Source organism: Rattus norvegicus, chromosome 16, assembly GCF_036323735.1.
Source record: "Rattus norvegicus strain BN/NHsdMcwi chromosome 16, GRCr8, whole genome shotgun sequence".
Classification (NCBI taxonomy): Eukaryota; Metazoa; Chordata; class Mammalia; order Rodentia; family Muridae; genus Rattus; species Rattus norvegicus.
The window spans coordinates 91,352,768-91,424,856 of NC_086034.1; the positions used below are offsets into that span (position 1 = coordinate 91,352,768).

The following is a 72,089-nucleotide window of genomic DNA, read 5'->3' on the forward strand; positions in this document are numbered from 1 at the left end:
GATACAAGAAGATTGAAATAATCTCATGCATCCTAATAGATCACCACGGATTAAGGCTGGTCTTCAATGACAACAAAAATGACAGAAAGCCCACACACACGGAGGTTGAACAACACTCTACTCAATGATAACTTGCTCAAGGAAGATATAAAGAAAGAAATTAAAGACTTTTTAGAATTTAATGAAAATGAATGCACAACATATATAAACTTATGGGACATAAACAATGAAAGCGGTGCTAAGAGGAAAATTCATAGCTCTGAGTGACTCCAAAAAGAAACTAGAGAGAGCATACATAAGCAGCTTGATAGCACACCTAAAAGCTCTAGAACACAAAGAAGCAAATATACCCAAGAGGAGCAGAAGGCAGGAAATAATCAAACTCAGGGCTGAAATCAACCAAGTAGAAACAAAAGGAACTATACAAAGAATCAACAAAATGAAGAGCTGGTTCTTTGAGAAAATCAACAAGATGGATAAACCCTGGTCCAGACTAATCAGAGAGCACAGAGTGTGTATCTGAGTTAACAAAACCAGAAATGAAAAGGGAGAGATAAACAAAAGAATCTACAGAAATTCAAAAAATCATCAGATCCTACCACAAAAGCCTATATCAACAAAACTGGAAAATTTGGAAGAAATGGACAATTTTATAGACAGATACCAGGTACCTAAGTTAAATCATGATCAGATAAATCATCTAAACAGTCCCATAACTCCTAAAGAAATAGAAGCAGTTATTAAAAGTCTCCCAACCAAATAAAAGCCCAGAACTACATGGGTTTAGTGCAGAATTCTATCAGACCTTCATAGAAGACCAAATACCCATACTGTCCATGCTATTTCACAAAATAGAAACAGTAGGAACACTACCAATTCCTTCCATGAAGCCACAATTATGCATATTCCTAAACCACACAAAGACCCAACAAAAAAAGAGAACTTCAGACCAATTTCCCTTATGAATATCGATGCAAAGATACTCATTAAAATTTTCTCAAACAGAATCCAAGAACACATCAAAATGATCATCACCAAGTAGGCTTCATCCCAGGGATGCAGAAATGGTTCATTATAGGGAAATCCATCAAGGTAATCCACTATGTAAAATATACTCAAAGGAAAAAAAATACATAGTCATCTCATTAGATGCTGAGAAAGCATTTCACAAAATTCAACACCCCTTCATGGTAAAAGTCTTGGAAAGATGAGGAATTCAAGGCCCATACCTAAACATAGTAAAAACAATATACTGCAAACCAGTAGCTAACATCAAACTAAATGGAGAGAAACTTGAGCCATTCCCAGTAAAATCGGGGACTAGACAAGGCTGCCCACTCTCTCCCTACTTATTCAATATAGTACTCAAAGTCCTAGCCAGAGCAATCAGACAACAAAATTAGGTCAAAGGGATACAAATAGAAAGGGAAGAAGTCAAAATATCACTATTTGCAGATGATATGATAGTATACATAAATGACCCCAAAAGTTCTACAGGAGAACTACTAAGCCTGATAAACAACTTCAGCAAAGTGGTTGGGTATAAAATTAATTCAAACAAACTAATGGCCTTCCTCTACTCAATGGAGAAAGAAATTAGGGAACTGATACCCTTCACAATAGATCCAAATAATGTAAAATACCTCAGTGTGGCTCTAACCAAGCAAGTGAAAGATCTGTATGACAAGAACTTCAAGTCTCTGAAGAAAGAAATTGAAGATCTCAGAAGATGGAAAGATCTTCCATGCTCAAGGATTGGCAGGATTAATATAGTAAAAATGGCCATTTTACCAAAAACAATCTACAGATTCAATGCAATCCCCATCAAAATTCCAACTTATTTCCTCAAAGAGTTAGTAAGAGCAATTTGCAAATTCATTTGGAATAACAAAAAACCCAGAATAGAAAAAACTCTCCTCTACAATAAAAGAACTTCTGGGGGAATCACCATCCCTGAAATCAAGCTGTATAACAGAGGAATAGTGATAAAAAAAAAACTGTATGGTATTGGGACAGAGACAGGCAGATAGAACAGTGGAACAGAATTGAAGACCCAGAAATGAATCCACACACCTATGGTCACTTGATCTTTGACAAAGGAGCCAAAACCATGCAGTGGGGGAAAAAAGATAGCATTTTCAACAAGTGGTTATATAGAAAAATGCAAATTGACTCATTCTTATCACCCTGTACAAAGCTTAAGTCCACGTGGATCAAGAACCTCCACATAAAACCAGATACACTCAAACTAATAGAAGAAAAAATGTGGAAAAGCCTTGAACACATGAGCACTGGGGAATTTTTCCTGAACAAACACCAATGGCTTCTGCTGTAAGATCAAGAATCAACAAATCGGGCCTCATAAAATGTCAAAGCTTCTTTAAGGCAAAGGACACTGTCATTAGGACAAAATGGCAACCAACAGATTGGGAAAAGATCTTTACCAATCCAACATCTAATAGAGGGCTAATATCCAAAATACAAAAGAACCCGAGAAGTTAGACTCCAGAGAGTCAAATAAGCCTATTAAAAATGGGGTACAGAGCTAAGCAAAGAATTCTCACCTGAGGAATAACAAATTGTTCAGAAGTACCTGAAGAAATGCTCAACATCTTTAGTCATTAGGGAAATACAAATCAAAACAACCCTGAGATTCCACTTCACACCAGTCAGAATGGCTAAGATCAAAAACTCAGAGGACAACAGATGCTAGCAAGGATATGTAGAAAGAGGAAAACTCCTCCATTGTTGGTGGGATTGCAAGCTGGTACAACCACTCTGTCAATCAGTCTGGAGGTTCCTCAGAAAATTGGACCTTGCACTACCGGAGGACCCAGCTATATCTCTCCTGGGCATATACCCAAAAGATGCCCCAACACAGGACAAAGACACGTGCTCCACTATTCTCATAGCAGCATTATTTATAATAGCCAGAAGCTGGAAAGAAACCAGATGCCCTTCAACCAAGGAATGGATACAGAAAAAGTGGTACATCTACACTATGGAGTACTACTCAGCTATCAAAAACAATGACTTCATGAAATTCATAGGCAAATGGATTGAACTAGAAAATATCATCCTGAGTGAAGTAACCCAATTACAAAAAAACACACATGGTATGGACTCACTGGTAAGTGGATATTAACCGAAAAGCTGGAATTACCCAAGATACAATCCAAGACCACATGAAGCTCTAAAAGAATGACCAAAATGTGGATGCTTCACTACTTCTTAAAGGGGGGAACAAAAATATTCATAGGAGGAGATATGGAGACAAAGTTTGGAGCAGAGACTGAAGGAATGGTCATTCAGTGGCTGCCCCACCTGGGTATACAGCATATATAACATTTGAAATGTAAATAAAAATATATCCAATAAAAGAAGAGAGAGAGAGAAGGAGAGAGAGAGAGAGAGAGAGAGAGAGAGAGAGAGAGAGAGATTCTAAACCTCTCACTTAGGACCAAATGAATATATGTATATGAATATATGCATTCTATGGTTGAACCAGAAGTGCCTATATAAGTAGAGAAAGGAAAAAATACTATTTCAATTCATTACACTAAAAAATATGGGGACATGGATGATTTTAGTCCAGTTTCACCTTGTCTCTATTGTAAGTGTAAATCTTCCCACCAGAAAATATTTTTAATATGGCCCACGTGTATACAGTCCTAAAGCCAAAGGTTCTAGATGCTGAACAGAATGCTTACAGGAAGAAGACAAAAGTAGTCTCTAAGTCTCTAGTGATGAGTGGTTTTTCAGAAAGAACCTATACAACAGATATTTTTTTAAGAGGATCAAAATTTAATTATAAATCACACTAAAACCTATGATGAGATTCCCATGTACATACATTAGATAGCTAAAATATAAACAAATACAGAGCAATTAGAATCATAGCGTTTTGCTGACCAAAATACAAAATGGTATTCATGTTAAACTCTCATAGTTCTTATAGAATTAAACATGCGTTTAGCATTTCACCTAGCAATCTTGGACCCTCGGGTACTTATACAGGAGAAATAAAGGTAATTTCCTCAAAAATGTATATGGAAACATTACTATAGTAGTTTATCCACGATCTCACCACACTGGGAATGGCCCTAATGTCCCTCTGCTGAAAAAGTCGTTCTCTTGATGAGATACATGGCTACGTACAATTTGCAAAATGCATAGAATTGTGCACCTATTTGGTTGAATTTTTCTTTAAATAAATTATATCTCAAGACATAAAAGTTTGATATAAACAATGGAGACTGACATTTGTTGCTGAAAATTGTATGATGACTAGTGCTGGTATTACTATACATATGAACTCTACGAAGAAAGAACTTATTTTGTTCCCAAGCATTGAGCACAAGGCACACCACTTAGTAGATATTCAATAAATATTTATTGAATAAATACTTGAATGTGCATTCTCTAATGTTTCTTTTAGATTTTTCATGCTCCAAGACAATCCCTAATCATAGGGAACTACATTCTAAGAGCAGGCCCTCCACCCCAGAATGAAAAAGCTTCACAATGGGTCAGGAGAAAGGGCTTTGGGATTGTGAATGACTTTACAGTAATGGAGCTGTAAGGGTTAGATTTACATATTCCTTAACTTTGGAGCTTGTGTTTAGAGAATACATCTCATGGCTATTTCTAGTCAGTAGTCCCCAAAACACAGAAAGGACTCTTTGAATCTCTCATAGCAAACTCTTTTACAACAGATATTTTTAAGAAATTTGTTCTTGGAGTGAACTTTGAGCAGTAACAGGATCTGAAAATAACCTGTTAATAAAGCTAGAACTGGCTAAAGCGACAGTATTGAACTGCACAAACCAGTATGAGAAATTAGAAACTACAACTAGATGAGAAGTCTATGTATGCTCAGAACAAAGTAAAACCTTTACTAGTTTTAGTATTACATATCACATATTACATCTTTTCACATTAATTGCAAAAATATTCTTATAGAAATTAAAATGGGAGGGAAATATGCATATCATTTCTAGAATCGTAGAATTCTATTTATATTTTGATGTAGGTAAATCTAATTTTCAACAAATCTTTTTAAAATCCCAAGGTAAGGAATGCATTCTGCCCATACTGAGTAGAAATTACCCAGATTAGAGACATAAACACTACCATTTTCAGAATAATTACCAAATGAACCTCTTTTTTTTATGTTTGTCTCAAGTTAGACAAATACACCAAAGAGATCAGTTCTTCTTAATAAAAATCAATGGCTTCCCAAAACACAGGCTCTAGTTCTGTACCAGGAGGCCATCAGTAGATAAGAACAAAGTCTCTGACTCTAAGCACACTAGATAGAATAGCATCCAGATTCTAAAGTCCAAGGTGTGCACTTCTGAAGATGAAAGAAATTAAGATAGGTTGGGATGGCACACTTCATAGAAAGCAACCAAATGAAATAGATAAGAACAACTAAGACTGGGGCTGGAGAGATGGCTCAGTGGTTAAGAGCACTGACTGCTCTTTCAGAGGTCCTGAGTTCAATTCCCAGCAACCAAATGGTGGCTCACAACCATCCGTAATGTCATCTTGGCGCCCTCTTCTGGCAGACAGGCATATATGCAGCTAGAATACTGTATACATAATAAATAAATCTTAAAAAAAAAAAAAAAAAAAAGAACAACAAAAACTGGATTGAACTGGGCCAGCCACAGAGAGAAAGAGGATTTCATATTCACTTGGAAAAGATGCTGGTGAGAGAACTGGAGTTAAGAAAAGAAGATCAGAGATGAGAAAAGAAATACAAGGACAAACCCCTAAAATTCAAAGCAGTAGCACTAATTCCATGTGATTTCTAATACTCTTTCCAATTCTGTAGGTGCATATTTATAAAAGCATTGGACTACAAAACTCCAAAGGAATTCAGAGCCACTTGGCACATAGAAACAGTGCTAAAATTTAAAGTACATCAAGATTGGCAATAATAGATCCTTTAGGACTGTCATTTCACACATATTCTCTAGAAGGATGATTAGGTTCACAATCTACCTAGGATTATAAGTTTATAATAGGAATATTTAAAAATACTTACCCAGAAAATTCTGGAAAGAAGTCAGGAAAGATGATGTTAACATTCAGGGCTCATAGGTGTTCACAGAGACAGAAGCAGCATCGAGCATCGAGGACCTGCATGGGTCTGAGCTAGGTCTTCTGCATGTGAGTTAGTTATTTAGTTAGATGTTCTTGTAGGACTCTCTACAGTAAAAGAAAAGGATGTCTCTGACTCTCTTGTCTCCATTTGGGGCTCTTTCTTCCTACTGGGTTGCCTTGTCCAGCCTTGATATGAGGGTCTGTGCCTAGTTCTATTATAACTTGCTAAGCCATGTTTGGTTGTTACTCCTGGAAGGCCTGCTCTACTTTATTTGAAGGGAAATGGAGAAGAAAATCAGGGGAAGAGGAGAGGGGAGGGGGCTGGAAAGAGTGGAGGGTTGGGGAAAACTACAGTAGGGATGTAATGTATGAGAGAAGATGAAAAGAGGGGGGGTGTTAAACATTGGTAGTTTATTAATAAAGTCTGTTTTAAACCATTAAGGAGTTATACATAAGTCCAGGGCATAATACACTGAAAAGCAGAAGTAATTTATATCTAAATTTCAGTGTTGTCTGAGCTCACAAAGTAGAAGCTTGCAATCTGTTTCCTTCTTCCAAGTAAAATATGGCAATGAGTAAAACTGGAAAGTAATTGAGTGCAATAAGTTTATAAGAAATTATACTAATGGCCAAACCACAGCACCCTAACAATCTTTGTGTTCAATAATCCAAATCTTATGACCAGCAAAGTGAAAATATTTCCGGGAAACTGTTGTTATCAGAGTCTAAATAAACCATCTTGCCATGATCTCTTTGACTATTTGCTTGTTATCATCATCTTCTCTGGCCTCTGAAAGGAAAAATAAGGCTTAGTTTTAACATGCTAAGTGAAATTAGCCAGGACCACAGGTATATTTTAGTCCTCATAGGAGGACTCTAGACTTAAGATTTAATCAAGATTTATCTAGATTTCTTAGATTCAAAAATAGAATGGTAACAGTGTGGAAGGGAGAAGGAGTTGGTGGAAGTGGAAAAGAAGAGAGGAATGGAAAGAAAGGAAATATTGTGTGTTCTTTTTAAATATGGTATCTAGATTTTAAAATGCAGGCATGGGACTATTTGTGTGGATGGAAGGGGAAAAGTGGATGAGTATGTGCAGAAAATTGTGAATGTATGAAAATGTCATAAAGAAACAGTATTTTGCTTGATTACAGAAAATAATAAAAAAATTTTTAAGTCACACAAAAAGCAAAACATGATAGAAATTCTGCCCTTCTCAATTCAAGGTACTGTTAATTATTCATTGACTTTGGATGAAATAAACCAGTAAACTACTTAAAAATACTTGACAGGGACAGAAATAGGCTTAGTAAGTAAAGGTGCCTGCTAGAACCCGCATGGAAGGAGAGAACAGACTCCCCCACTGTATCATGTTCACACTACTCCTACCATCAATTACAAAAATAAAAAGTACCTCATAATTAACGTACCTCATAAATATTTAACCTAACATTTCATCATAAGGGTCTCATCATCTCTTTGTATTTTACTTAAGTTGATACCACCGTCTATTTCTAAATGAAGCAGATTATAACTTAAATATTGTTAAAAAACCATGTCTTAAAGGTCATCACTTGGTCCAACTGGATAAAAAGAAAGATTAGTGATGGACTATAAGATTTCTATCACAATTTCACAGTTCAACGCCAAGACTTGGTAATATATAGTAGTATATATTTTATGACTTCTGATTATTAGGAACAAAAGATATTTCTATGCCCCTGTGCTGTCTATAATTGGGTATCTTTATGTTGTTATTTTGGAACCAGGTATAACATTCTAATGCCTACTTTCTTTCTCCCACAAAGATTGGCTCTCAGAGATGCAGAGAAAGCAGAGTGAACAATGGCTGTTCTTCATCAAGAGCAGTGTCTGCTGATACATTTCACTGAAAGTCTCCTTAAGCAATCATAAGCATTACATCCAAGAACCAAATTATGCTGGTAATATGTTTTATTTTAACTTTAATTTTTATCTCACTATATGCTTTTGATTTACTGAAACTGATGGGGTGAGAGTGGCAGCATTTGCTATAGAAATTCTTTAAGGAAAAACTAGAGACATTAATTGCTTCCTTGCCCTTTAACTGAATTTCTCCTCTTGAGCCTCCTTGCCTACTCTTTATAAAGGTAATACTCCTTTGACAAGTCTCCTAAGGCACCAGGAATTAATAGATGTTAGAGCACAACAAACCCCAGGAGAGTCTCTAAGAGCTCTAGTCTTTGTTATAAAAACTTTACTGATGAATATCTACGTTGAAGTCTGATGTCTCTGACTTTGCACATTATTTTATAAGGTCATATTAATACTGTTGTCTAACAATTGTGTAACAGCCAGAGTCTCTGACTTTTCACTATTTCTAAATAAACAGAATTTACCATTTCCTTTTGATAAGGATGAAACTTTACTTCCACAAGAAAATGAAATTTTAACAACACATATGAATATTCTATTATAATTGAAAATTAAACTCCCAAGATAAATATCTTCAAAGAGAATTTATTAAACAACTCTAACCATTATTGATTGCTTACAGACTCTAACAGAGCACAACTGTATTCAGCATATACGGCCATTTGAAAAAAATGGGCTAGGGTGATAGAACAGTGGATAAAGTCGTTGCATGAGAACCAGAGTTTGGTTCCCTAGAATCTATGTAAATGTAACATGGTGGCTTACCTGCAAACCCAGTGCTCAAGAAGCAGACATAGTGGATCTCCAGGGCAAACTAGATTTCCAGATTATCTGTCAGTGAATTCTAGGTTCAGCATGAGAACTTTCCTCAGTAAAATACGTGGACAATCATCCAGGAAAATATCTGATACCAACTTTGAATCTTTGGCCTCCGCATATAGGTACGTACACACACACACACACACACACACACACACACACACACACACACACACATATGCATTCTTACATGTATACATCCCTGTATACAACACATGTATACATGTAAAAGTAAATAAATAATAAAATTATTTATGGAAGGTGATTTGTGTCCTATAGAAAACATTATGACGATAAGTAAATTTTCATTAGTAATGTTTACTCTTGACATTGTTGGTTAACTAAGAACTACCCACGTTATGGAACCAGGTTCCTTGTCACCTTCAGTGACTCTGCTTTCCATTCCAGCTCACAGGCAGCCATTTTGCACACACACCTGAGATAAATTTCTTGCATATCTGCTGCATGGTATGATTTTTTTGTGACATTCCCTGGTTACCAAGATGCTCTTTTGCTACAAAACCCTTTCATATAATCTATTTTTGTTTGTTTTCTCTGAGACAGGGCTTCTCTGTGCCTCCCAAGTGCTGGGATTAAAGGCATGGGCTACCATGTTCAGCTATTCTTTTGCACATAAATATTCTAGAAGAAACAACCTCATAAAATTACAACAATTTATATTATGCAAACAGAATACACTGAAATTGACTCTTGAAATAATTTGTATAAAGAATATAATCTTTAAGGGAAAACTGATTAAATATTCAAATTTCCTTTAAACTACCCTATAAAGAAATCTTTATAAGGAAAAACAGTAATTTGTCTGGATATAACATGAGGGACATTTAAAGTATTCACAATTACTTCATCTCAAAACATGGCTTCTTTTTCCGTATGAACTTCTAGGCAAGATTTTGAGGTAATCACTTTTAAGTAATAGTCATTGGGGTTGGAGAGATGGGTCAGCAGTTAAGAGCACTGAGTGCTCTTTCAGAGAACCTGGGTTCAATTCTTAGAACCCACATAGCAGCTCACAACCATCTGTAACTCCAGTTTCGTGGACTCCAATGCTCTCCTCTGACCTCCATAGGCGCCAAGCATGCAGGTGGTGCACAGATATACATACAGGCAAAACACCCAAACATATGAAATAATTTTTAAAACAGTAGTAGCTACTGATTTAAATCAGAAGACAATAGCACCACAAGATTGATCATAAGAATCTTTTAACTGTATTATGATAGAAATACCCATACAATCTGGTGGGAATTCCTGGATCCTATAAGACTCAGAGTTTCGCTGTATTCTATAAAGGAGGTCACTATGCTATAAATATAATTTGCAAAGAATTCATTCCTCAGAAGTTATGATTCATTGTTGAAAATGAAATTGAACATTTAAAAGATTGGTGAAGTAGAAAATGGTGTTAGGTTTATAGTTAAGATTTGAGCATTTTACTTCAAAATATTAATAATATCATACAATTGTGCCGGGAGCCGAGCCCGCTTACACACCCTCTGTTTCAGGAATGTCAAGCCCACTTACACCGTCTGAGAAACCAAGCCAGTTACCTGTTCTTATCAACACGCCTGAAATTTGAGGTTTAGGGTTATATAGGAGCCTAAAGAACAATGAGAGGGTGGTGTCAGTAGTGGAATTGGTCTTGGGCCCTGCATGGCCTTCCGGCTTGCTTGTCTTTAAAAGTCACTGCAGGGAAATCAAATTTGAGAGCTTGATTTGGGGGGAGGGGGGGGCTCCAGTGCCATTCTCGAGTTCCTTCAGTCTGCGATTCTGTCTCCATTGCCCTGCCAGCCCCGCGAGGGGTCGGGCAGGGTCCGCTGGCCTCGCTGGCCGCTGATGAAATACCACTCACTACTCTCACTGACCCGGTGAGGCGGCGGAGGGGAGCCCAAAGGGGCTCTCGCTCCTGGCGCCAAGCGCCCGTCTGCACGCGGGGACGCGACCCGCCTGGGACAGTGCCAGGTGGGGAGTTTGACCTACGCCTGTCAAATGGTAACGCAGGTGTCCTAAGGTGAGCTCAGGGAGGACAGAAACCTCCGGTGGAGCAAAACAGCAAAAGCTCTTGATTTTCGGTTCGAATACAGACCTTGAAAGCGGGGCCTCACAATCTTGACCTTTTGTGTTTTAAGCAGGGGGTGTCAGAAAAGTTACCACAGGGACAGCCGGCAGCCACGGAATTGGGATGTATATTTCCGGAACCTGCCTTGGGAACTCCGGGTAGACAGCTTGGTCAGACCTTAATCTCCTTCTTCGAACACCCCCGCAGGCCGGGCCGCACAATTGTAGAAGGCACAGCGTAAGGAACACACTGAAGGAACCAGATTTGTTAACATATGGGTCTATTTTCTTCAAAGGCAGAAAAATGACTGCTGCCTGGTTACCTGGACAGTTAGGGTGGATGTTGTCTCACAATCTGGTGATCTTTTTGCTATTCTATGGAGCCAGCCTTCCTGAATCCCCCAATATCCTGAGCATTGGTTAAACCTTTATCCTGAGCTTATGAATGAATGAATAGAAATCATTCTCATGAAAAGGGTTCTGTGTACTTCACATCCTTCATCAATAGAATCTATCTCTATGCTTATTACAAATCCTTCCTCACGAGGCCTTGCCCTGAGCCCTGTTTAGTAATCAATAGAACTCATTCTTATAGTAAAGCTCAGAGCTGCCCTGCTACTTTGCTAAGGGGTTTTGACATAGCTGTGCCTAAAGCGTTGTTTTAATGATTTTCATGTGGAAAGATTTTTCTAAAGTTTTATTGTACTTAAATGTGCAAATTCTGGACATGAAACTCTATAAGTTTCAAACCCGTACCACTGAAATGGTACTTCACCTCATATGAATCATTTCCCTGTCAGCTGTGAGGCTTGAAGGGAAGGCAGTAGTCCCAACAATGAAATTGTAATAAGCTGTCAAGGACCAGCCTCAACTTGGAGAGGGGTTCCTGAGAGAAGGGATGTTTGAGGATGGAGCAAAAAGGACTTGAAGTCAATCAGAGGGTACAAGCTGATGGCCTGTGATCTTCTCAAGACAGCTTTTTTAGACAACCCTCTGCTTGAGACAGCTTTCTGTAGAGTTCTCCAGACAGCTCTCCAGATGGCTCTGCTCTCAGAGACCCAGGCAGAGAATCTTTTATTCACATATCAATTTTGTCATTTACTCCAGGTATTTGATTAACCCACAAATCAGCATTCCAAGACCTCCTGAGTGCAAGCACATGTTTTTTAACATTGCAAATGAATTCAGAGATCTGCCTGCCAAGTAAGCATAGACAATAAACTTAGTTGGGAGGGATCTTGCCCTGCAATCACCTCCCTAAATCTTTTTATCTCCCTCCTTAGTATCTTTCTGATAAGCCGTCTAATGGTGCCTTTGTTCTTTTAGGTCCATGGAACTCCTCATATAATTCAGATTGCATTCTTATATTTTGCATAGTTGAGAAATTATATATTTTAAACCCATGTTCTCAGAATTCTTTTCCACAGCCTTAAGGGATACCCTGAAAGTCTCAGTGTTTACCATTTTTGTTAAGGACATAGACACACTCCATATCCCAGACTCAGGCTGCTTCAGATTTTCATGGAGTCATTAAACTTGACCAGGAGAACATTCCCAGATAATCTCCTCAGGGAGAATATTTCCTGAAGGAGGAACATAAAGAAAAAGTACACACCACACACACACACACACACACACACACACACACACACACACACACACCACAAACAAGCCTCATACCCAGCAACTGTCAATACTGGTGGAGTAACATGCCCTGCTGGCCTGTTGAAGGAGCAGGAAACCATGTCGCACCATCCCTTCCACATGGTCAAGCAGGACTTGACAGTACGCAGTTCAAAAAATAATTTTTATTCATTCTTTCTGAAGGACCCTAGTTCTCACTGAAGTGTAAGAGTTATTAAGAGGCTTGGGCTGACAGAAAGTAGGTAGGTTATGGAGACCCTAGAGTCTTTCGCCAGTTTTATACCCATTGCTTCAGGTCAAGATTAGGCCAAGTACCAGCTTCGTGCCTCAGGTCAAGGCGAGGCCAAGTTCCATTCTCCACCCACAATTCCCAGGAATAGCAAGGACAGGACATTTTTGAAAATCTGCAGAACGTACTGATAGTCACATGCCCCTCTGGTCCCAGATAAAGCTCAAAGGCATGCCATATAAGTTTAAACTGTAACCTTGCTGATGGAACCTGTACCACTAAAAAGTATAAAAACTGCTTGTTACAGCCATTTGGGGTCACCTTCTAGTCAGATCCACAACCAATGCATTAGGGGTAGGAACACAGAAGACCATGCCATTGAGCTTCCCATTCAGCTCTGGGATGATCTTACCCACAGGCTTGGCAGCACCAATGGGTGCAGAGATGATGTTCTGGGCTACCCCATGGCCACCATGCTACAGCTTTCCAGAGGGGTCATCCACAGTGTTTGGAGTTGCAGTGATGGCATGGACTGTGGCCATGAGCCCTTCCACAATGCCAAAGTTGTCATGGATGACCTTGGCCAGCAGTTGGTGGTGCAGGATGCATTGCTTACAGTCTTGAGTGAGTTGACATATTTCTTGTGGTTCACACCCATTACAAACATGGGCAAAGGGGTGGAGACGATGAACCTTTTGGCCCCAACCTTCAAGTGGGTCCCAGTTTTCTCCATGGTAGTGAAGATGCCAGTAGACTCCACATACTTGGCACCAGCATCACCCCGCTTGATGTTAGTGGGATCTCACTCCTGGAAGATGGTGACGGCTTCCCATTCTCAGTCTTTACTGTGCCATTGATTTGCAATGGGTAGAGTCATCCTGGAACATGTAGACCATGAAGCTGACGTCAGTGAAGGGTTGTTGATGGCAACAATCTCCACTCTGCCACATGCAGAGCAGAAGGCAGCCCTGGTAACCAGGCACCCAATACAGCCAAATACGTTCACAACGACCTTCACCATCTTGTCTGGCACTGCACCAGAAGATGCAGTTGTCTCCGGAACAGGGAGGAGCAGAGAACCAAAACTTTTTTATATAAAAAAGTCAGTATTATTTTGCAGCTATTGATATTTACTGATAATGATTTAAAATTTACCAGGTATTCTTGATCTCTTGGGGGTGAAAAGGAATTCAAGTGCATAGTGAAAATTAGCAAGATTCTGCCACATTTCAATGGCGCTTTTTGTGAGAATTCAGCAGTGACGTCTCTGCTGCTAGACTCTTCCCTACCTTTAAGGTCAATAGGAACAATATAAACTGGAAGGGTCAGAGCATAGAAGCACACACACACAGAGAAAAGAATGCTAGTTATCAAACAGCTATGACAAGTGAGTTTACACCTCCATTTAAGGGCTACCATGAAAACCTGTCAGCAAAACTTAAAAGTGTAAACCACTCCGTTAAGTAAGAGGCTGTCACTCATCTGAATCTTCTAGTGAATAGTGCCATGTACTTTTGAAAAATGCCTCCAGACATTTTAAATAAATATTAAAGAATTCGAGATTAGTAAATGGTCAAAGGTCAACATAAAAGATACAATTCTGGTAACTTTTGGTGGTTTGGTCCCTGGGAGTTCTGGTGGGATCTGGTTGGTTGATATTGTTGTTCTTCCTATGGGGTTGCAAATCCCTTCAGCTCCTTCAGTCTTTTCTCTAACTCCTCCACTGGGGTCCCATAGTTTAATCCAATGTTTAGCTGCAAGCATAATCATCTGTATCAGTAAGGCTCTGGCAGAACCTCTCAGGGGACACCCATATCAGATTCCTGTCGGCAAGCACTTCTTGGCATCAGCTATAGTGACTGCATTTGGTGGCTGCATATGGGATAGATCCCCAGGTGGGACAACCTCTGTATGACCTTTTCTTCAGTATTAGGATAAAATGGCAACCAACAGATTAGGAAAAGATCTTTACCAATCCTACATCTGATAGAGGGCTAATATCCAAAATATACAAATAACTCAAGAAGTTAGACTCCAGAGAGCCAAATCACCATATTAAAAAATGGGGTACAGAGCTAAACAAAACATTCTCAGCTGAGGAATATCAAATGGCCAAAAAGCACCTGAAGAAATGTTCAACATCCTGAGTCATTAGGGAAATGCATATCAAAACAACCCTGAGATTCCACCTCACACCAGTCGGAATGGCTAAGATAAAAAACTCAGGTGACAGCAGATGTTGGCGAGGATGTGGAGAAAGAGGAACACTCCTCCATTGTTGGTGGGATTGCAGACTGGTACAACCTCTCTTGGAATCAGTCTGGAGGTTCCTCAGAAAATTGGACATTGAACTACCTGAGGACCCAGCTGTACCTCTCTTGGGCATATACCCAAAAGATGCTTCAACATACAACAAAGACACGTGCTCCACTGTGTTCATAGCAGCCTTATTTATAATAGCCAGAAGCTGGAAAGAACCCAGATGCCCTTCAACAGAGGAATGGATAAAAAATGTGGTACATCTACACAATGGAGTACTACTCAGCTATCAAAAACAGTGACTTCAAGAAATTCATAGGCAAATGGAATGACTCATAGAAAATATCCTGAGTGAGGTTACTCAATCACAGAAAAACACACTTGGTATGCACTCATTGATAAGTGGATATTAGCAAAAAGCTCAAATTGCCCAAGATGCCATCTACAGACCACAGGAAGCTCAAGAAGAATGACCAAAATGCAGATGCTCCCACTCCTTCTTAAAAGGGGGAAAAATATCCATAGGAGGGGATATGGAAACAAAGTTTAAAGCAGTGACTCAAGGAATGGCCATTCAGAGTCTGATACACATGTGAGATATATATATTCAACCAAAACTAGATAAGATTGATGAAGCTAAAAAAAAAAATGCATGCGGAAAGGGAATGGATATAGATCTCTCCTGAGAGACACATCCAGAGCACGTCCAATACAGAGGTCAATGCTAGCAGCAAACCACCGAATGGAGAATAGGACCCCCTTGGGGGGAATTAGAGGAAGGATTGAAAGAGTTGAAGGAGCTTGCAACCCCATATGTACAACAATGCCAACCAACCAGAGCTTCCAGGGACTAAACCACTACTGAAAGACTATACATGGACTGACCCTGGACTCCAACTGCATACGTAGCAGAGAATAGCCTTGTTGGGGCACCAGTGGAAGGGGAAGCCCTTGGTCTTGCCAAGGTTGGACCCCCAGTGCAGGGGAATATGGGGGAGGGCAATAAGGGGGATGTATAGGTGGAATACCTGTATGGGGGATGGGGAGAGGAGGGAATGAGGGCTTACGAACAGGAAACCGGGAAGGGGAATAACCTTTGAAATGTAAGTAAAGAAATATATAATAAAAAATTTAAAAAAAAAAAGAAAATTAGAGTCGAATCCCAGATTCAAGATCATTTTCTACCATAAGAGTTCAAGAGTTCAAAGCCATCAAAGCCAGTGGGGTGAGACAGGGAGGGGAGGGGAGGGGCAGAGTGTGTGTGGGGCGGGTATGGGGAGGAAGAAAGTAAAAAGGGTATTTTACCATTTAACGACCATGACGGTTTCATCACATATTTAATATTTGTTTTGTTTGCTTTAACAAAAAAGAATCTTTCGGTTTTTATTGGGCTTTCTTTCTTATTGGGGAAAATAAACCTTTCTTAAATAAAAAAAAACTAAGAGTATCATTTCTATACAATTTATTATTTTCTTATCTTCAATGGGTACATAGAAAATAAAAAGTTAGTGACATGTATGGCTTTTTTTTTTTCATCTTTCTGGTACCAGTATAAGAAACATTCAAAAGTCCACGGCAAATTTAAAAATTCATTACACTAATTGATAAAGGGAAGTTTCAAACTTACTTTTTGTCCCAGTGTTTGAAGAGAACTGCTGAAAATAGCAGAGGTTGGCAACCAGAAGGTAAATGGAACTCACACATCAGAAACTAAAGACAAGTGCTAAATGGGAGCATGAACTAAGTAATCAAAAGCAACACAATCAGGACATGTTCAACAACACACAACTATATATATTGCACCAGCTCCAGCTGCCTATGACTTTGAAGTCACGGTTGGGAGTTCCACACTCAGGTAGACCTGCTCCCACCATTCACAAAGGAGAAGATCACATACGTAATTTCATATCTGAAATTTCAAATTGCAAGTATTTTCCATGAATGATTACTTTTTGTAGACAATGTATGCTGTGGTTTAAAGTAAGGCTGATGAACTAGCCCAAGAGCCATATCATGCTGGGAACTTACTATGTGGAATACCAATGTACGTGCTAAGAGTGATTAGGATGTTCTGTTCTGAGAACTAGAATAACATGTTACAAGGTGCTGTGAACACACAGTAAAAAGGTCTAGTCGTGGATGGAAAGTGAAGAAGACTTATTTGAATGTTTATGAGTTACAATGAATAAATAAACAAACTACATTGCATGAGACATGAGATACACAAATGCTGTGTCCTCGCAACTGGAATAATGTATAAAGTGAAGACTTAGATTCTGCCACCTACCTATTTTCTCTTCCTTAAGTTTTTCTGAATTCTTAATTCTAAGCATTGGTGTTGTACTGTGTACTGCTGGGTGCTTTGCCCCTTGTTCATCTTTTCTTGGTAAACTCCTTCATAGCCATGATTCATGCTTTATTTCAGGAGGAAGGATGCTGAAGTCCCCAGAATCAACACCCATGGCATGAGAATTATGAAAGAATCCTTTCTGTAGGGAGTAAATGTTAACAACATTAAATTTGTTTTTACCCACTTTAGGCCTGTTCACTGTTACAAACACCCTTTGTGTTTTATTATAAATAAAGTTCTATATAATCCTCACGCAGACCCTACATTTTGCAACAGGCATCACAGTGAACAAGCAGATGAGTGGCAAATCTCTTCATTTGTTCACCCATTCCAAAGCAAACTACCCACCAGGCAACCATACCACCCTAGCCATACTCTAAGACTCTAGGTACTGCAGTCTGTATGCTCACAAATAACCTAATCTTAGGAGTAGAGCGAGGCATATAAGCAAGTAAATAAATAAGCAAGATAACTGTTAGAACGTGTAATATAGAGATGGAGTAATGGTCAAGAGCACTGGCTGCTCTTCCTAAGGACACATTTTGATTCTCAGAACACACATGGTCGTTCACAAACATCATTAACTTCAGTTCCAAAGGATCTGACAACCTTTCTGACATGAGAAACACTTTGACACCATATATGGAGATGCAGAATTTTGAGATTTCCCTGCTGGTTTTCAGTCTTACGTTGGTCCAGCATTTCCTCACTATGTCCCCTGTGATCCCCTTTTGAATGGCAATATATAGTCTCTGCCACTGTATGTTGAATGTATATGATCTGTTTTTATATTTTGATTTTACAGGGGATTACAGTTAAGAGATTGCCATGAGGCTCAGAAGAGAATTTGCATTTTGGACTTTTAAACTGAAACTGTGATAAACTGTGGGGACTTTGGAAACTGAACTAGATGCATTTTTGCAACATAATATTGCTAGAAGCCTATGGGGGCCAGGGAATAGAATGTGGTGGCTTGAATACAGATTACTGCCATAGGCTCATATATTTGAGGTTTTGAAGCTTCAAAAGCCTCCCACCATCTCCAGAGCACTCTGATTTACACAGGAGGTTCCAGATGTGAGCTTTCAGCTGTTCTTGCTGCCTTGCCTTCCCTCCTTCATAAAAGACTCTAATCTTCTTGAACCATAAACCAAATTATACACTTTCTTTTATCAGTTTCCTTGATCATGGTGTTTTATCATAGTAATAGAAAAGTAAGTAACTGAGTCATAGAAGCTTTCTAGAATTGTCTACAATTGAATTAGTTGATTTTCTATTACTAAACACAGGAGCCCAAGTGCAGAAAATAAGGGACTGTATATAGAAAGTGTTTGAAGTACATGAACTGAGATCTATAGACATCTAAAAACAAGGATAGAAAAATCTGTCTATGGAAAGTATGAAAAGATCAGAGGATGAAGCTGAAGAAGAGTGATTAAAAGGCTAAAAGTTTATTCTGAAAATAAGACAAGCTAGGCTAAGTGTGGTAATGTAGACCTGTAATTCCAGCAGGAAGGTTATGAGTTCAGGGCCAGTCTAGACTACACAGCAAATTCCAGGCCACTCTAGGACACCTAGTGAGAATTTGTCATTGGAAATTTTCAGAAAAACAATACTGTGAGGTTTTATAAGAAATAAAATAATATCAGAATTTAGATTTAAATAGATTATACAGTACAGAGCAGACTATGCTGGGAGGTGGGCTGTTGAAGCAAAGGGATGATACTGATGTTTCCACTCTTCCAGGCTGAGCTCTCCTTGGAATAGCACAGCTTCCCACAACATTGGATTGGACTAGTCTACAGAAAACTAAAGGCTTGATTCTGACAATTCTTTTCTTTTCTTCTGTTAATGAAAAAATATTTTTTCCATACAACATAACTCAAGAAGTGACATCGAGGATGAGGAAGAAGTTCAGGTGCTACTGAGAAACTTGTGGCAAGGCACTGAAGAGGGCAATTTAGAAAGAAAAATGAGCTGAACAAAAAAAACTTTGTCTCTTGGGAGCCACTTGATGACTAACAGCAGCCACCAGAGCAAGATTCCATGCAAAAGCTACTGAGTTAGCTTGGAGAAAGTACTCAAGTTCTTCATGACTTCTGCACCTCATTGTGAAGTGAGTAGTCTGTACTGCTACTTCTTATCTCATTGGAACTTTTTTTTCTTTTAAAGAAAACAGACTTCTTGAGTACATAGCAAGGGGCAGATTACTGGGGGATAACAAGACTAATTCAAGAAGACTTATAAAATATTTATGTATAATTTACAAATATTTATGTGTCTGTGGTACATGCATGTTCATTTGAGTGTGAGGACATACTTGTAGACGACAGAGGTTTAGGTCTATCTTTTTCTATGGCTCCCCACCTTATTTTTTGAGCTAAGATCTCTCACTGAACCTGAAATTTGCCAATTTGTATAGACTTGCTGGTCAGTAAGATCCAGGGTGGTCCTGTCTCCAAACCATCCTTCCAGCATTGGGAGTATAAATAATTACTACCATATCTAGTTTTTTATGTGGGTTTGGGGACCAAACATGTCCTTATGCTTGCCTAGAGAATATCGCATCAGCTGAAACATTTTTCCAGCTCCATAGAATGATTTTTGAAGTTTAAATAAGATATTGCAAGTAAAAGTTGCTGGCAGTATTTTGCATAGTAAATACTGTTACAGTTACAGTTTAATTTATTAAAAGCTAATCAATTACCATACTAAATATAACATTTTGAGACAATTTTTTACCATGTCACCCTAACTGGACTGGAATTTGATTTGTAGAGCGATCTGGCCTGGAACTCCTAGAGACCTACCTCCTGTCTCTGTCTCTGCCTCTGCCTCTAGAGTACTCGAATTAAAGGCATGCACCACCACAGCCCATCTAAATATAACATTACTTGAAACTACCCAGTGTCTGGTTCTTGTTGGTGACAGTGACAGAGCTGCTAATGCCAACATTATAATACTATTTCATCCTGTAGCCAGCTCCTGAGTCATGAAGGGAATTTTTTTTCATGGCAATAGCACTCACTAGAAGTGGCTGAAACACATACATGTTTTTGTTTTTATGTCTTTTTTTTTTACTTTTTGTAATTATCCATTGTAATTGACAACCATACTAATGAGGCCAATTAAGACTTTTAAGTCCCTTTTATTGAAAATCAGACTTGAGCCTCTAAAAAGTCACTGGTGACAAAGCTCAGGATTATATAGTTTTAAAGGCAAAACCCACTAAGGTACACCAAAGTAAAATGAGTGTTAGAGTAAACTTGAAGCATTGCTAGCAGAAAATAGTTATTTTAGACATAACTTGCCAATTACTTCGGTTAATACCTCTGGATGATGGCCAAGGCCCTGGAAATTTTAAAGGTGTTGCCAAGGCCATCTAGTCTAATAACTCTTTAAGCAAACAGAAAATAGAGTCAATCAATTTGGCATATCTTAATCCTTTCGCTTTCATTATCTTTTCTACTATGCTCAACATCCAAGTTCTCCTTGATGATTTTTGAGAAATAATTCCAAATTATATCAACATTCAACTTGCTTCTCTTTGGCTAAACAAGATTGTGAAGAACTTGGTCCAGAAGAGTCCGCCGATCCCGTAGGTGGCGCTAACGCACTGTCAGAGCAGTTGCTGAAAGCCGACGAGGCTCCTCTATCCGAGTGCGGACGCTGGCCATGTCGTCATCGCGTTCCGGTTTGTGACAGCCGCCCGCGTAAATTCGAAATGGCTGATGATTTGCAGGCGGGTGTAGTTCTGGAACCTGACGCTATGGTTCCACCGAGACCTGAGTTGGCGGCGGAGGAGGAACCGGCGTCCTGGAAGGAAGGTGAGCACCTCAGCCCGCGCCGGAGGGCTGTGCGGTGGTTGCCGCCGGGCCTGGCCAGCCTTAGGACGCGGTCCCTGCTTGGGGAGTGGTGCGCCGGGCTTGGCCCCAGTCTCACCCTCCGTCCTTTGACTCAACTTCCCGAGAGAAGGGGCTGGGTCTGGGCGGACATTCCCCAAATGGAAGGGACACAGGGAGCTTTGCATTCATCTATTTGCTGAGCCAAATTTGTTTGTCCCCCCCCCCCTTCATCTAAGGGATCATGTGCTACACTTCTCCTTTTTAAAAACAACCTTGAACTCTGATCCTAAACACCGAGGACAGATAACAGCAGAGCCGAGTTCGAATAGAATCCAGAAATAGAAATAGCCCAGATTTTCTAACCCTCAGGTTCTTTGTACCTTGTCATGGGGATTCCATTTTTAATTTTTATTTGCCAAACTGTGTCCTTACGTATGCTAGGAAAGCTCTCTACCACTGAGCTACATCCCCAGTTCCTTTTTTGTTTTGAGTCAGGAGCTATACATAGACCTGGCTGATCTGAAACTCACTGTGTAGACCAGGCCAGCCTCCCTCCCATTCAGAGTTCCACCTGTACCGGGGTTAAAGGCATGAGCCACCACATCTCACCCTAGTGATTTTTATAAAAGCTAGTTTATATGAACACATTCAGTTATAATGTGTAACGAAGAGAGTTCGGTTGAAGTGAGAAATCACAGGTGTGACTTAATTCTGCAACCAATGTACTGTGTGGACAGCCAAAAGTTTCATATATACAGTTTACTGCCTTAGAAAACAGCCAGTTTTTCTGATGTGAAAATGTTATAATATGAGGAGTCAAGTCAGTTTTAAAGTGGCTATAAGGCTAAACTTGTATACTGTCATATATGAAAAATATTACATTTACAAGTCAGGATCGATGGTGCATTGAGTGGTAGGAGCAGGCGCAATGGGAATAAAGGGCCATCCTTGGTTACCTAGTAAGTTGGAGACCAATCTGGGCTACACGAAACTCTGTCTCCATAAAAACAAAACAAAACAACAGTCACAGTAAAACACTGAACTTAGAGAAACAGAGTTTACTTGATGGTTTCCCAAAGGATAGGGAAACCGGGGACGTGTTTGTCAAAGGAGACTTAATGAACAGCATGAAAAGTAGAGCTTTCTTGTAGTCATTTCTTAATATGTAAATATAAACATGAATGTCTACCGTAGATGAGTTTATTTTTCTACTTTGTTTCTTGTGAAATTTTTAATTTAAAAGACAAATACAGCTGAAAAGCATTTGGAATGCATTAACGTAATAAACCCTAGTTTCTACCAATCAAAGAACTAAGAAGGCTGCCAGCAGCTGAGAGTTATCTACCTGGCTGTAACTCTCCTTTTATATCTCCACCAATCTATTTGAAGAATGTCTTGGTTTATGATTTATTTTATTCTGTTACTATTTTTTAAAAAACCTAATGAAGCTGCTTCTACATTGGAACATAGAATTTGGATATGATGGTTTGTATAATCAGCCAGGGAGTGGCACTATTAGAAGGTGTGGCCTTGTTGGAATAGGTGTGTCACTGTGGGTTTGGGATTTAAGACCCTCATCCTAGCTGCCTAGAAGTCAGTATTCTGTTAACAACCTTCAAACTCTCAGTTCCTCCTGCACCATGCCTACCTGGATGCTGCCATGTTCCTACCTTGATGATAATGGACTGAACTTCTAAACATGCAAGCCAGCCACAATTAAATGTTGTCTTTATAAGACTTGCCTTGGTCATGGTGTCTGTTCCCAGCAGTAAGACCCTAACTAAGACATTGACTATCTTCTGGGGTGATGGTTACTGTATTGGCTAATTTTATGTCATCTGTACACAGCTAGAGGTATCTGAAAGGTCTGAACCTATATTGAGAAAATGCCTTCATAAAATCTTATCAGGCTGTAGAACATTTTCTTAATTAATAATTGATGGGGAGGATAAAACCTCATGGATGGTGCTATCCCTGAGCTTGTGGTCCTAGGTTCTCTAAGAAAAGAGTCTGAGCAAGCCATGATTTTCAGGCCAACAAGCAGCACCCTTCCATGGCCTCTGCATCAGCTCTTGCCTCCTGCTCCCTGCCCTGCTTTAGTTCCTGCCTGTTTTTGATTATGAACTGTTATATGCAATGATGCATGAAATAAACCCTTTCCTCCCCAAGTTGTCCCCCCCCATTAATTTATTTATTTTACAACCCAGTTGCAGCCCCCCTCCCTCCTCTCCTTCCAGTCACATCCTTACAAATCCCTCCCCCATCCTCCCTTCCCTTCTCTGAGGAGGAGAATCCTCCCTTGACCACTCTGCCCTGGGACATCCATTCATCCAGTTAGGGGAACAGGATTTACAGACAGGCAACAGAATCAGGGACAGCCCCTACTTCATTTGGGTGACCCACATGAAGACCAAGCTGCACTTGTGCAGGAGGCCTAGGTCCAGCCCATGCATGCTTTTGGTTGGTGTTTCAGTCTGGAAACCCCCAAGGATCCAGGTTAGTTGACTCTGTTGTCTTCTTGTGGAGTCCCTATCCACTCCGAGTCCCTCAATTCTTACCCCAACTCTTCCACAAGACTCCCTGAGCCCTGTCTAATGTTTGGCTGTGGGTCTCTATCTGTTTAGGTCAGTTGATGGGTGGAGCCTCTCAGAGGACAGTTATGGCTGGCTGCGGTCTTCGAGCATAACAGAGCATCAATAGTGTCAGGGATTGGTTCTTCATTATGGGATGGGCCTCGAGTTGGGCCAGTAATTTGTTGGCCATTCCCTCAGTCTGTCTTAGTCTCTGCGCTTCTTTTATAGGCAGGACAAATTTTAGGTCAAAAGTTTTGTGGGTGGGTAGGTTTCTTTATCCCTCCACTGGGAGTCTTGCTTAGCTCCAGGAGGGGGCCATTTTAGGCCCCATATCCCCCACTGCTGTAGTCTCCAGAGTCACCCTCAGAGACTCTCGGGAGCCTCCCCATCTCAGGCCTCTGGTACATCCTAGAGATGCCCCACTCTCCCTACACCTGATTCTCCCCACACACACACTTCCCTTCCCCATCCCCTCTCCCACCCAGTTTCCTCCCTCCATCCACCACAAATGATTATTTTATTTTCCATTCTGAATGAGATTCAAGCGTCCTCCCTTGGGCCCTCCTTGTTATCTAGCTTCTTTGGGTCTGTGGATTGTATCGTGAGTATGTTGTACTTTATGGCTAATATCCACTTATAAGTGAATACATACCACGCATGTCTGTTTGGGTATGGGTTATTTCACTGGGATAATATTTTTTAGTTCTATCCGTTTGCCTGAAAATTTCATGGTGTCCTTTTTAATAGTTAAATAGTTTAATAGTTAAATAGTTCATTTGAATAAATGAACCCCATTTTCTTTATCCATTCTTTGGTTGATTGGCATCTGGGTTGTTTCCAGTTACTGGCTATAAAGCTGCTGCTATAGTTGAGCTTTTTACTATAGTTGAGCAGTTGTCCTTGTGGTATGATGGAGCATCTTTTGGGTCTGTGCCCAGGAGTGGTATAGCTGGGTCTTAAGGTAAAACTATTCCCAATTTTCTGAGAAATCACCAAATTTACTTCCAGAGCAATCGTGCAAGTTTGCACTCCTATCAGCAGTGGAGGAGTGCTCCCCGTGCTCTGCATCCTCACCAGCGTGTGGTGTCACTTGAGTTTTTGATCTTAGCCATTAGGATGAGTGTAAAAGGGAATCTCAGAGTCGTTTTGATTTTCATTTTCCTGATGACTAAGAACATTGAACATTTCTTAAAGTGTTTTTTGGCCATTAGAGATTCCTCTGTTGACTCCATTTTTTAATTGAGTTATTTGGTTTGTTTTTGTTGATATCTAACTTCTTGAGCTCTTTATATATTTTGGATATTAGCCCTCTGTCAGATGTAGGGTTGGAAAACATATTTTCCTATTCCATAGGCTGTTGTTTTGTCCTAATGACAGTGTTGTGAGAGAGAATGAGAGTGCACAAACCTCAAAGCCTACCCCCCAGTGACAGACCTCATCCAACAGTGACCTAATCCTTCCTAAAGGGACCACCAACTGGGAACCAAACATTCAGTTGTATGAATCTCATGTCCACTACAGCAAGCAATGACCTTTGGGTATACTTTGGTTAATAATACTGGTTGCCTGATAGACATGGAAATGAAAAGAAGGAAGAAACAGAAGGAGGAAATAAGGCGAGGGAAGAAAATCTAGTAAAAATTTCATATACTTTCCTTGAGGCTTCAAGAATGCACTTTGCCAGTCTTAAGAACCACCGTTTGCACTGTTTGTTTAGTAATTACTTTGCCTACTTTTTTATAATAGAATTAGATAAGCTAGTATTCAGTCATAGCTTATGAGGCTTAATTACACACAGCTCATACTTAAAATGGCTTACATTTTCTATTCCTTGCCTTATACAGAGTAATCTACCTAGTTGTCTTCATGAGGTAAACCTTATACAACGTTAAGAATTTCATTCTATTTTTTTTTTTTGAGGGGCCTCTGACAGACTTGTGGTGTAGAAAATGAAGAGATCACAGCACTCCTTTTGAGAAGGAAATAGCAATGCGGTTCCTTTATTACTGGTTTTCAGAAATTGATCTATTAATTTTTATGTGAATGTGTGCGTGTTTGTTTGAGATCATGTGCACTATATGTAGTCCCTAAGCAGTGCCCAAAATCTTTCAAAGCAGTGGCCAGCCCCTCCTTCCCACTCCAGCCCACAGCACTGCTGTAAAAAGCCAAAAATCTGTCAAAATGGTGGCCCCTGTCAGAACAGTGTGAGGCGCTGTCCGCGGTACATCTTCACTTCTTTCCTGCCTCAGCCTACAGCCTGTGTGAAATACAACCGCAGGAGCTGCCCCACAGTGGTAGCATCTCCTTTCTAGCCTCCCTAAGCAGACCCACAGAGATGGAGCCTCAGCCAAAGCTGGCCAGACTGTGGCTGGAAAGACTTCCTACCCTAATTCATGAGCACAGTTTATGGAAAAGAGGATTTTTTTTCTATTTCCATTTTTTTTAATTTATTTAATACTTAATAATAATTCTTTGGTTTCTGGGCAAACATCTCCCTCCCCCCTCCCCTTCCTTATAGGTGTTCCCCTCCCAACCCTCCCCCCATTGCCGCCCTCCCCCCAACAGTCTAGTTCACTGGGGGTTCAGTCTTAGCAGGACCCAGGGCTTCCCCTTCCACTGGTGCTCTTACTAGGATATTCATTGCTACCTATGAGGTCAGAGTCCAGGGTCAGTCCATGTATAGTCTTTAGGAAAAGAGGATTTTTTAAAAAGCCACCAATCCAGGGCAGGAAAAACCCACCAGTCTCTGAGCTCCCAAAAACAAAAACAAACAAACAAAAACCAACAAAACAGCCAACAAATCCTAATCCTAATTCTGGAAATCTCTGCCCTGAAAAGCTCTGCTCTCCTAAGAATTCCCGTATAAGCCCTGCCCTTTTTCCAGTTCCCTACTGTCTACTCCGAGGAGCAGAGGCAGCCATCCCTGGATTTGTCCCTCCACACCCTGGACCCTCCAGAAAATCTCTTTTATGAGATTTGCTGACTAGTGTGACTCTTTTATTGGAAGAAGCCAAGAAGCAATGAAGAGAAGAATTAAAGTGGAGTGCGGCTGAAGCTCCTGAGCTCCTGAGCTCAGCTAGTGATACCCTGTCCTGGGAGCTGTCACATCTCTGCTCAGGAGGCTTCCTCTCAGAGCTGTGTGGTTTCTGGGCCCCTGTGTCTCAGGATGCCCTTCCACTGGGATATCTTTCCCCTCAGAGCTGTATGATTCCTGGGCTTCTAAGGCCCAGGATACACTTCTGTTCAAGCAGGAACACTTATGCCCTGTACCTGTAACAACTTGCTTCGGCCACAAGAGGGCATTGGGTTTCCTGGAATTGGAGATTATGAGCTGCCACGTACTGGAAATTAAACTCTGGTGTTCTGTAAGAAGAGTATGTTTTTAACTGCTGAGCCATCTCCCCTTGTAGTTCCTTTTTAAAATATATATTGATTGGAATGTTTTAGAGGAAAAATTAGCTACAAGATAATTGGTCTAACCCTGCTAATTATAGTAAAAAATAAAAATCCTGGGATCTGGAGAGGTGGCTCAGTAGTTAGTACTGCTTTTACAGTGGATCCCCCACATTCAAATTCCAGCATCCATGTGGGACAGCTTACAGCTGCTTGTGAGTCTAGGTGTAGGGAGTTCCAATGCCTCTGGCCTTTGGCATCCTACTCATACCCACACAGGGTTAAACCATACAAATAATTAAAAACAAAAATCCTTTAAAACCATAGCTGCTAGCTTTGAAAGAGAACTAGTGTTGCTTCCAAAATTGTCAAAAATATCTGAAAATTTCTAAATTCAAGTATGATTTAGATTCTGAGATTTTTTTGTAAGCTTTAAAAACTAGTGATATTACTGCTCATGAGAATTTAAGTAGGGCATTTATCCTTAAATCCTTACTTGTATTTTGTTTGGATTATCTAAATAGACTTGCGATTAGGAACACTTTCTGATAACTAGATGTTGCAGATTATTTCTAATGCTTTGAATTAATCAGCAGTCTGCTTGTCCAAACGCTGAAGGTCCTTGTCCCCAATTAGTTTTCGATCAATTAATTAAGAGCCAGTGGCTGGGTGGAGAGCCCTAACCCTAACTTTTAGATTGTGCAGGCTAGGAACTAGAAGAAAGGGAGGGAGGAATTGTCATGATTCAGAGGGAGATGTATCAGATTTAGAGCTGCAGGAGGAAAATTCGAAATGTAGGTGAGAAGAAATGTGAACCCCAAAAAGAGCTGCTCAGAAATGGCTTGGGCAGCAAAGGAAGCTGACCAGAAGGAGCCAAAGCAACAAAGATAAAATATAGAATTAGAAGGTGTTAAACCAGGATTACAAGAGGGAAATGTGTGCTAGCTGTGGGAAGGAGTAGAACTGCCCAGCCTTTGAGCTAGCCAAGGCATTTTAAAATTAACTGGTGTGTGTGTGTGTGTGTGTGTGTGTGTGTGTGTGTGTGTGTGTGTGTGTGTGTGTCTTCCATTCGTGAATTCAGAAAGCTCCTGGGCAGGTGTACAAGTTCCACCAGCTGAGAGCCAAAGTGGTGTAGCCCATTATCACTACACTAGATAGTTGAGTCTTTGTGTTATATTGTTTCAGGTTTATTCCAGGATACAGATCCATGCAGTGATTGTGGCTATCATGCTAATCCAGGTGCTACTGTAAAAACTCTAATGCCAGAAGGAAAAATTCTTTTTCCACAAATTATCCAAACAAATGAACTTCTGTTTTATGAGCGATTCAGAGCCTATCAGGATTACATTTTAGGTGAGTAATTTCTTATAGTTTTATTTTGCAAGTAGCTTGCCTACAGATTGTCACTTGTTCTGAGATGAATTTATTAACTTCTCATCTATACATTTCCATTTCTGATTTAATTTGTAGCTGACTGTAAGGCCTCTGAAGTAAAGGAATTCACAGTCAGCTTCTTGGAAAAGGTCCTTGAACCATCTGGATGGTGGGCAGTCTGGCACACTAATGTGTTTGAGGTGTTGGTTGAGGTAAGTAGAATTCTCTTATGAATATACTTTGCCAAGCTGTCTTCTGTGTTTCTGACTTTGTTTCCCAGGTCCTGGATTGAATTAATCTGTTTCTTTTTAATCCTCCTTGAGTCATTGATCATTTTTAATAATAAATTTTAAACTACTTTTTAAGGGTTAAAGGTGCTAGTTTTATTGATGCATGGCCTCCTCGTACATGTGACATACGCTGTTTTCATTTATTGACCTCCCCAAAAACCCCTTCCTGTTAGTTCTGACTTCTGCTTTCTTATTGCATGTATTTCTTTACCCTATTTTATACCTCCATTAAGATATTTTCCTCCATTTTCATGATCGTATTTCCTATTTCTATTTAAAATTTTTATATATTTTATGTTTATTAATTGTGTGTGTGTGCGTGTGTGTGCACACGCATGTGTGCGTGCGCTCCCGTGCACTTGTATATTCATGTAGAAATCAGAGGACAGCATATGTAAGTCAGTTCTTTTCTTCCACCTTCTAGATTCAGGGGACTGACCCCAGGAAGTCAGGTTTGGCAGGAAGTACCTTTATCTGCTGAGCCTTGCCAAACTCTTTCTAGATTCATGACCACAAGTGTATGGCAGAAAATTTTTTATCTTCATTTGGTATTTTACCTATTTCAGTATCTGAATTCAGCTGTTGAAAAGTTGTGTTATTTTTGGGAGCATCCTGTTACTTTACTTTTTCCTATTGTTTGCATATTTTGTGATGGAATTTACACGTTTGTTGGTTTAGAAAACTTCTCTGGTTTTACTTGGAGATTTTACATGAACAGCTTCCTGGTTTTAATTCTCAATTAAATTAAATCCTTCCTTCAGGTTTTAATTCTCAATAACATTCAGTGAGTAGAACACAGTTCTGATAGCACAACACTAAAGTGTAGAAGATATAGAAATACACTTAAAATCAATTAAAGCCACTGATACATCACTGATGACCGTAAGCCAGACAGTGGGAAATTCATGTAGAATATGTTATGAAGTTAAAAATTATTTAAGATAAATGTGTCTTTAATTCATTAATGAGGTAAAAGAAAGAGGCTGGGAAAAAAGAAATAGAAGAGAAGAAAGGTTAAATAAATGAAAAGATGAAAGGTTGAGAAGTGTTAGGAGGAAAGAGGAAGGAGCAAGGGATTGAACACAAAAAATGGGGGAAAAACCCTCAGGAGTGAAAAAGTTCTAAGTTACCTCAATATGTGGAGAGTAATAAAAATTAAAATATTATTTAAACAAAAACCATTAAATATTACTAAAACTACAGGACAGAATTCAAAGGGGGGGGGTGTAATAAAAGAAAGGGAAAAAAGATTACCCACTAATCAAAAAGTTCACAAATTAGGTGAATGTCAGAAGTGAAATAATATTTTTTTTAAAAAAATTTAACCATTTTTAAAAATAAATAAAATAAAAATACATCTGATATTGTATTGAAGACAAAAAGCTGAGGGACAGCAAAATATAATAATAAAATGATGATGATGATGATGATGATGATGATGATGATGATGATGATGATGATGAGATATTGGAGCAACCACACGGTGGCTCACAACCATCTCCAATGAGATCCGATACCCTCTTCTGGTGTGTCTGAAGACAGTTACAGTGTGCTTATATAGAATAAATAAATAAATCTTAAAAAAAAAAAAAGAAAGTCTTAAATATTAATCAGATTGCCGGAGAGATGCAGGTAGAGTATGGGGACGTCCGAGTTTCAGAACTCACAGCCGTGGATGACAGAGGTGACTCGAGGTTGATGGCCCTGTTGAGTTTAGGCTCAGGGCAGTGGATCTCCAGGGTTCTTGGCAGCTGAGGACAGGGCTGCTTTTCTCTGTGTGATCAGAGCCTCTGCTGCTGGCACATTCCTGCTTTTCAGCATCAGACTTTTCTGCTCTCTATGTTCAGACTCTCGTTATTATGGTTGTTCCTCATAATGAGGCTCCAGTTTTAGCTCAGTTTCAAATAAGTAACAATCCTGTCTTGTGCCCTCCTGGTCGTATAGAGTAACAGTAAAATTCCAGAGAATCACTGCTTCACCGAAAGTCAAAACTGGTTTTGAAGCTTGTGAAACGTGTGGTCTTGTCTGGTTACCAGCACCACCTGGCTCGCCTGCTGAAGGAAGCGCCTGTTTTCCCTCCCACTGCTAAGGACCTCTAGTTACCTGTCTTTTTCTCAGTACATTTCAGTTTTTCTATCACTGCCTTTTGAATTTCTAATGCTGTTCCTCTTTCTCTTTGAAATATTATCATGTTAAAAATTTAGGTCCTTGAAAACTGGAAAATGTCATTTGCATGGGGTAGGGAAAGTAGACGGCTACTGGGCTTGTGTACCTTTATCTTTCCTTTGGCTCATGCTGGTGTTCAACCTGTATTTTAGTGTCTGAAGTCCACCAGATCTGCTTCACCTTAACAGTTTATCTTTCACTGTCTCACCAAGGCAATTTCCTTTCTGCAATCTTTCCCATAGGTTGTCCTGTTTAGCTTTCTCCTTGATTATATTCTGAGGATAAGAGCCATTTCTATTTTGTTTATCCTTAGAAGGCACTCTGACACGTTACAGACTTTAAAAAGGAGGTTATACTCATGGGTAGCAATGAATGGCCTAGTAAGAGCACCGGTGGAAGGGGAAGCCCTCGGTCCTGCCAAGACTGAACCCCCAGTGAACGTGATTGTTGGGGGAGGGCGGTAATGGGGGGAGGATGTGGAGGGGAACACCCATAAAGAAAAGGGGAGGGGGAGGGGGATGTTGGCCCGGAAACCCGGAAAGGGAATAACAATCGAAATGTAAATAAGAAATACCCAAGTTAATAAAGAAAAAATAAAAATAAAAATTAGGTTATAAATAGTATTTTATATGTGCATTTCCACTTTGATTCCTGGGTATTAAAATGAGTCACATTTTGAATTTCAGGTTACAAATGTGGACTTTGCAGCATTGAAGGCAGTGGTGAAGCTTGCAGAGCCGTGTATCTATGAATCTAAATTGAGCACTTTTACCTTGGCCAATGTGAAGGAGCTTTTGGACCTGAAGGAGTTTCATCTGCCTCTGCAGGAGCTGTGGGTGGTATCAGATGACTCACATGAAGTTCACCAGATGGCCCTTGCGATCGAGCACGTCAGGTACAAAGGAGCATCGATGGAAGTAACCTTGTGGTCAAAACTGTAGTTTAATTGAAATAAATCCCTTTCCTTTCCTTCCCTTTCCTTTCCTTTCCTTTCCTTTCCTTTCCTTTCCTTTCCTTTCCTTTCCTTTCCTTTCCTTTCCTTTCCTTTCCTTTTTCCTATCATGAGGCTTGAACCTAGGCCCTCATACAGAGTAGAAAATGTCTTTACCACTGAGCCACATATCCATGCCCTAGGAAAATCTTTTAAAAATAAAAACCTTAATGTCTTAAATTTTCATTTTGTTATCACTTCAAACCCATAAAAAAAAAGTTGAAAAAAATAGTACATGGAATCTTGTTTATCATTAAAATTCTTCAAGTGTTTACAAAAGATAAAGAATTCTTAATTTGGTTCTTATTGATGCTAAAGCTTGTGATTGGTACATTTGAATGGAGTAGGACAAAAAAAAAGATGAAATGTAAGAAAATAAAGTTGGATAGTACTAGTTGGAATAGTATACATCATTTGCAAGAATATGTCTAACAGAGAGACTTTTCTCATTCTACTTTGAAGGGTTTTAGAGGATGTGTTCATGTGTCTTCTTTTATAGGTGGTGGTGTCCCTTTAAATGAAAAAATGTGTCTGTAATATCTGGATTACTAAATATACTTTATTTTTTAAAAGATTTTATTTTATGTGTATTAGTATTTTGCCTACATTTATAAATGTGCACCACATATATAAATGTACACCCGATGAACATGGAGGCATTAGAGCTCCTGGAGCTAGAGTTATAGGGTTGTTGTGGTGTTGGTGCCAGGAACTGAAACATGGGTCCTCTGCAAGGTCAGTTAGTGTTCTTAATTCATGACTCATCTCTTGGTGTGCTGTTAAAATTACTTCAGATAAATTATCCGTCATAGTTGATATTATAGAGTCTCTCTCTCTCTCTCTCTCTCTCTCGTGTGTGTGTGTGTGTGTAAGAAATTTTGCTTTTAGCTGCTTGGACATATATCATGACTCTTTAATTAGACTCTAAAACCTGAATCTGATTTGCTAAGTAGAATATTGTTTTATTACTTAATAATAATCTTGGGGATTTATTTTATGTATGTGAGTACACTGTAGCTGTCTTCAGACACACCAGAAGAGGGCTTTGGACCCCATTACAGATGGTTGTGAGCCACCATTTGGTTGCTGGGAATTGAACTCAGGACCTCTGGAAGAGAAGGCAGTGCTGTTAACTGCTGAGCCATCTCTCCAGCCCCGATTTTTTATTTTCAAGTTCTATATAATCTATGTACATGCTAGTATATTTATTCTTTATTTTATATTTGCCTCTTTTAGGTGGGGAATATAAATACAACTCCTCATAGAAATACATTTCTTCTATGTTAATATAATAGGCACTGATAAACTCATTATTATTATTAAGCTTTATTTGTCTAAACAAATTTGTCTTTCATGAATAAAATTTTAAAGAAAATTTTAGAGATACAAAAAATAATTAAATTAGATGTGTATTTTAGGAACTGGAAGATTAAATGATGTCAGTGATATTGTTTGGTGTTCTGTAGTCTAAAAGGTACTTTCTGCTTTCTATACCTTTAGTGGCTTAAGCTGGTTTTCCTGAGTCCTCCCTAACACCCAGGCTCACTATGGTCAGATTTGCCTTTGGAACTGAGATTTTTATTTCTAAGCCTCTTGAGTACTCAATATTAAAACAAAATAAAACAAAACCAAAAATAGTGATTATCACCGAGACTTACATACATAACTAGAAATGGCAATGAGTGCTAAATTAGACTTAATTTATTGAAATTGCTATCCTACAGTTGCTTCTTAGGGGAAGTAGCATATAAACTTGAGTCTAGAAGGTTACCTAGGCAAGGAGGATTGGTCCAGGATGTCTGTGATATTAAGATACTGAAAGCCTTGCACAGTCAGAACACAGTCCCGGAATGCCAGACCTGACATTTTAAGTCAGAAGGTACAGAGCTTTGTCAGCCAATTAACCAGTTCTGTAACAGAACATTGGAAAAGCACTGCAACATTTTCATTGTTTGCAAAATAGGATCAGCTTTGTGTTTTAGGGGGTAATGACTGCACCGTAAAAAGAGATTAAAGAATAATAATAATACAAATCAAGATTTTTAAAAGTTCACTTAGGCTTCTTTTTGTAAAGTAAAAGGAGGGAGCTAGGATGGGGATTTCAGTTAAGAGGTGTGGGCAGGGGACCCAAACATAAATGCTTGCACTGGAATGGGGACATCGATAGGACAGGGCAGAAGCTGAGTAGAGCAACTGGGACTTGAGCATCTAGACAGCTTACATATGACTCATTTGGTTTATTTGAGGTTTCTGCTTTGAAAAAGCAAACTCTGGGGGGTTGGTATGAAAATATATTTAAATATTTACCAGGTTGAGAAAGTGAGAGGCACTTAACCAACATGCTACAAGGAAATTTGAAGGATATAAAATTGGAAGCAGAAGTGTTTTAAAGATACATTCTAAAAATGAATAACTAATATGCCTGAGATTTGTTTTGAAATAATCTTATATCAAGGTGATATGTGAGTTGGGTAGAGACAAAAAAAATTACCTGTTAGCTGATTTTTTTTTTTTTTGGAAGCTGCTATTCATAATATTATCTGTGTTTTCTTTTGCTATATATGTTTGAAATCTTTCAAAAATATGTTAAAACATCTAGGGAGTTTTAAAGAAATTATGGATGTTGCCTTCCCCTCTGGATCCTGATTTATTGATTTAGATTTTTTGTTGTTTTTCTGATTTGTTGATTTAGATTAATTTTTTGTTGTTGTTTGTTTGAGACAGACTTACTATGTAACTAGAACTAACCTAGGACTCAGTATGCAGACCAGGTTTGTGTCACAATCATAGAGATTTATTTACTTCTGCCTCCAAAGTCTGGAGACTAAAGGTATGCACCACCATCCAGCTAGGAAATAGAATTCTTAAAGTGTACACCAGGAGTTCCTCATGTGTAGCTGTGGCTGGGAGCTGACGCTTCCTATTAAGTTCCTGCATCATCTCCTTTACTGCTTTAATAAAAAGCAGTAAATTCTATCAGTAAGTCCCAGATTTATATCTCTATTTTTTATCCCTTATTTCTGGAAGGGGGAAAGGCTATATTGCTCTGTCCATTGGACATTACTCATTTGTAATTCAAATCAGCATCCCATCTCAAATACACTTAAAGCACAACTTTTATTTAAATCCTAATTTCTTTACTACCTGAGTAAATGGCACTGCCATCTGTTAAGTTATAGATAGTTGTGATGTAATCGAAGTCTTGCCAGGAGTAGTGAACCACACCTATAATCCCAGCATTCCTGAGGCAGGAGGATTAGGAGTTCAAAGCCAGCTTAGTCTACAGAACACAATTCTCTCTCAAAAAACTAAACAGACAAAAACTAGCCCCACTTAAAGCAAGCAAACAAACAAACCAAAAGCAGGCCACCCTAATAGCAGTAGTATAATATTGTAGAGAAAGTAACTTATGTGAAGGTTTTATCTCATAGGACTCATGAGTGTCAACTGTAGCAAATACTCAGCATTGATATATCTTATAAAATAATGTGTACTTGATGTGTTGGTAGGTGGGGAATTCTAGCTGTAACACAAAATATGTTATGACATGAAACTAAAGTTTTATATCCTGTTGTTAAGACAAAATACCCCAACAAAAGCAACTTAGTGAAAAAGGGATTTCTTTTCGCTTACTGCCTCAGGGGCTGAGTAGACCATCACAGTAAGGAAGGTAGTATGACCATCCCCACACCTCGTACAGGCAGTGTGGATGCAGAGAAATAACAACAGGTACAGCCGAGTTAAAACCCTGTACTCAGTATTTCTGCAAGATTTTATCTCCTAAGCATTTCCTCATCTTTCCAAACATTGCCATTTGCTGGGGACAAGTGTTCACCCACATGAGCCCATGATGGACATATTTAAGCCACACCTCCATCCTTTTGAGCCAGTGGTTGAATTTTATTGATATTAAGCTTCTTTTCAGATTTTTCTACAAAAACATCTGGAGAAGTTGGGATGAAGAAGAGGAGGATGAGTATGATTATTTTGTCAGATGTGTTGAACCTCGATTGAGATTGTAAGTATTTATTACAGATGTGGTAGATACAAACCCAGGAGCTTCATGGGCCAGAAGTAGATTGGTGTACCAATAGTGCATTTGTGACAAGTTATTAAATAAACCTTGTGGGAGAAAAGACACCTGCATTGTGTGTGTGTGTGTGTGTGTGTGTGTGTGTGTGTGTGTGTGTGTGTGTGTGTGTGTTGAGATAGAATCTTTCTATAGCCCAACCTAGGTTTGAACTTGTGATTGTCTTGCCTCAGTCTCCCTAGTATTCTGATAATAGGGCTGTGCCCCCATGCCATGCTATATTTATAAACTAAATTTAAACAAGTTTTAAGAGTATCTAGGTTAAAAGCTTGTAAATCTGAATTGTTGTGAGCTAGATCAACCCAAAGCCTCCTCAGCATCCCCCAATAAGGGGGGATGGGTGGACAACTCTAGCTCTGTGTCCTTGTACAGGAGCAGATGTGGCAAAAAACAGAGTAGGACCGGGGCCAGAGCCTTAAAAGAGTTATGGTTTTAGCTCCTGGGAACTTGACTTTCCCCTCTGAAGGGATGTGGTTATCGGTCCCAAGGCAACTGTATCCAAGGAATCCTATATTTTCTTTGCCAGCGTTATCCCTGCTGACCTTGGCCATTTCCCCTCTACAAACAATATATGAGACGCTCTGCTTTTTAATAAACTTTCTTGGAATAAGTCATTAGCTTATACAAGGCCTTCTGATCCCTACAATATGTCTTCTGTATTTTTCATTCCATGGCCGCCTCCTCTATACTTAGCCATTTGAGACCGTTATTTCTGAATATTCAGTTCACTGAATAATATTCAACTGATATAGTACATTAAGACTCCTGAACATTGTCAAGACACTGAGTATTTTCTGTTCTGGTTCCTGTTTAACAGTGGTGATTGATTTTTATGGAGGTGTTTAATTGTAGGTGAATATCTTATGTATCTGGCACATTTGATCTTTACCTAGAAAAATTATGTTCTGGTTTGCGAGTCTTGCATGTGTTAGCAAGGATTAATTAGTATAGTGTCATATACTGGCAAATGGGAAAACTTAAGGGAAATTGGTTTTTCGTTGTAGAGAAGAAAATATACTTCATTGAAATGTTGGCAGATGGGAAAAGCTCCCTGTGCTGATAGAAGCACTGTCAACAGGCAACATTTAAATGGAATCAAACCATATAGTCTTTATTTTATATTGTGTATATTTTCCTTTCTAATTCAAAATACACTGTACCAAAATTTAGGGATCTGAAATATGAATTTGGTATATTATTTTCAAACTATGGAGTATCAATATAATAAAAACAAAAGCCAATTAACATGGTTGCAGAAATGCTAAAAGACCTTTTTTTTTTTAAATTTGAGCCTGGTTTTCATACTTGGTTGATCTGATATGTCAATCGGTTATGGTTTAGATTTTTTGTTTGAAAAGTGGATTTGCACATTACCTTTAGATGCGTATGGGTTAACTAAAGAACACCAAGTCCATTCTTTTCTCGTGTCTCCTAATATTTGAAAAGCCAAGAAATTTATTTTCTCTAAAATATTATTTGAGGGGCTGGAGAGATGGCTCAGTGTAGGAGCACTGACTGCTTTTCTGTAGGTCCTGAGTTAAATCCCCAGCAATCACATGGTGGCTCATAACCATCTGTAATGGTATCCAGTCACTATAATTTGATATATATACTTAGGGTATGGTTTTCTTCTCCCATCTCATTCAGAGCATTACTGATTTAAAACAATGAAACTCTTCTCTAAAACAAAATTTCTAAGGCAATAATTCTCAACATTTAGTATATATTAGTTTCTGTGAAGAACATTAGAAAGTCCATTTGTGTTCTAGAGAACAATTTAATTGCCAGGGCTTTTACATTTTTAGATGCTCCACAGGTGAGTACGATAATCAGTTATGGTAAAAAAAAATCCTCTGATCTGAGGCTACTTAACATATTTTTAACTGAGAAATAAAACAGATATTTAATATATAATGTTCAGGCATTAACAGAGCTTCTCAGGGGACAACTATACTAGGCTCCTATCAAAAATCATGTCTGGATTTGGTGTCTGCAGATGGGATGGATCCTTAGGTGGGGCGGTCTCTGCTCCTTCAGTCTCTGCTCCACTTTTTGTCCCTGCATTTCCTTTAGACAAGAACAATTCTGGGTTAAATTTTTTGGATATAGATGCTCACAGCCAACCATTAGACCGAGCACAGGTCTATAGTTAGTACAAGAAGGGTGGTTTATAAATGAAGATGGCTCTTGTGAATTCGCAGCTGGAGGGGAGGGGTGGGATAAAAGCCAGGGAAAGGAAATAAGAGGCTCAGCCAAGAGGGTGACTCGCGCACAGGCCAGTGGGTCAAGAATGAGAATTATAGGTTTGCAGATGTCAGATGGGTAGGGGAAGGGATAGAAAGGTAAGAAGTGACCCAGGAAAAATGGCTTGTGAACAGAGTGTTAAAGCAATAATAAAATAAGCTGAATCTTTAAGGACTAAATCCAGTCTTAATGATAGGAAACTTGCTTTTAAACTTTCAGGTATTATGATATACTTGAAGATCGAGTTCCCTCAGGACTTATCGTTGACTACCACAATCTGTTGTCTCAATGTGAAGAGAGTTACAGGAAATTTTTAAATCTGAGAAGCAGTTTGTCAAGTTGTAATTCTGACTCTGAGCAGGAAAATATCTCCATGGTGGAAGGGTTAAATTTGTATTCAGAAATTGAACAGTTGAAGCAAAAGCTAAAACTTATTGAGAATCCTTTGTTGAGGTATGTGTATTTTTGCTGTTCTTAATTATTTAGCATGTCATCTTTCTAGCTATCTTAGTGAGAACTGATGGGTCTTCGTGATTTTTTTTTTTTAAAGATACGTTTTTGGTTATCAGAAAAACTCTAATATCCAAGCAAAGGGTACTCGTCAAAATGGCCAGAAGGTCATCCATGTGGTTTCCTCCACCATGAAGACAGGTCTGCTTCGGTCTCTATTTAGGGACAGGTTTTGTGAGGAGTCTTGCAAAGAAGAAACGGAAATTCAGGTAAAAAAAAAGTTATTGTTCGAAGTGACTACTTTTGATTCACTCCAAGTTTTCATCAATTCTATAAAGTATAGGGACTTTCTGGAGCTGGTTTTCTGTGAGATCCAAATTGTCAGAGCACTGTTCTCCAACACACATTATCTGCCTGTCACTTCAGTGACAAGCACACGGCTGAGCTGAGAGCACTGGGAAAAGATAAGAGGCAGAGTTTCAATTAATTTTCATGTGGTGCATAAAAGCGCTTGAAGTACTACCTAAGTGGCTTTGGGGGGTGTATTTTTACAAGATGCTGTTGTTTTCTAGTTCCATAGTGATCTGTTGTCTGGTATAAATGCCTGCTATGATGGTGACACTGTCATTGTTTGTCCTGGCCATTATGTAGTTCATGGCACCTGCTGCATAGCTGACTCCATTGAGTTGGAAGGTGAGTATAGAAGATCATAACCAAACTTTATCTGTAACAAGTAAACAGTAAGTTAGTGATCTTGATTAATGCCAACAATGAATCAACATCTGATTTCATTTTGGGTTTTGGTTTACCCTTGCCACAGCCTGTGCCTGTCACCATCTCCTTATTCCCTATAACTGTTCGAACCCTTTGATCCCCAATTTTCCTTCTACTTTCATATCGCATGTTTATATTATTTCTCACACCCCTCTCCATTAAGGCTTTTTCTTCCTCTCATTGGTCCTTTTCTAGTTTCATAACAAATACATACATCTCCTCTCATATAAATACAAATACATAAAAATGAGAACTAAGATAGACATGTAAGAGAAAGTGAGGTATTTGTCTTTCTGATCTGGATTACCTCACTTCGTATTTTCTACATCCATTTACCTGTGAACTTTATAATTTCATTTCTGTTTTTAAATAATTGAGTTGTGTATGTGTACCACAGTATGTGTAGTGTGTTTATGTACAACAGTTTATTATCCATCTGTTGATACACGTCTATTCTGATTCTATTTTTTTTCAATTATGAATGGAACAGAAATAAAAGCGAATGAACAAGCATCTCTCTAGTAGTTTTGGAGAGCTCTTCAAGTATATGTCCTGGAATGGTATAGCAGGTCATGTAGTTCTGTTTTTAGCAATTGAGAGAAGCTTGCACGCTGATTTCTATAGTCCTTATCACACTCCTACTAATAGTGCTTAAGGATTCTCCACGTCTTTCACCAGCATTTGGTTATCATTTATTTTCTTAAGGATGGCCATTTCGACTATGGCAAGATGAAGTCTCCTGGTTGTTTTAATTTGCATTTCTCTAATGTCTAAGAATGTTACAGACTAAAGATATTTATTGGCCATTTGCACTACCACTTTGAATACTCTCTATTCAGTTCCATGGCCTTTTTCAATGGGATCCTTGTTTTCTTTCAGTACTTTAAGTCCTTTTTATATTCTATATATAAACATCTGTTGAATATACAGGTGGAAAATATTTTCTCCCATTTTGAAGGGTACATTTTGCCTCAGTTAACATCCTTTGCTGTACAGATAATTTTTAATTTCATTAGGTCAAATTTATTGTTCGTTGGTCTTATCTCCTGAATACACAGTCCTTATTTATGCATAGATCTTGAGGTCTTCCCTGTTTGTTCCTCTAACAGTTTCAGAGTTAGGGGGCTTATGCTTAGACATTTGACCCATTTGGGATTGGTTTTCTGTGTGAGTGTGTGTGTGTGAGTGTGTGTGTGTGTGTGTGTGTGTGTGTCTGTGTGTGTGATGAAGGGTCATCTAGTTTCATTCTCCTGCATTATATCTTATGCATATATCTTTCTCCAAACACACTTTGTTAAAGAAACTGTCTTTTCTTCAATGAATATTTTTGGAGTCTTTGTCAAAAATAAAGTGGCTATAGCTGCATGGGTTTATATCGGGATCTTATGTTCCATTGATCTACATGTCCTACATATGTGCATGCATGCACACAAACCAACACCATGCTGTTTATGGTAAATGGTGATTTTTTTTTCTTAAATTCAGTATTGCTTTGGCTTTATTAGTACTCTTTAAGACTAAAAGAGGTACTTACTTTTTTCCTTGACAGCTCATATACAAATACTATGTATTATAATTCATCCTTTTTCATTACCTTCTATCATTTTCCTTTCTTCTCTGAACCACTTTTTCCTATATAGTACCCACATGATAAATCCTCCCCTATCCTCTCCAGCCTCCCTTAGCAGTCATAAGCTCCTCAGGAAGGAATGAAGTCTCACAGACACCTCATCTATCCATGATGAAAAACTGAAGCCTCAGTTCTGCATAGGCATCTGCAACTGCAGTCTGTTCATGGCTGCAACGACCACATCATATGTGGATGGCAGCATTTTATGATACTTTTTTCAGTGTTCTGATTGTTAAGTTTTGCTGTGCCTGACTTCTGTGGTATCTCATGGGCGTTGGATAGTGGTTATTCAGCAGAGGTCACTTAGACGTCACTCAGCACTTTGACCTCTGCAAAGGCTAAAACAATGTTTAGAAGGCAGTTAGACAGTGCATTCATTTTTGTTGACAAAGGTAGTGTGCTTTTCCCTTGGGACCAGGAGACCAGGTTTAGAGTACCATACCTGGTAATCTATCCTGAGGCACAGACTGCATGTCCACTTACAAAGCAGTTAGTTATTCCCAAAATAGCCAAGCTACCATTGTATCAGTGAGCATATCGTGTCTGGCCGGTGTGTTTTATCGCGCGTGATCAACAGGTAGGTGAGACTGTTGACAAGGTTCTTCTAGTGCCCTGGATAGCACCTTCTGGGACTGTGAACCTTAGCAAGCATAGAGGGCATTTTCTACACAGTTCCATATCTCTGTGTCCTACAACTAAGATATGTTACTCTCACGTTGTAGTGGCTGACTAAGAGCAATGACAACAGCCTGTGTTCTTTTGTTGACTTCTGAAACCTTCTGCCCACAAGTCACAGGACAGTATCCCATATCTGGTATTGGACTCTTATTTAAAAGCTTCTTTTTTCTTATTTAAATTCATAAAATAATAATAATTATTATTATTTATAAAGCACTAGGTTTCCGTATAGCTTTTTTATGTTTTCTCAGTTTTCTTTCCCTTTCCCTATCTTCCCAGTACCCCTATTTCCCTGCCCAAACCCTTTCACGCCTCATCCCCTACTTTCCAGTCCCTGTGTTTGACTCCCTCCTCCTTCAGTGCTTCTTCTGCTCGTGGAATCTTTCTTGCCTCTGTAAAGAATTTGAATTTTAAAAAAATTAAATTTTGAGGCTATTTATTCAAGAAAGAAATTTGGGGTTCCCTTTGTGGCCCTCGGATATTCCACTCAGTGTAATAATTTCTAGTTCTATCCATTTTCCTGCAAATTTACTCTCTTCCTTTCTTAGGTTGTATGGAATTACATTGTGAATACGTGCTTCATTTTCACTGTTCACTCATCAGTTGTTATTTTGGATCTTCTTAATCTTTTGCATGTAGATGTTTTCCTTCATTCTTCCTAAGTCGTTTCACGCTCTTCCATAGGATACGGTCCCCCAGATGATATCATCATTGAAAAGAGGGGCAAAGGAGATACTTTTGTGGATTGCACGGGTATGGATGTTAAAATTTCAGGCGTAAAATTTATTCAGCATGATTCTGTAGAAGGAATCTTAAGTAAGTATCCAATGTTTGGTGTATTTTTTGTTTTGAGCTTTGAGAGAAAAGTTGACTGGGCATGGAAGTTAAAATTTAATGAAATTGAATATATGGAAGGCAAATTAATAACTTGCATAGCATGAATGACAAGGAAACATCAAAGTAAAAAATAACTTGTTATTCTTGGAAACTTATTAATTTCTTTTCTGTTAGTGGGGATTTTATTTTATTTTTGCTGTTGTTGTTGCTTGTTGTTTGCTTTTGTTCTTGTTTTTGAGATAAAGTCTCACTCTGAACTGGTTGTCCTGGAATTCACAGCAAATGGTGATCCTACCTCAGGCTCCTGAGCTCTGGATTTATAGGCATATTTCCCCATATGTTACACAAGTGTAACAGTGGTAAAGTGGTAAAATCATTTAGAGGTTGGACCTGGTAGTAGGTAATTAGATTACAGGAGCTCTATTCTCAGGAGTGGATTAATATAAGTCTCATAGGAGCAGATGAGTTTCCAGGGAGTACGTTCTTATAAGAATGAGCACGATACCTCTGTAATCTTGCTTTCTTGCTATACGTGTGCCCCTTCTGCACGCAATTCCTTTTTCTTATGCCTCTGCACATGGTAACGTATCTGGGGAGATCTTATCAGATACCATGCTGTTCTGAGTTTACAGATACTAGAATCATGTATAAGGTATTTTGTTACAGACATACATAAAGGGACCAAGACATTGCTCTAGTATTAGTTTTATAGGATGTGTAATCCACCTCTTCTCAAGGTCCTTTTTCTTTTTCCAAGAAAAGCTGTTCATTAATATGTGTGTATCAATAATAATATACAAATATTATATACCTTTTTCTGTAATGAATATATACTTTCACATATCTTAGTTTAAGTCTTCTCTCTTTTTTGTATTTGTGAATGTGGTTCCCTACTTATCATCCTCAGGGTGAGAGGGGTTAGGAAACAAACTTGGGTCAGTCACCATTTTCTATATTGTCAGAGGCAGGATCTCTTTGTTGTTAACTGCAGTTGATATCAGGTGCTTCTCCTGTGTCCAGCTCGCATCTCACTACAGAGTCACTGGAATTGCATGTGTGAACTACTATGCCTGACTTTACAGGGTTCTGGGCATTTAAACTCATCTCCTCATGTTTTGGCAAATGCTTTACCCACTGTCAGTCACTCATTACTAAGTAGCCTTTGGTTTTTAGAAAATATTTAAAAGTGTATACTACTGTATATTGTATGAGTTTGTAACTTGTTTAACAAAATTTAAATGATACCTCTAAAAAATATCCTATTGTCTAATTATGATCTATACTATTACAGTTTGTATAAACTTTCTACTTTTCCATTTAATTTTGAAAATATCAGCCATTTTAACTTTAATAAACTTTCTAGTTCTCCCTTCTGTGAAAATCCAGTCATTTTATCCTTTATAAACTTTACTTAGTAAAAATCATCCATCTTTTATTTACTGATTTTCTTTCTTAATAACATGAGGACCATATGTGCTTGATTATTGAGAGTGAGTACTTAGAAAGCAAATCTTTATCATCAATATGCAAAGGACAGTAAAAAGTAATCTAAATCAGTAAAAATGGCATGCAGATTTTGGGTTTACTCATCTCAGCAGGAAGCCTGTCAGCACTAGGAAAAGGTGTGGCCTAATTGTTATATTTTGAATTCCCAAGAGATCATAGAATTTAAGCTTTAAGTTTTTATTACTTCACATAGCATGGCATGTTTCTGCCCACATGTTGCTTTCAAAATTTATGGTGGATTTTGTTTTTAAGGTTGCTGTCAGCCTACTGGCTGCTTTCACCAAATTACTACCACATCACACACATAAACATTATGTGGTCAGAGACATGAAATAGTATATAATTTAAGTTTAAAGCCATGCATCCACTTATGCTATAAAGGCTGATTATATAAGTTTCAAGCAAGTTGATTATACTGTTCTCTTAAAGGCTGGTGTGGTTTGAATGAGAATGGCCCCAAATTGGCCCATGTCTTTGAGTGCTTGCTTCCCAGTCGGTAGACTCTAGGGAAGGATTGGGAGGTGTGGTCTTGTTGGAGAGGGTGTGGTTTCAGAGGTGGCCCTTACAGATTTCAAACTTGCACACCAGGCTGAGTCTCACTCTTTGCCTGCTGGCTGATGATCAGGATGTAAAGTTCTCTGGTACTTTTCTAGCACTAAGTCTCTCTATCTGACACCATGCTCTTCACTGGGATGATAATGAACTGACCCTCTAAAACTGTTAGTCCCACACATACATTAAATGTTTTCCCTTGTAAGAGTTGTCCTGGTCATGACGTCTCTTCATAGCAGTAGACTAGTGACCCAACAGCTGAAGACACAACAGGATAGGTTAAGTGCCCAATCGTAAATGATCTCAACATATTTTAGCTGCAAACTGCATCAAAAGTTAAGTCTTTTGGGGATCAAGAGACATTTTTATAAAAAGTTATCACAACATCTAATGCTAGCTTTAAACTGTTTCTGATATTGATGAATTACTTAAAATAGTTGAATATTTTTGTTACAGTTATTCACCATGGCAAGACCACCCTGGAAAACTGTGTACTGCAATGTGAAACTACAGGAGTCACAGTGCGCACATCAGCAGAACTTTTTATGAAAAACTCAGATGTATATGGTGCCAAGGTATTGCTTTATCTTTGGAAAGAAGTAGTTACGGTGTTTAAGTTTGAAATAAATCAAATATGATACCAAGATATAAATCTATTATAGTTTCACTGAAAATCAGACACTAATATCTCCTAGTCATCTAAAATGTAGGTGGTCATGAAACATACAACTGCTATAGCATTTTATAAACAGGGCACTGAGAATAAAATTGAGTATCTAATGTTTTAAATGGTAAACCTTAAAAATTATTATTATAATTTTTATTTATTTTCCTAATTATTTATTTTATTTTAATAAAATATTTATTTTATTAAAATAAAATTATTATTTTATTTATATTATTATAATTATTATTAAAATTATTATACTTTTGGAACTGGAGAGGTTGTTCAGTGGTTAAGAGCACATAGTGCGCTTGTAGAGGACCCAGATTCAGACCGCAGTACCCATGTCAAGCATACTAACGTCTATGTGTAACTTGAGCTCTAGGTGTCCTGACATCCTTTTTGTGAACTCTGGGTTCACAAAATTCAAATTCAAATTCTCACATTCCTACACACAGACCTACACATATACACATAATTTTTAAAATCTTTTTAAAAATTTAAACTCATAACTTTGTAAGTTTCTAACAATTGAAGCTACTACTGTAAGTGCTTAAGAATTTCACACACGAATACACAGATGCACCTTCTTTTCCCTCTCCAATTCTTCCCCTACCTCTCTACTCCTTTTCCCTCCCAACTTCTTGTGTTTCTTCTTTAAACCCTAGGAATCTGTTTATTGCTGCTTATATGCATATGTGGTTTAGGGCATGAGCCACCTTAGGCTTGTATATTTAAATGCTTGTGTCCAACTAATTATTGAGACAGTGGTCATTTTGAATAGCTGTATCTTTCAACAAAATTGTTAAATAATTTATTAATATAATAAAAACTTGATTTGTCTAGAATGAAACATGTAATAAGCATTAAGTGTGATACTCTTTACTCCTTATAAATGTCTTTATAAGTGTGTGTATATGTGTGTGTAATTTTATGTGTGTGCTAGTGTGTCTTTGTGCAGAGTAATGTGCATGTATGTTAGTACGTGTACATGTGTGTTGAGTTACACATGCATATTTAAGATATTAGTTGACACTGAGTGTCTTCAACAATCGCTTTTACAATATTTTTTTGAAGTAGAGTTTCACTGGATATGGAGCTCAGTTAGTCTGGCTGATCGGTGAGATATAGTGATCCTCCTGTTTCTCTCCTTCTAGGACTGGAGTTACATGTTCATACTGTGTTTGGAATCCAAGTATTTCATGCTTGTATTGTAGGCATTTTAGTAAATGAACCATTTCTTCAGTCCCATGATTGCAATTTTTGGAAGTGATTAATTATCAATAGTTGTTCATCATCATAGTATTGCTTGGTGCCCCAATATTGCTTTGTGGCAATATAGATTAGAACTGCCTAATAAAGGCCAACAAAATGACACTGGGTTAGATGCTTGCTGCTAGACCTGAAAACCTTGGTCCTTGGGAAACAGAATGATGAAAGGGGGGTATTGATTAATGTTGGTTGCAGTAGAGAGAAGCTCACCAGGATGATTTGCAGAAGCAGCAGAGAGGTTCGGCCTTCTGGGAAGACTGAACCATGATTAGTTCACTCCAGTTACTTTTATTCAATCATTACACAAGAGTAATTGCTGGGAAGACTGAGAAAGGGTCTACTTACCAAAGTTATCTGGACCTTTTTGCCCAAGAGAGCAGACGACCCACACAAATCCTGGTTCCTTTTTATCACGGCTAGCCATAATCAAAAGTAAGAACGCCAAGTCTGCCAGGAATGTTCTAGGACCAGGGTTTGTGCAGGTGCAAGCTCTCATGTAGTACCAAGTGCAGACCTTCCCAAGAGATGACATTTCAAGGTTAACACAGTCTTAGAACAATTTCTCAACCTCTACTGATTTACCTAAATGTAGCAAGGGCTTTGCTGAAACATTTCATTTAAAGACAGACACAAAGGCTTTACTATGCACATCACAACAGGAGAGAACCAACTCCTACAAATTGTCTTCTGACTTTCACAGACATATCATGTCATATGTATACACACGTTTGTACATTCACAGACACCCCTAATATAAATACACATGAAAGAAAGAAAAAAAAAGGAAGGAAAAGAAATAAAATTTTATCTTTAAAACAGTATATTTCACATTTATCCCATCTGAAAGGCTAAAAAGTTACAGTAATAAACCTTTATATCTTTTCTTTTTTAAATATTTGTTTATATACGAGTGTTTCACCTGCTTCTGTGTCTATGCACCACACACATATGCTCCTGGTGCTCATGGAGGGAGGCCAGAAGAGGGTGTCAGATCTCCTGAACTAGGTTCATGATTGTGAGCCACCATATGGATGCTAGGAATTGAGCCCTGGGTCCTCTAGAACAGTAGCCAGTGGTCCTTAACTGAGTAACCATCTCCAGCTTCTGGTTTGACTTTTTAAAGTAACCTCATCTTTTACAGGGTGCTGGTATAGAAATATATCCTGGAAGTAAATGTACCCTGACTGACAATGGAATCCATCATTGCAAGGAAGGAATCCTCATTAAGGTGGGTATCAGCTGAAGCATCTTTTTCTAAAGGTTAGAATGATCTTACCCCGAAAAATTTATGTTTATTTCATTCTTATGTTGTGCTTTGTTTTGTAAAGTGTAAACAGTGCTTAAATTTTAATAACAGTAACAGTGATTAAAAATCTAATAATCTTTTATCTTTAGATCTACAGAAATAACAACACTTAATGTGTGAGCTTAATGCTACAACTTATTGATAAGCATAGCTCTTTCACTTTTAATTTTAGAAATAGTCTGAGGAAGGGTAGAGAATTTATGAAACATGTTTTATCTGACAATTCCTTAAGACATTTCTTTTCAATGTCGCAGGACTTCCTTGATGAGCATTACGATATTCCCAAAATATCTATGATAAATAACGTCATACATAATAATGAAGGTTATGGTGTTGTTTTGGTGAAGCCTACAATTTTCTGTGACCTACTGGAACATGCCCAAGATGAAACTAATGGTATGCTATATTTAGTAGTTTAACTTTAAAGACTGTAAATGTGTTTATTAATTGAATATAAAGCTAGATATAGTTTACTGTATTTCAGCACCAAATTCTGATGAGAACTTTGGTTTTCTCCCTCAAAAATATTCCTGGAAGTCTGGGGATATAGTTCAGCTTGTAGAGTGCTGGCCTAACATGCACAAAACTGTAGGTTTAGTCCCAGCATTTAGGAGTTCGGAGCAGGAGGATTTAAAGTTCTAAAGTTCAAAGTTAAACTTAACTACAGAGAGTCAAAGATCACTTTTCAAAAGAACAGAAATAAAGAAATTTGAGTATGCTTGGTTGTAGAGCTAGAACAGGGTCATAGAGAATGGTGAAGCCATTATAGAATCTAAGCATGGAAGATACTTTTAAATGTAGCTTATTGATCTATTCATTTGGAGCTTTGGTGTGGTTTCAGTAAGTCTTCTTGGCTCCCTGTGTGTAAAACAGAATGACTTCTTTAGATATTTGTGGAAGGTGGAAGTAGGAAATGAATTATCTAAATTTGAGGTTTCTTTTGCCTTTACTTTCCATTGGTAAAAGTAAGTTTCTCCCTGTCACCACTTTTTCTGGCAGAAAAAGGTAAACACACCTAGTGGAAATTTGTAAATCTCAAGCCACTGATGTAAATCACTTTTAAACATTAGACATAAGGAAGTAAAAAGTATTAGTATGGCTGTGGATATTTTGAGTGGTTTAAAGAATAGGCCTTGTCATCCCTCAGGAGCCATTCCCCTCAGAACAGAACAAGGTAAAACTGAGATAAATGTTGAACAGAATCTTATCTTGAAAGCTCTGGTGGAAGAATCTACTTCCAAGTTTATTCGTGTGGTTCATTTGCAGAATCAGTAGTGTAGATTTTAGGACTCAGGTCTGTCATAGCTGGACCCATTCTGCAGCCCCACTGATTAGATACACAGACTCCAGCTCATTTCTCATGCTTTGAGTCTTCAGCAGCCAGCTAGAAAAAAACTTTCTTAAATAGCCTTAATCACATTGCTAGATGATAATACAAAAGATTTTTGGCATTTTAACAATCATAAGGATGTCAGGAGCCATCTAGAAAAGGCTAAGGCCAGCAGATGACCTTCCTGGAGGTGGCCCACCATTTTTGCATGGGCTATGATGGCTGAGCTCTGAGAGGCAAGGTCCCCAGAGACTTCATCTCAGGATGGCTTCTTGCCCCTGCTATGCCTTTCCTGCCACTGTTACGTAGCCTAAGGATTCCTGGTCATTAGCCCGCCCTATTGAGCAGATTTCCTGCAGATCAATATAAAGGTAAACTTTCAATAATGCTGTTTAGATGAATTAATGATTTCATAAAATTCCTGATTTGGTTCAAATAATTTTAGGAAGAAAGTTTTAAGATGGTTTTATTTGTTTTACTAGAAATATATAATAAAGTTAGAATCAAGAATAAAATGAGCCCCCTCATAAATATTAAGTAAAAGCTACATAATAAGCAGTACAATGAACTTTCAAAATTACACTGAAAAGAGATAGGTGCTTGGAAAAAGTTTGTGTTAAAGAGAAAATGTTCAGGTGCAAGGATGAAGCCACAGGTGTGCACTATGATGAGGCAAAGCCATGTAAAAACTTTTGCTTTGAACTTAGATAATGAGCTGACAATATGAAACACTGCTTTGTACTTGTTATTAACTCTCTGTAACTTCCCTTTCATGTAACTTTTTATCTATGAGGTAATTCTTCTTACATAGAGAAATTTTTGTCTGAAAATTTTGTCTAAAGCTATAAAAAGGCTGAAAGCAATAAAGACAAGTAGTACAGCCCGTTCTACTTCACCCGTTTTGTGTATTCTCTGTGTGAGTGACTTTTTTCCTTTCCTTTTCTGTCTGTTTCAAAAGAGTTAATGAGCTTCCTGGCCAGTGAGAGGCTTCTTAGCTGACTGACCAGAGGAAGACGCACTAGCAATAAATCCTCCTTATAACTGCCCAGCGCTTACGCATTAAGAATTAAGCGCTTTTTAGCACTTACTGAGGCACAGAACAGTAACAAAGAGTTGTTTCCCCAGCACTTATTCAAGCATAGAGAGTTAAAGAGAAAAGAAGCCAGTAGTTTTCAGCCAGAGAATAAGCATGAGGGTGTTACGTGTCCAGCGGCCACCAGCTTCCACTCCCCAGTAGCTAAGAGGCACAAAGCTGGAGATCATCAGCTTTGGCTTTCATCCAACTCTGTGTTCCACCTCCACTCCGAACCAGAAGACCAGGGCAGGCCGCCAACTCTTGAAGACAGGAACTAGCTGATAGATTGTGATTTTATTTAACAAAAGTAGCACTATTATAGTATTGTTTGCATCCTAGCTCCCAATGCATAGCTTAGCAGATAGTAAATGTCTAGGAAAATATCTTTCCAGTGGCTGAGATTTTAGGATGTAGAAGGTAAAGAAAGTTTAAAATTGATGATTCTGTTGTTACGAAACTTTGCAAGAAGATCCAAGTAGCCACTCATTGAGATTCTTATGGTAAAGAAATCCTATAATAAACTCTTTGCAGAAAGTATTTGAATCTAAATGACTGTATTAGAAATATCTCCTTGTTGGTTTAGACTGTATATTTAACTTCATTATAATTTGTTTCCTCAGACAATACAGTTCAGAAAAATAAAGAGGCAGATGTCACTGAAGGATTAGATCTGGAAGAAATGCTTCAGTGTGTGTCTAACAAAATGGAGCCTTATGCCACAGCAGACTTTAATGAACAAGCTAAGGGAAACTGTGAAATTATAAATGAACTGCTTGCTATTTCCATGCAAAAAGGCCGGATGAAGAAAAGACTGAGTGAACTTGGGATCGTACAAGCTGACGACGACTTAATGTCACAGGAGATGTTTATTGAAATTGTGGGGAACCAGTTTAAGTGGAATGGCAAGGGGAGTTTTGGCACCTTTCTTTATTAGCTACAATGAGACCAATAGCTCACAAAGTATTGTGTTTTGACATGTCCTAAGCACGCTACTTATATACGTTGCTTCATTTGCTTCATAACTGTATATTATATAAAGTGTACTTGATTAAGCTCGTGTGAAATATGGGTTTATTTCTACCTAAATGTATTATATACAGAGCACACCTTTGTAGGAAAGCCATAAAAAACAGAAAATATGAATGTACATGTAGCTCAATAGTAGAGCATTTGTCTAACACGTCCAAGGCCCAAGGTTCAATACCCAGCTCTCCCCCTCGCTTCCCTCCCCAAAAAGAAAGAAAACTAATTGGAGATTTCTTATCTAGAAAATCCCCTTTTTTAACGGAATAGCTCTGCTATATTGAGCCTTCTAGTACTTTTTTTTTCTTGTAAATACCCTTTAGCATTGAAGGTGAAAGAGAAAGAGGTGCAAGATGTGAGAGTAAGTGTGCAGTAGGTGTCATGTGTTCAGTGTCCTTTGTTTGTTTGTGATAGTGTCTCTCTAGAAACTCAGTGTGTAAACCATGCTGGTCTCAGGCTCATTGACTCGCCTTACCTCTGCCTCCCATGTGCTGAGATTAGAGACACATGCCACCATACCTAGTTTGAATGGGATACTTTTTTAATTGAAATTATTGTCATTAAATAGGTCACAGGTATGTGTTCAGAGCCAGTATTGAATATAAATGATTATAAGAATATTTAATTGCATGTAAAACTTTTGAAGTATGCAAAAGTATGTTACAGTTAACATTTTTTTCCTGACTTTTTAGGCATGTGAAAATTTCATAAAACTGTTGTTTGAAATTTTTCTATTTTCTCTGCTCATCAGCTAAAACCTCTCAAAGCCTCTTCCCACAGGTAAAGCTTAATGAGCTGGGTCAACAATGCTCCCATCCAGGTGGTCCAAATGCAGTGAGACCAGGACCTGAGATATTGGGATTTAGACATCACATGGTGAAAGCTCAGAGTAACCTGATTTGATGAGTTTGAATTGAGGGATAAATGTGTAGCAGGACAGGTCTTTCTTGTTTTGTATATGAAGGCTTCAAACTACCAGGGTATCACAATTAAAGACCAGTTTTGAAATGTACTGGCCCAATGGACTGAGGATTAGGGAGACAAAATATATAAATATATTTATTACAGTTCCTCGCATTGTGGTGACCTATAACCATAAATAATATAAAATAAAAATTAGAAAAATTAATAATATATCACATTTAATAAAAATAATGTCTTTCCTTGAAATTCAGTATAAGAGTTTCTGTTTCATGTTTTAACTTATTTCACTACTAATTGTTTTTAACCTTCCCACCGGGGAAGATGCGCCAGCTAACAATAGTGCTCCTCGGTGTTTGTCCTCTGTTTCGTGCTTTTCTCCCAGGCTTGTCTAATAATTACCAGGTGAAAAGTAGCTGCAGTTTACCTGAACCATGAAGCCACAAAGCTCTTGTTTCCTAAAGTCTCTCATTAATTGTTAATACCCTGGGCACCCTTCCACTCGTGGGACAGATTAACAACTCCACTGCAAGTTGAGTAATGGGCCATGCAACCTTGATTCCCAGAGGAAGAAAGGAAAGTCCCTACTGAGTGTTGCGAGGGGAGCTCAGGCAATCCCTGTAGAGGGACTTGGTGAGCACAGGGTCTTTGCCCACAAATGGGTGATAAGACAAATGAATAGGTTATTGAAAGACAGGCACAAGATCCACTGAAATGCAAATCCCTGCAGAGCTGGAAAAGGTCTGACTCCGGACTGCAAGTTTGGGCCAGGAACCACCATGCTCTGTCCCTTCAGCACACTCAAACCCTGAGGAACATATCCATGTCAATCAAGACTCACTGGCTAATCAGAGCCTTAGGCAGATCTGCCAGTCAGAAGGGGAGAAGGGCCCCCCTTGGGTGCTAAGCGCCTGGTTGCGTTTATCCGCTAGACAGACTTGAGTAGTTCCATGTGATGAGCTCTGAGCCCTGCTTATGGGTGTTGTGAGGTGCGCTCAGTCAAGCTCCGAAGTTGCAACATGGCGAGCACAGGGTCATTGCCCACAACAGGAAGTAGCAGGGGACTAAGCCGCGGGAGCTGGTGTGGTGTGGTCTTTCCTGGGGCTGGGTAGGAACCGGCAGCCACCTGTGAGGTTTCCTTGTGGCCCTAGCCACTCACTGCATCTGCGCAGAGTATTTGGAACAAGGGCTTAAGTGTAGAAACATCCTTGGCAGAATGAGAAACTCGGAGAGCCTTCGTTTCTACAAGTTCTGCCCTTGGCATTTAACATTAAGGTGTACAATCCATTTGTAATTAATTTTGTGGCGGTTGTAAAAGACCTCTCCTGTGTTGGGTAGCAACTCAATATAAATCTGGTGTAAAAGAGCAGCGTCAATGATGTGCAGGATGCACCAATGCTTAGTGTCAGAAGCCAGGTCCGCGATCTCTTGAAGGTGGGGAATAGCGTCCGCGGGGCCAAGACTTGGTCTTGCGAGATATTTTAGGTTGCTTTTTAATAAGACGTTTACCTTTCTTACGTCTAAGTTACTTTGCAGCAGTAACTGTCTGGTCTGAGTTCCCGAGGCCGGAAACTGCTGTCTCTGACATTTAGTACCTCTTCAGCCTTTGTCCTTATGTCCACCTGCTAGTTGCAGGAAGAAAAAGGGACACTTTGAGAAGTGATTTTAATCTTTACTTTTAAGTTCTCCAAAGGAAAAAAAACCTAAAAAGTTATCTCTTAATTACTAAGCTTCCTTTTAATTTTTAAGTTATTCTACTCTGCAATTCTTCCTGTCTTGCTCTATACTCCTGCTCTAATATAACAATGGCCTTGCAATGTCTTTGTTCCTAGTTTTCTGTACCTTTCCTAGGGGAATAGATCACATGGTTTTTCCAAGCTGTTTTTTTTTTTTTTTTACAAAAGTTCACCAAAAGTTCAAACATAAATTCAAATAATAAATAAGACGTTTACAGCAGAGAATGTTTACATATGTATCCATTAAGACTAGACATTCATTATCTGTCACTAGCTCTACAGATTCCTGGAGAGTTAAAGACCATTACTGAGTTATCATTGAAGTTTTGTATAGATAAACCCAATCAATATTTTATTTTCTGACTTTGTACCTATAATAAATTGTTAGTTCCCTTTTTATGACCTTTGGTTAATTGTTTTACAACCTCTTACAATGTGTTCTAAGTTGTGGCTGCCTGCTTTCAGAAGCAATTAACTTGGACTTCACAGTTTGTTCGTATGTTTCTGCTGACTTAATAGATGCCTCCCATTTCCTTCCATATAAGGGGTGTACAAGGTGCTATACTTCTTAAGCTTACTTAGCATAAGACATAGTTTGTACAAGACCTGCCCACCCCAGCTTTAATACTTTCTATCTCCTCATTTTCCTGTTTTTCACCATCTGGGACCTTCTACTTAGGATCCCATTACCAAAGAATGTTTTAGGGCACCGATGTACTTAATAATTCTGGGATGTCTTTGCTGTGTAAATCTCCCATCTGTCTACATGGCTAGACTTGCAGTCTCCAATCCACATTTAAATTGTTCAAACCTTAACCTGGAACCTGAAACAAAAAGAAACTTAACCTCCCCACCAGATAGGAGAGAAACAAGGATAGAGGAGAAAGAGATCCTTGAATCTAATTTCTTTGCTTTTGTTTCTTCTTTGACCACATCTACAAACAAACCACAACCAACCTTCCTAAAGGACCAACAACCTTCCATCCTGCCTCTTACGGCACTCACATTTATGTACCCTCCAAAAAGTTCTTGGAATTCCAGATGTCACACGATCACACAAATCTGTAGCTGTCAAAACATTGCTTCTAGTAGAGCTGACACAAATCATGGTCAGTGGTTGCAGATAGAAGCAGCCTCACATCACTACATCTGGGATTAAAACAAAAGCACATTAAAAAAAAAAAAGACAAAATTCAAGAATTCTCAAAAATGTCACTAAATACCAGAGTTGGATGACAACTATTATTAAAGAGATTTTTAAATTAATCTTTTAATTGTATATGGAGTGATTTCTCCCTGGGAAGGCATATTAATTCTAGAACAACTGCATCTTCAGCCTTTCTAAAAAAAAAAAATGTTTCTGAGACAAACTATGTTTGCTTGGGTTCCCCTTGCTCCTAGTCTCTTGCTCCCCCAGGGCAATATCCTTGCTTTTCTCTTGAGTAAACGTCCTAAATCCTTAAATTAAAGGGATATAACAGTTTGAAAATGTGAGTCATGTAATAAACTGCCCATCACGGGGAAAAGACTTGCACGTGGAGTGGCTTCTGCCTTCAGATCAGAACAGGAGGAACAGTTCACTGTAGTCTGCAGGGTGAAACAGGGCAGGCTACATCACAGACTAAAGTTTCAGGGTTAGCACCATTATGAAGAAGGACCTTATTCAGGCGGGGAGATAATTTTGTAATTTCACAGCATTCATTAACTCATGAATATGACTGAAAACAGACCAGATCCATGGGTATACAATTTGGGAAGGTTGTGTTGAGCAAATAAACATTGAATTTCTAATTAGGGGGCTGTCCAGTGGAGATTTCTACAATCTTCATTAACATTTAGTCACCTCAGAGGGTTGACACATAGGCCTTTGGCTGTACCTGTGTGTGTCAGGTTACAAATCTCAGCAGCTAACAAAGAACAAGAGAGGGTCAAGGTCAGACAGTAGCTAATTAATGCCATTTCATCTACCAGGTGATGGCCTGTTCTCCCCACCCGCTGCTGGGCATGGAATCTATCATCCGGAATTCAACACGTATTCCAATTCACCAGAATTATCAGTCCCCGTCCTACATCTTCTCCACTTTGCTCCCACCTCTCCGTCCAAAAGCCCGTGTTTTTTTTTTTAAAGTCCATATAACTGTGCATTTTTCAATTATATTTATCTTTTAAAGACGTCAATTGGTGTTACTTTTTAAATTTTATATTCTTAATTCATCACTGCTCTAATCTCTCATTTGTTTCTATTCTCCAGTGTCTCTGGGTTATTAAGAATTGTATTCCTTTTTCACAGTGCTTTGATTATTTGTTTTTACTTAGAGCAATATCTTCTGAGCTTAGGCTTGCCTCATGCTATATAGTTAAGACTTGCTTTGAACGCCTAATCCTGCCTCTACTATCCAGTGCCTGGAAGACAGTCCTGCAGCTCCTTCCAGGCTGGGCCCTGACTGGTCAGTGAGAAGGAAGAGACCAGTGAGTGAGTTTCCCTCCTACCTCCCTGACTTTTTAGGGGAAATTTGAAATAAAGAGGGACCTGTGTGAGAATTGAGTTTGTCAACTACCTTTGAAGCTGGTGTATTCACAGCAAAGAAAGGTATGTGGAGGAAGGAAGGAAGCTCTCCTGCTTTGACAGTAGCTGGCATTAGCATCGGGTAGGCAGGTCAATTTTAGATGGTCAATAAAAGTTCAAAATGGCCATTTTTGTAGGTTCACAGACCAGGGCAACCAAGATTCTAAATAAGGATCTGAATTTATTTCTAAAAACCAAATTACTGTAGTTACACTAGTTCAACCAACACAGAAGATTTTGACAACCTGGTGCGTCTGTGCCTGACAGAGATGTGATTTTGCCTGGTTGAAAGTGCACAGCCTGAGATGAGAGATTGAGTAATATTTGCTGTGCTCTAGTATACCTGTCTATCCCTGGAGAACGCTGGACCATAAAGCCTGTTTCAACTTTTTAAAATAATTTTTGAGAATATTATTATGTAATTTCAGCCTCTTTGTTAATGTTAAATCTCAAAATCTGGGGCAAACGACTTAGGCACCTGTTTAACAAATCAGAGTGGACCTGGCTGTGAGTTCCCGCAGCATCTGTCAGTCTCTCCTGGGACAGGGTATTGCTGCCATATCCACCCTCTAGATTAGAGACTGGGCTGCCTCTCCTTATGTAACCCAACCATTTTGGTTACCTGCTAGCGGCTTTAAAGCCTGAAGGTCTTTGGACATTCTAGCTCTCTAGCTATACTGAAATGCTGGTGACAACTCTGAGGGAAAAAAGCAGCCTGCTTAGGCGATTGGCACCTGTAGCCTAACAGTGGAGGATTAAGTAATGTGGATTTTGTTCTATCTCAGCAGGAACTGTGTGACTCTAAGTTTCAGCCTGCTAGTTTGAAGTTGCGGGAAGAAAAAGAGAGACTTTGAAAAGTGTTTATAGCATTTATTACCAAGTTGTAAAAGGTTTCCTATGGAAGTTCTCTAAGAAAAAAGGGGGAAAAGCAAAATGCAAAAGGAGGATAAGGGAAAATTCTACACCTCTTTGTCTAAGTGTTCTGTCCAAAAGAACAAAAACAAAACAAAACAAAACAAAACAAAACAAAAGACCAAAAAAAAAAAAAAAACCCAAAAAAACAAAAGTTCTCCTCAGCTCAGTTCTTACTCTTCTCTTGGTCCTCAGCACGTATACATCTTTCAGATGATCACATAGTAAAAAGTTCATCACCAGTTTACACAGATTCACATCATAAACTGAATAAGAAGTTTACAACAGAGAATGTTTGCATGCATATCCATTAGGAGTAATTATCTGGCTAAACATTCATCACCTGTCTCAGCTCCACAGGTTCGCTGAGAGTTAAAAATCTGAGTTATTAGAAAAATTTTGTATAGATAAACACAATCAATATTTTATCTTCTGTCCTAGCACCTATAATAAATTGTTAGTTGCCTTTTTATGACCTTTGGTTAATTGTTTTACAACCTCTTGAAATATGCTCTGAGTAGTAGAAAGTCTGGTTTCTATCTAGAAGCAATTAACTGGTGACACATGGGAGACTAACAGTTCTCATTGCAGTTCTGACTATCAGAAAAGGACCTAATAGCAGTTCCACTATAAAAGAGCTTAATAAATACTGATATAATTTTAGGAATTATTATAGGGTCATTATTAAGAATCCATTTGTCTATATAGCATCACTACAAGACAGTTCATCTTTGAAGATCTGCAGGGATCTGCTCAAAAGGGGTGGGCTAATACCTAGCGATTGTTATATAAAAGCAAAGAAGTGCAGGCCGACAGGAGCCGGATGTAGATCGCGCCTGAGAGACACAGCCACAATACAGCAAACACAGAGGCGAATGCCAGCAGCAAACCACTGAACTGAGAATAGGACCCCCGTTGAAGGAATCAGAGAAAGAACTGGAAGAGCTTGAAGGGGCTCGAGACCCCATATGTACAACAATGCCAAGCAACCAGAGCTTCCGGGACTAAGCCACTACCTAAAGACTATACATGGACTGACCGTGGACTCTGACCTCATAGGTAGCAATGAATATCCTAGTAAGAGCACCAGTGAAAGGGGAAGCCCTGGGTCCTGCCAAGACTGAACCCCCAGTGAACGTGATTGTTGGGGGAGGGCGGCAATGGGGGGAGGGTGGGGAGGGGAACACCCATAAGGAAGGGGAGGGGGGAGGGGTTAGGGGGATGTTGACCCAGAAACCGGGAAAGGGAATAACAATCGAAATGTAAATAAGAAATACTCAAGTTGTCTACGGCAAAAAAAAAAAAAAAAAAAAAAAATACTCAAGTTAATAAAGATGGAGGGGAAAAAAGTAAAAATAAAAAATAAAAAATAAAAAACATTTTTGAAAACTGTACTATAGATCCAAGCTGTTTTTAGAAATACACACACACACACACACACACACACACACACACACACAATCACACACACACATGACAAAACTCCAAAACACCAGTCAGGCATATGATGTTCTGCCAGTAATCCCAGCTGTGGTGAGGTGGAGACAGGTGGAGCCCTGGGATCCATAGCCAAGACAGCCTAGCCTAAATTATTGATCTCAACTGAGAGAAGGCTTCAAAATCAAGGTAGATATCATCTGAGGAACAGTACTCAAGGTCAACATTTGGTCAAGAGGTGCATGCAAACATACATGAACACACACTATGTAAAAATGGAACATAATTCAGACTAAAAGCTGTGGCACATGCCAGAACATAGATTTTGCACAAAAAGAAATAAACCAGTTGCCAAGAGACACATATTATATGATTTTATTTGTACAATGAGCATGGAGACATCAAATTGGTAGCAATGGAAAGTAGCACGGTGGTTGTCAGGGGCTGTGAGAGGGAGAAGTGAAGAGTTAGTATTTCTTGGCTACAGAATTTCAGTTTGAGATGGTAAAAGAATTCTGGTGTGGATGGGAATCATAATCCCACAATACTGTGAATGTACTTCATGCTACTCAACTATCAGCTTAAAAAGATAAAAATGATAGATTTTATATAATATATATTTTATAATAATAATAAGAAAAGGGTTCACCTCCACCATGAGGTGATAGGGGGGTTGGGCCCTGCATAGGTGCAACACAGTAACAGTAATGTTAATTTGCTTTGGTCAGTTTCTTAATGTTTCACTGCGTTTATATATGTGTACCTTAAAAATAAAGTAACATTAAAATGTCTTCCAAGGACTTTTCTAAGGTATCTGTTGAAATCCCCAAGTATTGAAATCCCTTTGAGTGACTTAGTGTAAAGGAGGCAGCTGTTGGCTGTGAGGAAGGCAGAGTCATAGAGAAGCCTGAGTGCTCTGCGCAGCACCAACTCCCAGGCACTACTCAGTTTACTTTCCTTTATAAACCTTTACAGAATGAAATTTTATGCCCATCTGTTTGGGTTGATTAATCACATGTACTTTCATAATAAAGCATTAGATGCTTCCTTTGTCCTCAAATGTCTTTTTTTAAAGGTTTGTCACTGAGGCTGGGGTGTGAAACCCCTGGCTGCACTGGGGTGGCCTGCAACAGGCAATGATTTCTTTATTCTCTAAATGTTTGCCTCATCTTTGTCCATGGAGAGATGTTTAAATTCATGCTGACATAAGAAAATATGCCCAGTGCTTCTTTAGATATTTCCACTAACATTTCATGTAACAAATATCAGTTCATTACTCCCAGGATGGCGAGCAACCTCAAGACAGGATAAGCAGGAAACAACACAACACTTAGCATTCGATATTGAGGGACTCAGATTCCAGCTCTGAGTCCGACCAGTGAAGCACTAGGCAGCGTCCTAGAACCTTCATCAGCAAAACTGACTAAACAGCACATACCTTTCAGGATTACTGCAAAATCAACAGTGAAGTGTGGAAGACTGTGCAGGCCCTGTCACCTAACCGACACTAAATTAACACGTTACGATTTCTGTCACTGGTGTTAGTGTTCGAGAGTCCATGCAGGATAGGGAACAACAGTAAGTATATATATTTTTTCACATCATTAAGAATAATGAGAGATTGAGACTAAGACAACTCTAGCAATTAGCATTTTGGGTGGATTTCAATGACACCCTTTTCACTTGGTCTTGCTAACTCTGAACTTGGCTAATCTTCAATCCATCTTTTTATCTGTTTTTAAAAACAAAAATTATCAATCATATAAGATGCAATATTAAGGCAAACTGACAACTGCTTTCTCTTTTTCTAATTATTTCCTTAATTGCACTGTGTGTGTGGGAGTGTGGGGGCCCCTCAGAGACTAGAAGTGTCTGGTCCCCTGGAGCTGGAGTTAGAAGCAATTGTGAACCTTCCAACGTGGGTGCTGGGAACCAGCCCTTGGTCTTCCTCTTCAATGGCAGTCAATGCTCTTAACCACTGAGCCATCGCTCCAGCCTTTTAAAATTCTATCACATTTCCTGGTAAGGACTATCATAAACAACAGATGCTGTCAGAAAACAAACAAACAAACAAACAAACAAACAAACACAGGTTGTGATTTAGCAATTAAGAGCTAGAAGACATGCACAGTGCAACAGGTGTCTCTCTGTCCTCAGCCTTCTGTCAGATTTTCATCGGTTGTATTAATGGAGCCAGCCCTCAGGTGGGATATTCTCAGAGATTAGACACAATATTGCCAAGCAAATTTGTAGAGCAAATACATGCTTTCCCAAACTATTGTATATTCTTCAAGCCTATGACTTTCCCTAAATGATTTTTGTTTGTTTTAATTAGTTTTTCTATGCTGTGATAAACATCACAATCAACACCAACTTGATGGTTTTATTTATTGTGTTTCACAACTTATAATCTATCATGGAGGGAAATCAGGGCAGCAACCCTGGCAAGCAGAACCTGGAAACAGAAATTATAGCAAAGACCACGGAGGAATGCTGTCTCCTTGCTTGCTCCCCATGTTTGGTTCAGCTTGTTTTTTCATATGACCAAGGACTCGCCCAGGGGTCACACTGTCCACAATTCATTGGGCTTTCTCACATCTATAACTAATCAAGAAAATGCCCAACATATTTGCCCACAGGCCAGTCTGAGGGAGGCCTTTTCTCAATTAAGAAGTCCTATTTCAAGATGAGCCTCACTTGTGTAGGGTTAACAATTAAAAAAAAAAAAAAGACCAACAGTAACAAGAGGAAAACCCAGAATGATGTTTTCTGATATTTCCTGTATTTCACTTCCCCTAGAAAGAGTGGGACCCAAAAGCTGAGTCATGTTGGGCTGTACCTAAGGACAGTAACGCATTTGCACACTTTTCTCCCATTTAATTTATCTTAGACATTTTATTCCAGCAAACCTTCAGAGGGCAGAGGGGAAATCCCATTCACCCCTATCATAGTCTGCCCTGCCCTGCTGCACATCAGCTCAGTGGCTTACCAATGGCAACGTTTTAATGCAGGTTTTCTTTCTTTTAAAGTTCAGGGGTACAGTGCTTCTGAACAGAAAGAACTGCACTAAGTCCATTATTAGGCACCAAATAGCTTTGAGAATAGGTTTAGTAATGTTTCTTTTCTATTTTTTAAAGATGTATTTATTTATTTTATGCATATGAGTACACTGGTTGTTTTCAGACACACCAGAAGAGAGCATTGGATCACATATAGATGGCTGTAAACCACCATGTGGTTGCTGGGAATTGAACTCAGGACCTCTGGAAGAGAAGTCAGTGCTCTTAACCCCTGAGCCATTTCTCCAGCCCTTGATAATGTTTCTTAATGAATCTATCCAAAAATTGCATGGTAAAACAACACTTGCCTTCAAAACTTAAACAGTTGTGAAGCCTTTCAATAACAACTAATATTTCATTCATGGTTTGTCAAGTTGCTTGTGCATGTCTCATGCTGCCATATTTATTTATTGACTTGTGTGGGTGGATGTGCCTACTTACACACATGTGAGTGCATAGTGCACATGTAGAGACAAGAAGACAACATTCAGGAGTTAGTTCTCTCCTTCCACCATATCTATTCTAAGACTAAAACTCAGATCATCAACTCAATGAGAAATTTCACCAGCCTTAAATAAATTCTTTAAATCTATATTGATATCCCTCAAACTTTGTATACTCAAGTTGACTGGAAAACAAAACAAAAAAAAGATACTATCTTAGTTCATTTTCTGTAATTATAACCACATGCTACAGCCTGGGTAATGTTTTAAAGAAAATAGATTTGTTGGGCTCATGACTGTGGAGACTGGGAGTTCAAGAACACAGCAACAGTGTCTGATAAGGGCCCTCTCGCTATATCATAACATGATGAGGGCATCACCTAGTGAGACGGAGCAAATGTGACAATGAGGTTTCTCTACTTGTCCTTATAAAGCCACTGTGCCATCATGGAGATTCAATTCATGATCATATGTAAACTCATGTTACTGGGCAGGTATTGAAAACCCTGAACAAGGGGCTGGAGAGATGGCTCAGCGGTTAAGAGCACTGACTGCTCTTCCAGCGACCACATGGTGGCTCACAATCACCTGCAACACAGTCTGATTCCCTCTTCTGGTGTGTCTGAAGAGAGTAACAGGGTACTCACTTATATAAAATAAATAAAATCTAAAAACAAAAAAACAAAAACAAAAACACTGAACAAGGACTGTAGACACGGCTCGGTAGTTAAGAGCACTACTCTTCCAGAGGACCTGTTCAATTCCCAGCAACCAAATGGTGGCTGACAACCATCTTTAATGTTTTCTGATGCCCTCTTCTGGTGTGTCTGAAGACAATGACAGTGTGCTTACACATATAAAATAAATAAAGTCTTTTAAAAATAAAAGAAAGAAAACACTGAGCAAAAGCCCCGATTCTTTGCACACAGCAATAGATGTTTTATTGCTTTTAATAGAAAAAAATCTTGCTTCATCAGAAAACAAATAGGCTGCCCTATGACAAGCAAGAGAAGTGGATCCCACCTTTCTCCCTGTGTTCGTCCTTGACAAGTACTATGAGTCTGTGAGTAATGGGCACTTGCTGTGCACAGAACGGGAGAGATTCATCAGGTTTATGCTAGATACTGTTTAATGTGCTTCCTGCAGGTGGCCTCCCAACAGATATCTTCAGAAAGACGTTAAAAGACATAGAGCAATGAAGGTTATTATCTCTGGGTTTTACTTTCTTTTTCCTTTGGACAACTCTTGTCATAGAACAGGCTACTGAAGAGACAAGACGTGAGGGCTCTTGGTGATCACCGTTTGACTCTCACCCTCCCCCACACTGACCCTCTTATCAATGTCACATCTAGGGATGGCCAGGTCCCCTATGTAAAATTGTATAGTAATAGCACAGACACATCCTCTTTACATTGTAAATCAACTTAGATGTTTTACAGTATTTGATACAGTGTTGATTCTAAGAAAACACATTGATAATTAGGAAATCATGACAAGTAGATAGATTTATGCATGTTTGTTACAGAAATAACATCTTTTAAATAGTTTCTTCTGCCTTCTCTCTCCTTCCATTTTTCCTCATTCATATCCTTCTATATCTCCTTTTCATTTCCATTTCCTTTTTTTCCATGAGGACAGTGATGTATTAAGATAGGATCTCACATGTAGCCCAGAGTAGTATTGAATTGAAAATCCTCTTACCTCTACCTATGAAGGGTGCATTCAGTAATTGCCCATCCTGCACTCTCCTTTCCAACTCTCCCATCCACACTCCTTTTTTGTTCAGTCCTGCTGTGGGTTGCCCTGATGCTATTCATATTCTAATGTTAACTCTGCATCCTCCAGAGGGCTGCCCCAGGCAAGCAGTCCATCAAGTACTCCGGTGATCTCAAGTGAACCCTCTCCCCATTGCTACTGATCAATAAAGGCTAGAGTCTGTGATTGGGCAGTGAAGGGGAAAGGTGGGCATGGAGGTTCAATAGTGGGGGCAGGTGGAGGAGAAGAAGACTGGAGGGGAAGGAGAGAGGACGCAGGAGGAGGAAGCATGATAGACCCAAACCATGTGGCCTGGAGAAACGCAAGTAGGAAGGGGGTCTTATAGCTGGGGAATAAGTTAGTATCGTGTTGTATCTGCCCAATCAAGGCATAGAGTTATAATTACAATAACTGGATTGTGTGTGTTTTTATATAGGTTTATTGGGGATGGAAATTCCAGCAACACTGTCGGTTTCAAAGTCCAGATGTTCTTTCTTCTACCTTCCTCAAAGGATGGTTGGTTCTTCCTAAAGGACAGTGACCCCTGCTTCCATTCCCCCCTGTTGCTTTGTAAGTCACAGATCTTTAAAACATTTCTGCTAGATCTGGAAAGTCACCAAGTATGATGGTTGAGAGAACTAGGCCTCAACTCAGGTCACAGAGCCTTGGAGGAATGAGAAGTTGAACTTACCTAAATATGCTGCCCTAATAAATCAGCCTGGTCTTATTTTTTTCTCCAAACAGAAGGGTTCATACATGTATTATTGAACTAGCCTATGAGTGCAGAATCTTACAAATATGGGCAAATTCAAGGTTTTCCAAATTAAAAAAAAAACATGTCCATCTATTCAAATAGAAATCATCTTATCAGTTTAATATGATAAGAGCTTAGTAACATGTATAGATCATATATATCCATATATATTATATATACCATATATAATATGGTAAGTGCTTACTACCACATATATGTATATATATGTATACACACATATGCATATATATAATTTCATTTAAATCCATTGAGAATGGACTTAAGCTAGTAATGGATTATAGCAGTAGAAATTTTGTCTATATCCATTACTTGCTATGCCATACCTCATTTATGATATATAAATGACATCACGCTACTTACTAGAGAAACACTAAATAGAGGTAAAGAGGTTATGATGACAACACATCAAGAGTGTGAAATATCCAAAATTAACCTGTATGCCTCACCTGCCCAAAGACTAGGTAACTTCCTGGAATGCTGTAAGTTGTACTTCTTGGAAAATAACAAAGTCCCATGGGACTATAAGTATCCTATAGGTTTGTCCTTATAAACCCCTGAAACACATGGCTTGAGGCCATTCTCAGCTGGGAAATTCGAGGAAAAGGTCCTGAGCAAAGTCTATCCCTTGGACAATATTTAACATTTAAAGCTTGCTTTAAATTTTGCCCAAAATGCTGGAGCTGGTTTTTCTGGCCCATCTCTGGGTTAACAGTTGGTGTAGAATAGTTCTCCTACTATCACTGCAATTGTTCACTTGATTACCTAAGACACCTAAGGTCATAGGTGATAAGTTCTGTTATCAGGTGTAATACTATAGAATAACCTCAATTAAATGGCTGTACAGGATAATGCATGTCAAAATCCCTAGGAGTCTTGAGAAAGGGCAAGGCCAGCAGCAGTTCCCTGATCTCTCTGATTTTATTAGGAACCAGGAGTTGGTCTTTTCACTGTGCTTGTCTCTACATAGATTTTTGTCCAGGGCTATGTACCAAGAGGACAGCATCCGAGCTTGACAAGGATGCCTTTAGACAAGCTGTTTTCTGCCATGAACTTTTTAATGCACCTAAGTGAAGAAAACCATCCCTACAGTGTCTGCTGCAGAAATCCATCCCTTCCTGGCTCAATTGGCCAAGCTTAGCCCAGCTTTTGATAAGGGATTATCAAGTTTCGTGACAGCCAATCATAGGTTTTGATAACAGAAGAGTGGCCATCTAGACAATCAGTGTAGTTATTTCAGGGTCTTGGCATTTAGGCTGCCGGAAGAGGTGTGTTACAAAGTAACACATAAGGCAAATGACCCTAAGGCAAACCCCTTGTGCATTGTTTATTTTGAATAAAAATAACAAAGCCTTTTCTTACTTGTGAATTACTGTGTCAGGCACTTAACCATCCTCTCCCTGCATATCGTAGACTGCACTTTAGTAATTCATTTGAATAGATTCCCACCAACTTCTTGAAATCCATTTTTGTTTTAAAAATTAAAAATAAAAATAGATCGTAACTGACAGGAACCATGGTCATATTTTCTGTAATTGTGCTAGAAACATTTTATAGAAAGTGGATTTTTAATGTGGAAGACTATATGAACTCTATGGCTAAGTAGGTGTGAGATGACTTAATGGTGGGTGCTATGCACTCACATTTTAATCAACTCAAAGTCTGTCCCATAAAAATTTCTAAACTATGCCTAGGTTGCTTGTGTTCCAGTTGGAACCTCCCATTTTTCTGCTTTGGTTAGACTTGAATGATAAGAAACCTCAAACTGGAAAGGCAGGCTTGTCAGAGGCCATAGTCTTGAATGTTGTGGCTCAGATGTGTACACAAATCTTTCCACATTTCTGGCTGCATGCACACAGAAGCTCTAAAGCTTTCCTAGGGGCTCTCACTTTGTGCACGTGGCAGATTTCTAGTACTCCCCACTTTAGCCCATTTTGCCTTTTAGGCAGCTGTCCTGACCACTGTGCTCTCTGCTCCTGGCAACCATGATCCCTGCTCTTGTTAAAGTCACAGAGCTTCTAATTTTATCTTAGACTCTTAAAACTCAAAATGACTACTGTTTTCCTCATCAAATCCAGACAGGTCATACCCATTTGCTTCTATACCCAAATTCACCCTCCCTTACACACACGCACTCACACCCATTCATACAAACACACATAAACTCACGCACACTCGAACCTGTATACAGCTTGATTCTTTGAGACTGGTGTCCAGTCAGCTCTAAAATCTGTCTGTCTCCCTCATACTCTACAGTACTGAGGTTACAAACACATCGGCACTATGCATAGTTTTCAGGTTGGTTCTGGGAATTTGAACTCAGGTCCTCATGTTTGCACAAAAATCATTTCACCACTGAGCCATCTCTGTCCTTGTAATTTGTTGACAGACAAAACCCTGGCAGCTTAAAAGAAAGATTTTGTAGAACTCGTTCTTCTACCAGCAGGCTCTCAAAATATTTCTAGCCTTTTAATTCTTTAATTTGTAGAGAAAATGAAGCTAAGTCTCCTAAATGGATATAATATAAGGATGCTGCTTACTGCCTTGTTCACTGCTTAGCCTGCTTTCTTACAGCACAAAGGACCCCAAGCCCAGGAATGGCCACATCCACAATGGTCTGGGCCCTCCCACATCCATGACCGATGAAGAAAATGCCTTACAGGCTTGCCTTACAGAACATTTTTAAATTGTTCTCTCCTCTGAGATGACTTCAATTTGTGTCAAATTGACAGAAAACTAGCAAGAACATAAATGTTGACCAAAAATTTTTTCTGAAAAATAAACTGATAATGAAAATCTGATTTCTTAACTTCCAATCTTAATTACTAAATTTTTCATTTCTAATTCAGTATTCTTGGCTCTTAGCCTGGGAGTCTTTCAAGAAGATATTTATAATATTTTTTAGTAGTTTTGTGTTAGACTGAGCCACATAGGTTTTCGAGAGTTAAGGCAGCTTAATATGCATAATATATGGTTTATCCTGTCACCAACGTGCAGGTGACATGGTTTATATTGAACAGTTATTGTACACACAAGGCTCTGTGTAAAACTAAAGAGAGAATCAAGCATGAGGGATTCATGGTAGTGAGAGCGCATGACAAGCTGCTGGGGCCTCCTGTTTGAGAGTTGAGCTGCTTCTTCACTGATCCACAGTACAGAGGTGAGGCCAGTGTCAGTCTGTCCCTTCTTCAGCCTCCCCATATATGTGCGTTGGGGGAGAAAGGTTGGTCAATTAACTTACAAAAAGTGTTTTCAGTTTATTCTGTAGTAGAATATGGATGATATAAAATTTAAAAATACATACATACATACATACATACATACATACATACATACATACATACATGTGAGGAAAAGCCACACATAAAAAAGACACTATAAATTAACCTGGAGTGGCTTGTTACCACCACCTGTGTGAAAGCACACAGTAAGCTCCTTAGGCTAGGTGAAGATGTTTTAAAACAACACAATTCACAATGAACAGAAGAAAGATTTGGGAAAAAGGAGCTCTTTTTATCCTCTTCTCTCTCTCTCTCTCTCTCTCTCTCTCTCTCTCTCTCTCTCTCTCTCTCTCTCTCTTCTCTCTCTCTCTTTCTCTCTCTCTCTCTCTCTCTCTCTCTCCCTACCCTCTCCCTCCCTTCCTCCCCCTTTCCCCATAGCAACTTCCCTGGCCTTGGTCCTTGGGGCCAGTGAACTTGCCCAGCAGAAAGCATCTTCCCAATAAACCTGCTTTTAATATAAAAAGAAAGAAATATTCGAAGAAGTAATTGCTGATAATTTTAAAAATTAAGATTGGGGTTGGGGATTTAGCTCAGTGATAGAGCACTTGCCTAGGAAGCGCAAGGCCCTAGGTTCGGTCCCCGGCTCCGAAAAAAAAGAACCAAAAAAAAAAAAAATTAAAAAGATTGATACCAGCTATATAATTTAAAAATTCATAAAATGAGGGTTGGGGATTTAGCCCAGTGATAGAGCACTTGCCTAGGAAGCGCAAGGCCCTGGGTTCGGTCCCCAGCTCCGAAAAAAAGAACCAAAAAAAAAAAATTCATAAAATGTTAAAAAAGATAAATAGATCGTGAAAATAAAAATATAAAACCCTATAAATCAGAAATCCAACCAGCTACATCTGTACAAACAACAAGCCTGTCAAAAACCTATGTACATAGGTGTGTGCCATATTTGAATTTCTAAGAGTAAAAAAATTTGAAGGCAATGAAAGAAATAACAGCAACATTATTGTAGAAAGTGAAAATAAGAATTATAGTCATTGTCATACCAGAGCTTACAGTAGCTTGAAGGTATCTTTAACATGCCTACAGGAAGAAAGAAATTACTTATCCATAATTGTACACACAACTTAAAGTAAGTAAAACTTGGGCAGGCAAACAAATGTTGAGAACACATCATCTGTGTCCTCAATTCAATCAGTGGATCTACTTCACAAAAAATTACTTTTCAGGCAGTAAAGACTATGACATCAGAGAGAAACCTGGATCTATTCTGTGCAAACAAAAAAATACTAAGAATCGAGTAAGTCAAAGTTTAAATATTTTTTATTTTAACTTTCTCTAAAAGAAAATTAGCAGTGGTAAAAATAGTATCAATAGTTTATATGTTTACAGAACATACAGGAGCAAAATATGTGCTAATGGTAATAAAAGCACCACAAAGTTAGGAAGGAATATTGAGAATCTATTGTGCTAAGGTCTTCATAGTGCATATAATTTGAAGGTAGAGTCTGATTCATTAAAAGTGTACACTGTAAACATCAGGGCAACTACAGTATTAAAAATCATTGTGATACTCTTTCATATTGAATGCAACATGCCCTCCAGATCAAGGAAGACCTGGAATTTTAGAATCACGTGGTCCTTTACTGCATGGACAAGCACTGGAGTCTCCTGGGAAGTCAGAGTAGAAGTGGCTGCATCATCTCAGGATTAAGTTTAGCAAATGCCATGTCATTTACTCTGGGTTAGTATAAGATAGAGGTGGACAAATCATGGAATTCATTATGTAGTCGGACATGAATAAATGCTGCCAAAATCAAGGCTGTGTCTGTTCCCATCTAATGTCGTATAATCAGATGACTACACTGTTCTGAAGGAAAAGAGAATTTCTCAGATGCACTGTCATCATGAAGGACAACTGTTTTGAAAAGAGCTTAAAAAAGATTCAAGTGGGTGTGAGAGTTTGAATACTATTGGCGCGTAGAAAGTGACACTATTAGGAGGTGTGGCCTTGTAGGTGTAGGTATGGTTGTGGGAGGAAGGAAGTGTGCCACTGTAGAGCTGGGCTCTGATGTCTTATGCTGAAGCTCTGCCCAGGGCAGACGTGAGTCCCTCGTAGCTGCCTGCAGAAGACAGTCCCTTCCTGGCTGCCTTCAGATCAGCTGGTAGAACTCTCAGCTCTTTCTCCAGCACCGTGTCTGCCTGCAGCTGTCATGCTTTCTGCTAATATGATAATGGACTGAACATTAACTGAAACTTCAAGGCCAGCCCAATTAAATGTTTACCTTTATAAGAATTGCCTTGGTCATGGAATCTCTTTACAGCAATGAAACCTTAAGACAGTGGGTCTTGGTGGCTTGAAGTCTAATGTAGGGAAATTCATAAAATGTTAACAAAATGCTTTTCAAAGAGAATAACGAGGAATGAGTAATAATTCAACAGTAATGATGAAATGAATAATTAAAAATGTTCAATTTCTAACTAGAAATGCCACAGATTTTAATTTTAAACGCATAAAATTACCTTAAACAGTAATGGCTTAAACACACCAATTAAAAGACAATGAGTATTCAACGTTCTTAAAAAGCAATATTAAACTTTGTACTGTCTTCAAGAATATTTATGGTGCATACCTTAACCAATAGAATTCTGAAGTCGCTATACTAATGTTGAACCAAGCAGAACTCAGAAGAAAAATTATGAATAATGATGTTGCTTAGGAGAAAAAGGCTAATTAATAGGAATATCTAGAATCCAAAAAGCATATGCATGGAGTGTGAGAGTTTCTAAGGAGGTGGAATGAAGTCTCAAAAAGAGTCCAGGTGGTAGTGGCTCATGCCTTTAATTTCAGCACTTGGGAGGCAGAGGCAAGAGGATCTCTGTGAATTCCAGACAAGCCTGGTCTACAGAGAGAGTTCCAGGGTAGCCAGGACTACACAGAGAAACCCTGTCTCAACAAACAACAAACAGGCTCAAACCCATGAAGAAAATGTGCAAACCCACAAATATAATTCAGGACTCCATTTTTGAGCTGTGTATGGTGTTTTTTCAAGACTGTAATCCCAGCATTTAGGAGTCACAGGCAAGATGATTAGAGGTTTGACCCGAGGCTACCCTCATACACAATTGCACGACCCCAGGCTGATGTTCAAGTGAGCCTTTGGTTTTTTGCTACAGCTAGAAAATGGACACTTTTGGGTCTAAACCTCTAAACCATCAGGTGTCTGCTGAGACATTTATCCAATTGGGTTTGTCTCAGACCTTGTACGGACAACTTCAGCCTGAACTCCATGAGTGCAGGATTTTTGGAAACTGAACTCTCATACCCACCACCACTGCAAAACAGCCTCAGTGGCTGAGCACATGTGGCCCCAGGGGCTGCTGAACCCCACACTCCCTAACCTCCCTCCCTCCCTTCCATGCAGCCATCAGCAGTGGCAACAGTGGCGGTGAAGGATCTGCCTGGTTCTTTTAAATCACCCATTGCACCTGCTTAACTACGCCCAGGCTGGTAGGAGGAATGTTATAAACAACACATAGCTTGTTGCCATTTTGACTATGGGATAAAGAAGGAGTCATAGCTTCACTACTGACTTAATTAAGGGCATCCACATGGCTGGCAGCCATCTCTGTTATGGCTTTGAAAAAACAAAAACAATGTACCTTTCCTGGTGGCCCTAATAGCCAAACCTTGTAACATAATAGTAACCCACTTGGTATTAATTGTGAAGGCATTACATTGTTTTCATTTGTTAGAACTTAGTTTTTGTCTTCCAAGAATTATGGTTATGCT

At 38.9% G+C, this 72,089-nt stretch overlaps 1 protein-coding gene and 1 pseudogene across 3 annotated transcripts; one reads left to right on the top strand and one right to left on the bottom strand.

Moving 5' to 3' along the window:
• Positions 1–11,823: 11,823 nt before the first annotated feature.
• On the bottom strand, positions 11,824–15,618 carry Gapdh-ps52 (Glyceraldehyde-3-phosphate dehydrogenase, pseudogene 52; annotated as a pseudogene).
• Positions 15,619–21,075: 5,457 nt separating this feature from the next.
• On the top strand, positions 21,076–52,642 carry Shcbp1 (SHC binding and spindle associated 1). 3 transcript variants are annotated; one of them, NM_001399215.1, is made up of 13 exons: positions 21,104–21,232; positions 28,402–28,569; positions 28,687–28,802; positions 31,733–31,941; positions 35,963–36,055; positions 38,591–38,824; positions 38,922–39,090; positions 39,394–39,514; positions 42,588–42,719; positions 45,255–45,373; positions 47,876–47,962; positions 48,295–48,436; positions 51,066–52,642. In NM_001399215.1, the coding sequence occupies exons 1-13, from the start codon at positions 21,130–21,132 to the stop codon at positions 51,377–51,379; spliced, it is 2,007 nt and encodes a 668-aa protein (NP_001386144.1). In that variant the 5' UTR covers positions 21,104–21,129; the 3' UTR covers positions 51,380–52,642. The 3 variants fall into 3 exon arrangements, 2 of the variants coding, with proteins under 2 accessions (XP_038951199.1, NP_001386144.1); XM_039095271.2 differs by lacking the exon at positions 42,588–42,719 and having other exon boundaries at positions 21,076–21,232; positions 51,066–51,497; XR_005495150.2 differs by lacking the exons at positions 39,394–39,514; positions 42,588–42,719; positions 51,066–52,642 and having other exon boundaries at positions 21,076–21,232; positions 48,295–48,328.
• The last annotated feature ends 19,447 nt before the right edge of the window (positions 52,643–72,089 follow it).

Coding starts and splice junctions, on each gene's coding strand:
- Shcbp1 (NM_001399215.1), top strand. CDS start 21,130: ATGGCTGATGATTTGCAGGCGGGTGTAGTTCTGGAACCTGACGCTATG. Junction 31,942..35,962: donor CTTGCGATCGAGCACGTCAG/GTACAAAGGAGC, acceptor GCTTCTTTTCAG/ATTTTTCTACAAAAACATCT. Junction 47,963..48,294: donor AGGAAGGAATCCTCATTAAG/GTGGGTATCAGC, acceptor TCAATGTCGCAG/GACTTCCTTGATGAGCATTA.